Source organism: Zosterops lateralis, assembly GCF_965231275.1.
Source record: "Zosterops lateralis genome assembly, chromosome: 1".
NCBI lineage: Eukaryota > Metazoa > Chordata > Aves > Passeriformes > Zosteropidae > Zosterops > Zosterops lateralis.
The window spans coordinates 80,594,578-80,651,999 of NC_139762.1; the positions used below are offsets into that span (position 1 = coordinate 80,594,578).

Consider the following 57,422-nt stretch of genomic DNA (forward strand, 5'->3'; position numbering starts at 1 on the left):
ATAGTTGTTACACAGAGTGATAGGAAATGAATGAAATATGATTAAATTAATTTCCTTTTAACAAACGTGAGATGAAATATTTCTATACCACTTTGGATTCAGGAAGGGTCAACTCTCAAACATCAATACACTCATCTTTTGGGGTACTTTGTTTCCTTATTTCAAACTATAAAAGAAAACCAAAATGGCCTACATGGTTTACACTTTGCTACCAATATAATTCATTCACATATCGTGTTCTGCGCCTTTCCACATGCCATGGAAAAGCTAACTCAAGTGTTTGAATTTTTTCTTAGAACGCTGTGAAAGAGCTGTGTAATTTTAAAGGGAAGGACACGAGGTCTGAGGCAAAGGCAGGGTGGGCGCTTATCGTCCCGAGCTATGAACGGGATCTCCAGCACAATCCCATAGCACGGCCCATACCAGCCATGGCAAGAAAATTAACTCTCCCCGGCCAAAACCCGCACAGCTCTCTGTGCCGCTTCCCACATGGGCGGTTTGGCAGAGCACAGGGAAGCGCCAGGCGCGGACGGCCAATTAGCCACTAATCACAGCTATTATTGAAGCGCACGGGCAGACGCCTCAGGCTCGCTGTCACAGCCCGCAGTGTCCCGGGGGCAAACAGCGCCAACAGGGCGGCCCCGGTGCCCTCAGGGCCCGCAGACACCGCCCGGGGCGGCGCCACTCCCCGCCCTCCCGCCCGGCCGGCACCGCCCCCGCGGCCACGTTGACAGGGCGGGGTGGGCCGCGCTCGCCGGGCCGTGTTGGGGTGCGGGTACGGGAGCGGGGCCGCCGCCACTGTAAAAATGTCTTCGCCTCCCAAAGAGAAAGCAGAGACGCGGGCCGGACACCCTCCTGCTGGTACGGCCGCCGGTTCCCGTCTCTCCGCTCTTTCTCTTTGCCACGCCGGGGGACGGGCCGGGCCGGGCCGGGGCGGCGGGGCGGGCGCCGCTTCCCCGACAAGTCCCCTCCGCGCGCGCCGGGGCTGAGGAGGCCAGGGCGGCCTCGGGCGGGTCCCGCCTCTGCCGGGGATGCCAGCCCGGTGGGTCCGAGCCCCCGGGGGTGCCAGCCCGGTGGGTCCGAGCCCCCGGGGGTGCCAGCCCGGTGGGTCCGAGCCCCCGGGGGTGCCAGCCCGGTGGGTCCGAGCCCCCGGGGGTGCCAGCCCGGTGGGTTTCCTCGCTCTCCGCCGCTCGGGCGCGGCGCTCTGGCCGCGGAAGGTGCGCTGGATCCCGCCCGAGCCCGCGGCGCTCCCTGCCCCCGGCAGCCTCTCCCGGGGACGGGAGGACGCTCCCTGCCCTGCCCTGCCCTGCCTCTCCCCGGGGACAGCTCTGGTTGCGGCCGAGCCCCCATCGGGCGTGTGCGGCTTGGCATCTCCCGGCTCGGACAGCGCTGTCTGTCTCCCCGGCATCCCGCCCTCGGGGGCCCCCGGAGCCCCGCCTGGGGCTGCTCCCGGTGGTGGGGTGGGAAGGGGAGCGGAGCGGTCTCGGCCCCACGCAGCCCCCGGGGCTGTTCCAGCAGAGTGTTTGATGAGTGTGAACACACACTGCACGCCAGGAGGGCTCTGTGCATCCACTTTGCCTGTGGGAGTCACGGTGCGAGTGTCAGAGCAGCCTGCGCGCTCCTGGCTGCCATTCCGGAGCCTGGCAGGGCAGGGAGCAGGGAAAGGTGCTTGGGAAGTGCCCAGGAGAGGAGCTCCATCGCCTTCCGTCCCGCTGCTGTGTGCGGGTGGGTGGGAGCTGTGTGTCACCTCCAGTGCCACACTCACCTGCCGGACTCCATAGGCAGGAGCTCCTCTCTGTACACAGGTGGGGTCAGTTCCTCCCAGTAGCAAAGTTGTCTTCTTCACATACTGTTAGTTTTGCTTCTTAAAATTTTCTTTAAAAAAAAGGGAACTTTGGTCCCTGCATCAGCAGCTTTACATATGTCGTCTGATGTTTCCCTGTAGAGTAGTTGGTGAGCTTTTTTTTTTTTTTTTTTTTTTTTTTTTAACATGTTCCAGTAAAAAATCCCAAGGTGGCCAGTTTTATATTCAAATCAATTGATGAGATTTAAAGCTAAATTTGCAAACAGCTTTGAACCTTAATTTAATTCCGTGCTCTTTATGACGAGGACCTGAAATTCCTCTAAATAGAAGTAGTGGCTTTGCTTGGCACTGCAGATACAGTTCAGCAGTGCAGGTAAGTCAGTTTCTTGGCTGAGCAGTCATTCCAGTCCTGCAGCCTCCCTTGGCATGGCATTAGCTCTTACCTGGCTTCTTGCTGAGCTGCTTCAGGGAACAAACCAAAGCATCATTTTCCAGTGCTGACAGCTTTTGTTGCCCTAGCTCCTCGAGCTGGCTTGTCTTGAGGTGTACATGTCAGCTTCAGAGAGGAGGAATCATTAAGATCTTACATTGGTTTAGATCTGTCTCCAGCTACACCACTGATGGTACAAATGTGCTTTGTAACTGTATTTTCTGATGTTCCATGTTTGAGAGTTTTGCTTCAAAACCTGTGTTTTGAAACTGGTGAAAATTTTTAGGAGACCTGAAGTGAGCCTCTCTAGGCCACATGAGGAACTAGCAATGTACAGTGTGAAAGCTCAGCTGGAGTACAGTACAGGTTTCCTTTGCCATCAGGGTATTTCCATTTGAGTTTTTTTCTTTGTAAAACATGGACCCACGTATGAACTGAAGAACACCTTCAGCTATGTGTTGTTTAAGGTAATTGACATCCTGGTTTTGGTTTTTTTTCTATTTTTTGTGAACATGCACACAAAATTTATCTTTGGAAGGAGGGTGATCACTGAGCCTGTCTTTGAGGCCAGAAAAAACCCTAATGCTTTACCACATATTCAGGTCACTTTGGGAAGAGGATTTTTCTAAGCTGTTTGGCCCTTTGGTCTTTTAACTCCTGGAAAATCCACAAGAAGCGTTATGACAAGCAAGAGTATGTATTTACTCTAGTGGCTGAAGATAGGTTTTAATCCTCTATCTCAAGCTTCTTTAGATCCCTGAATATAAGAAAATGCAACAGATGAGTCTGCAAACAAGTTTTAATAAAATGAAAGTAAGAAATTATTTTTAAAAAATTAATACAGGTGGAATTTTATTCATTAATAACAAGGCAAATTTCTATCAAAGAAAAGGTGTGAATAGAGAATCTCTTTTGATAAATGGCTTAAAAGCCCAGGTTTTGCTGCATACAGTTTTATAAAGAGCATTACCTGTAATTACAGATGTGTCCTAGTCTACTGAGTAGGTTGGACACGTAAGTTAGGAAGGATTTGGGTCATCAAATTAAAAGCAAAATTGACAAATCTGTTGTTTTTCAAGTGCCCTGTTGGCCCTTGCTTACTGACTGCACTGCATTCTTCTCTACATTGATCTTTCACATAGGGGGAAAAGAAAAGGCACTTGAAAAGACAAAGGGTAATGAAATGGAAAGAAACCTCAAGACCTCAGCGCAGGAAGCAACTTTGACCTCCGCTCTGAACTATCAGAGGGCTCTAACTTAATCTTTATTAAATATCTGCCTGTCAGTGAGATCAAGTGTGCCCATAATACATTGCTGAGTAGGTTTCTACAGTTCTTCTGAAGAGATTTGTGTAATTATGCTTTAGCTGTTCATCTAGTACATACTGTGGAGAGATAAGAGAAGGTGATTGTGTTAATAGTGTATTTAGGAAGTTCTATGATAGATTTGTGAAAATAGTTATGTACTTTTTCATATATTAAAAAAAATAGCTCTGAGCTGAGATTTCTGTGAAATTAAGGTATATACTAACTCCTCTTCTTACTTTGTTGAACACTAACGTATGCTCCCTTAATCTTGTACAATGGCATATTTTGTGTTTCCCTTTTCATACATCTTACCGTTGTAATGGAATCTGTTATTACACAGTACATAAGAAATACATTTTTGTGTTAATGTTGAATATGTACTCAAGAACAAGAAAAGCTGCTAAGACTGTTTGTACTCGGGATTTGTAAAAGTTCCTGTCCTGTTGCTGTGAGCAGCAGGTGATTTGGGTTGAGCTGGAAGGTTTCCCTGGGAGGGACTGCCTCAGGTCTGCACCCTGAGCGAGCTGGGGCCAGGGAGTCCCTGACCTGTGGTGCTTCTCTAGGCACTTGGTACTCGCCCCAGCTCACTGGGGTTTATTTCAGAATTCCATCTTAGAAACAGAGTCCAGCAGTGGGGGCAGGGAGGAAAAAGCAGAATGCTTCCTGACTCCAGATCAGCTTGAGTGGTAATTGATTAACACAGTTGTTTAATACATTTCCAGAAGGAGTAGTCATACCCTCATGAGGAACACAGGCTGGCATTCACAGGACTGACAGGGTAATCCTGTCTGCCTCTCGAGTGGGGAAAACGTGACACATGATAATTGAAATCCAAAACTTGTATTCAGTAGTGAAGCAGATAGACTTGTTGCTCTTCTGAGTGTGCTGGCAAATGATCTCTTCTTTATTTCACGCTTTAGTAAAGGTTTAGGGCTGTCACCACTCCAGGGCGCTATTCCCTGTCCTCTCCTGTCTTGGCACCTGAGCTCTGCACTTGCTCCTCAGCACAGGAGCTGCTTCCTTCCTAATCCCAACACAGGGTCGTTGACACCATCCACTTCTGGACACTGCTTTCTGACAATGTTCTGGAAAGTGGTTTATCAGTTATTTAAATCCTTTGTTTGCAGGATAAGGGAATCTGAGCTTTTTTAAGGATGACTTTGAAGTGACAAAATCACCATGGTGAGCATCTGTCGAATTAGGTAGTGAATGTTAGGCAAGTAGGAAATAAATGATTCCTTATAACTCCCTAGAAAATCTCACAAATGTTGAGTGGGTTTTTCATTAGCTTCATGGATGTAATCGTTTTTTCTCTTGTCACACCCTGGGGTAATGTAGCTTAGCTGATACCTTTTGAAAAGGAAGGTGAGTTATGCTGCAAGGGTATTTATCATCTTAAGCTAAATCTCCTGAAACTGGATTGGGTATGAGAATGTGTCATGGGTGGCAGATATGTACAGAACGCTATCTAATTATTTCACTTCTAGTCTCACAAATACACATGATTATTGCAGCTGTTTGCTGGTTCCTTCTGCACAGTAACCTTGGATTGCTAAATATAATTCAATTATGCTGTCTGTACTGTGCCTGCTGATATTAGTTGAAAAAATCAGATTTAAAATTCCAAGTTGCTGCATTAGTCACTATTATGCCTTTTTAGTTGTCTGGTTATTTGCTTTTTAATCCCTGCTTTTTAATTCTGCATACAGGCAACTCTGATTGTGTTAGCTGGGTATTTTTTCCAGTGACAGATAAAGAGATGGCCTGATGATATGCAATGTGAGAGGAGAAACATTTTAGATCTAAATTAGCACTAAATTTGCAGGTATTGTTTTCTCTGGTTTACTGTTAGATGCTGAAGGACATGGAAGCGTGTGTATTGTTCCGAACTGCTGCTTGTAACTCTGGCAGATGTTGCTGTGGAGACAGCATCTTCCACAAGAAGTCATTTGAAATAAATAAGTAAAAGGTCCTGATTGTGCAATGATGTTAAATTTAGAAATTAATTAATATAAATTCATACTTTATAAATAAATGTAAATAAAGCATAGCAATACTTTGACTAACTGAGGTGTTAATTCAAGACTGCACTTGACAGAACTCAGTGTTTGTTTTTGCAAACTTCAATTTCTAAGGAGCTTGAATCAAGAAAAATTTATTGGAATTTTAATTTTTACTTTACTTTAGGCAACAAAAAACATGTAGTTTTTTAAACTGTCTTTCTTGTCCCATGTGAAACATTTCTCACCAATTAAAGTTTTACGCTGGAGAGAGAACACAAAATGGTTAGTGATTTGGGTTTGAGGTTTTCTAGTGCGTGATAAGAGGATGCAGTTTTGATAGGTTTCAAAAGATATTTCCTTGAGTTTGTCTGTTCATTGCCTGTCTTTAGTTAATGACCTTTATTGAATTAGAAGTTTATCATTCAAATATCACTCAGAACTTAAAATCTATTTTTAAAAGACAGGGCCATAGAGCTTTCACTTTCTCCTGGAGCAGGTCACTTTCTCTGTCCTGCTTTCCTTCACCCAGGCTGTAAAATTTATGCACAGCAGTGGCCCTTCCATTGCTGTCCTGGTTAAAAATTGGGAATTAGACCTGTGTCTAGGTTTTTGGGGTTAGCACTGAACAACTGTGAGGTTCCCTGCTCCCTCAGTGGCAGGACACAGGAGGGCTGTCAGAAGTACAGCCTCCCTGTCCCTGCCGGCTTCAGCGTCTCCCAAATACTCCTCTGGCATCCTGCTTGCTCCAGCTGACACCTCTGCCGAGGCTTGCCACAGACACTGTGTCAAGGCACTGTGAAACACAAACCAATGTGTCTGTAAGTGGTTTTATTGACTTCTGACCACTATAGTGGTTTTCTGATGTGGTTGCTGATGGCAGTGTAACCCATCCAATTAAGGTAATGAGATGCATCATCTTATCCTGTACTGTCTGTAAGGATGTCTAGCAATTGTTGAAGAAAAAGAAAAGTACACTATTGAACCAGAAAGCAGATCAAGAGCAACCTGTCTGTTGCTCTGCTCAGTAGCTGCAGTGTTCAGCCTGGCTTGGTTCCCGTTTTAGATTGCACTGTGGAGTGGATAAGTGATGCACATAAGTGGATTTGCTTTCACTTCTTGTTTTGTTTTTCAAAGGGCTGCTTTCATGTTTGCATCATTTCTAAAACTTAAATGATGCAAGGATTTAAAATGTTGTAAATGTTGATATGTTTTGCAAAACAAAAAGCTCTGTTCTAAATGCAAGTTAACAATGCTCCTAAATTTTGCTTTTTATTACACTATTTGTGAAGTAGTTCTTTGTATAAATACTGTTGTTATAGATGTAGTTTTTTACATGAAATGACAAATTTGTTTGTGGCCTTTTTTGTAGTGTTATGCAAGTCATTGCCGTAGTTTCTTCTGACTGCTGCAAGCTAATATGGGGTGGAGGGGGAATTAAAACAGAATTGAGTTTTCTAAAATGTCATTGGAAGCAGGTGGTAAAATGAGCTGCAGCTTCTCAGGATAAGCAAAGATGGCATCATGTGAAAGAGAAAGGCAGATGTGGTCCTGAAGTAGCTGCTCTTTAGGCTTTCTGCTTTTTTAACATTTTGGGCCTCTTTTTCAAACCATGGTTACTATTAAATTACCATGTAAAGTATTGGGAGGGAAGCAAGGTGGGTCATCTTTAAAACATTCTTCACTTCGTGCTGATTTGACTGAGGTTTGTTGTTATCTATTTAATTTTCATTCCAGTGAAAGCTGGTGGGATGCGGATTGTGCAGAAACACCCACACAATTCAGATGCCAAAGAAGAAAAAGATAAGGATGACCAAGACTGGGAAACCAGCAGGTGAGCACTTTGGTTTGGTGTATGTGTTGCAGTGAATTTCCATAACCTTGAACCTTATCACCAGTTTGTTTTCCTTGTGATTAGCCAACCAAAGGTGCAGTTGATTTTGTATCATAAACCAGTAGCAAGTTAGAGGCTCCTTCAAGAGAATTGGGGAATTTGAGAATTTTCGCAGCTGAGCCTTCTTTAAATGGTCCTGCCATGTAAGAGAAGGCTGGAGAAAAAAGTACAATAAAAGTAAAACCTCAGCTTTCCTAAAATGTCTCAATTCAGACTGTGCAGAAGCATAGAGGCTAGGTATATTTAGACAGAAGGATTAGGCTGGTAGTCCATATATGAGGTGGTCTTTCTGTGTGCTGGTTGTTTCCTTTTACCCTTTGACCCTTAATCCTGTGTCTGTGACGTATTTGACAATATGGTCCTTTTGAAAAGACAAGTAAAAATATATGATACGGATATTATCTGCTTTTATTTTTAGATGGGAATCTATCAGTTTTGGTGGTGGAGTATACTAAGACTGCAGTTACTTAGCAGCTTTAACTAGATTTATCTGATTACTGCTGTTTAGAAATGAAAGCAGGGAGGTTTGATGGACTGTCGCTGTTTTTCTGTTCTTACAAAAGCCACCTGGTTTTGTGCTGCTTTCCTCAGCTAGCTGTTTTTCTTTCCAGCCAAGACTATATTTACCTGAAATGTTTATCTACTAACTGAGGGCATGGGTTTCTCCTTGCTATTTGTTCAAGTTTAAAAAAACAAACTAGTGAACCATTCCTGTGTTTTGGTTAGTAGACTGACTTAGATTATATTTATTTTGCACGTAAAGTAATGGTAATGAATAAGCATTTTGAAAATGTCTAGAAATAAACCCAAATGTGTTTATTTACTTGAACAGGAAACACTTTCCTGAGAAGGGAAAAGTAATTTTAACTAATAAATTCAAATACCAGGCTGGAGAATTAAAATTTATGTCCTTTCTTCATCAACCAAGTTGCTTATCTTGTAATTCTGTACCATGGTGCATAAGTTGAAAGAGTCTGTATTGCAGCCAAGCTTTGTCTAAAGAAATTTTATCTTGGGGTCAATTTAAACCTTGTTTAGAGATACATCCTTTTATTTGGGGTTGTTGACCTTGGCTGGGCAGCCACTGTCTACCAAGCTGCTCTATAACTCCCCTACTCAGAAGGGTGAGGAGGGAGAAAGTATGATGAAAAAAACCCACATATGTCAAGATAAGGAAAATTTAATAAAGCAAAAGCAAAGGCTATGCATCGAAGCAAAGGAAAATAAAATATGTATCCACTGTGTCCCATCAGCAGATGATGTCCATCGCTTCCTGGGAAGTAAGGCTTCAGTGTGTGTTAGTGATTGCTCTGGAAGACAAACATCATAGTAATGAATTCTCCCTGCTTCCTTCTCCTTTCTCCTAACTTTTATTGCTGAGCCGATAGTATGGAATATTCCCTTGGTCACTTGGGATCAGCTGTCCTGGCTGTATCCCCTCCCAAGATCTTGTCTACTCACTGCCTGCAGGTGAGAGGATAATGTTGGAGAAGCAGCTTAGGTTCTGTGGAAGTGCTGCTCAGCAGTAGCCAAAACTGATGTGTTCTAAGTTACATGGTTTCTAGCTACCAGTGCAAAGCACAGCACTGTGAGGGCTGCTGTGAGGAGAATTTACTGCCTCAGCCAGACCCAGCACAGTGTTATATACCTGCTTATCAATTTCCTTGGCATGCCAGCCTCATGGCAAGGAGCCTCATTAGGATCCAAATGACAAGACTTCTTGTGCCTGTTCACAGATCTAAGCCTCTGTTACAACACAGCATCTGCTTTATTCCCTTCTTCAAACAAGATTGTTTTCCCTGTTTCACTCAAATAGTGTGGGGAAAAGTTAAAATTTAACCTTGATTTTCATGGCTGTGTCTGCTGTAGCAGGTGCTCTGACACCGTAGAAGCACATCTGTAGGGGTAAACAGTGAGTGTTGAGGACTTGTTCACACTGTGTGTGTTTTGGAGATTAATTAGTTTGGTCATCTGGACTGAAGGACCAATCCTAGCTGGCATGTGTTAGGTGTCTCCATGAACTCTGTGTTTCAGTTTAGCATCACTTACAGGGAGTCTGGGTGAGGTGCCCTGAGACCAAGCCCCACTGTGAAACAAAGCCTAGGCAGCTAGGCTGGAAAATTGGGAAATAGGTGCACTTTTTATCTATAGATGCTAACAAAAACAAACTGTATTTTAATACTGTGAGCAAAGTTAATGCTTTTAAGACAGAGGAAAAAGTTTAAAGACTTCTAGAGCTATCTTATTAACTAGCTGTCTTATTAACTATTAACAATTCATTAACAATGGATTGTTGCACCTCAAAACCTATTCCTTCATCCACCTGATCAGATGGTTGTCAATATATGCACTTTAAGTGTGCTCTTTGCTTTGGTTTTCATGTAGAAGGTACATTGTTGGTTTGTATTAGGCACTTGTACATACAGTTATTCTGAGTCTGTGTGTTAATACTGAAAGCATTGAGCTGAACTATTTAATTTCTTTGCTCCTTATGTCCTCCTGATGTTTGCTTTCTCAAGAGGATTAGATCATAGTTAGGTGGGAATTAATATGAATTATAATGTAAGTTCGTTTACAAGTCAAGAGAATTTCTTTTCCTGGTAGAACTGAGAGCCTTTTGTGTATGTAAGGGAAAGGATTTAATGTATCTGTTGTAGGCTCCTTTGGGAATACTTACACAGCTCTGGTGGCAGTGCAAGCTATAGATGTGACCAAGAAGGTATTTAGCCATAGACAGAATAAACTAGTCAAAATTAACTTGGGTTTGTGGCTCATCGGCTGCTTTTGTGCTGCAAGGTGCAGACCCCCAGGGTTCGTGTTTGCTCCTATTGATTCATGGTGCTGTTTGAAAACCTTTGGATTTCTGATGTGTGTGAGAGATGGTTTATCAGGAGATATATTTGTCAGGAGGGGTGAATTGAGCATTGCTGCTTTCTCCAGCACCAATATATATGTACTTGCGAGGCTTAGTTAGCTTATTTTATGTGCCTTTGTTAAGCAGTTGTGGAAACATCTGTGGTTTTAACTTTCTACTTGTCATGGTTTTAGTCTTTGCCATTTTAAGGTGGTATTGTTGATATGATGCAATCTCTACTCCCCATTGCATTTGAAGTCAAAAGAAGCGAACAGCCCTTCAGTAAATCTCTGTCAGCTGATATGGGCAGCTGACAATGGTGTGAGAAAATAATAAAGAGAGAAGAGTAATTTGTGTATGAAGAGGGAGGCTAGGATGAGTCATTATTTTAATCTCATTGTAAACTCAGTTGAAGACAGATTAGTGGAACTGGCAGTACATGGTAGCAGAAGAATTCAATCTTTCCCAGAGTTCTCTGGGAACTCAGAGTACATGGCCTCCCCATGGTGGCACAAATCTGAGCAGTTGCTCAGCAAGAAAGCTTTCAGCTTCAGTTCATGGAACTGTTTCTGGCTTTGGAGACAGCTGGTGTTGTTTCTGCAGCTTGCAGGAAAAGACTTGGATCAGTGTTTCTAGCCTTAATGTAAGTGAAGCTGACACAGGTAAACACCCCTGACGTAGCGAACTGCTCTGATAAAGGTGACTTTAACATTCACCAGGTAGGTCTTCTTTGATGTTTCTTTTTCTCAGGTGTTTAGCAACTTTCAATCCAGTTACTGTATCTTACTCTGCGAAGTATTTTACTCAGTTCTGTTTCCTAACATAAAATTGTTGTGACAACCTCACACTTTATGAAATTGTAGGGAGACTTGTCAGGGTGGTGATTTGCCATTCCTTAAAACAATAAATGATAAGACCATTTTACATAAATTTAAACTTTTCCTGTAGGGCAGGTCTCAGCCTTGCATGGTAGCAGAAATAATTTTATGTGTCTGGTATAAATATAGTTCTACTTAAAAAAGGATATGATTATATGGTGGAGAAGGCCGAATGAAAGAAGGGAGGAGTTGCACAGTTTGGTTTAGGCGAAGTAAAGATATGTGTGGCATCCAGAGCCAGTGGCACTCCCCTGGTCAGGGTGTCAGTGTTAAACTGTACTGTGAGGTTGGATCCTCAGCCCACATTCTCTTCAAGATGAGTGGTTTTGATCAGCCTGATTAGAGCTAGGATGCCTGCTGGCTGAACTTCTGTACTGATGAGTTACTGATTTTTCTTAGGTTTTTGTAATTTCTTAACACTTGTGTTAGTTTGGTTTTTTGGATACGGTTGCAGTTTTTATTGATTGACAGTCATACTGATTGCTGCCGGAAGGCTTTTTTTGTGATGCTAGAAGAGGGTGAAACATATAAATAGAACTATGGTTATGAATCAAAACTACCATTTTTTCAGGACTATATGTTATCATAGAAATTATTTGGAATAAATAGGCTACTCACAGTCCTGGGCTTTATTAAAAGCCCATTAATGCCTGTTTAACTGAGATTTGCAGTATCATCTGCATTCCTGTGCCAGCAGCTGACTCTAGGCATAATAAATACTCCTGAAAGACAGATAATTTGAATTTGAGAGCTGCTTGTTCAGTTTTGCACAAGAGATTCATTAATTGTCACGCTGGGATCTCAAGAAAAAGAAACTATAATTATCTACCAGGATCTGGATTAAAAAAAATATTTAAAAGAAATGTCTGACTTGTTTTTAACAAACGGGGTAAAAGGCAAAGGCTTTTATGTCTAAAGACTCTTGCCTTCTCTTTTGTTATATTTTTGAAACAAAGTGGGTAATTACCATGATTTAATTACTCAAGATAAATGCACTAGTGTAATTTATATATATATATATATATGTAAATTGTATGTGTTTTGTATCGTAAGCTTACCTGGAGGTTGTGAACCCAACATTATGCCTGATTTTTACGATGTGGATATTTGCCTTAGTATCCGTTGGGTGAAAGGAAAAAAACCAAGAGACTAATTTAGAATGTTGACTCAAAAGCAAAATTATGCTAATGAAGCATATGGGTGTTTGTATGTCAAAGAGCACTCTCAATACTTAGTTACATGGTGAGAGAGGAGTTGTCAAAGGCCTCTGTTATCCTTCAGTGTTACTTGTTAAGTCTCAATATGCAAGTTGAGCTAAACTTATTTTTTTTCTTTTGGAAGTACAGCGAAAATCTCAAAAACTTGGCTGTGGCTATATACTTCCATTCAAGAGTAAATTTATTTTTCCTTTCCCTCACTTTGCTCTGCTGCAACTGACAAGAAATAACTCACAGACATTATTTCCTTTTTCTGTTTGCCACTGAAGATTCTCCTGTCATTAAAATAGTCTTACTTTTTGCCTTGTCATGACCCATGTTGACCAAACTTATGACAGAATTAGAAAAATATAAATTGGTTATATAATTAAGCTATTAGAGTAGGTTTGTATATCTGTTTACATCCTGAATATGGACGTGTTTGAAACAATTTCTGTTCTTTGTATTTTATTGTTCTGGTTGTTTTAGCTGGGGTGGAAAGTGCAGAGTCAAAGTTCTGACCCTTTAGCTTGGGAATAACAGCTCTTCAGGACAGCCAAGACCTGAGAAATGATGTACAATGTTCAACTCACTTGCATGCATGTCCTTTAGGAGGTAGTTTCCATCATATATGAAGATGTTCCAGTCCAGGTGGTTCTGGTGTTGTTTGATTTAGAGTCAACAGGTGTTTGACAGAGGGAAATCTTGAGAGTTCTGTGTGTAAACAAGCAAACAAAAAATCCCCCAAAACTTTGCAGCTTGTTAAACATGGAAACCCATATAAATGTGAATAGGTAGCATGGAACTTCCATAAATACTCGGAGTGAATAGCCCATTAGTGTTCCTCCCATGTAGTTCACCGACATAAAGCTGAAAAAGACCTCATTACCTATGTTCATGTATTTGTAAAACCAAAGTACTGGAAACGTAAGCAGGCATTGACTCCGTGTGGAGAATATTTAAGTTTAAAAGGTAAAAACAGGTCTGGACAGATAGACTGCTACACCTTCTGCTTAAATTTCTGGAGAGGAAATGTACAACCTTGGTGGGTAGAGGACTGATTGTGTCCTGTTTAGCTTCAAAGATCCCTTGGGCTGTTGTGTCAGTGGAGGCAGCCCTGAAGGAGTGAAGTGGTACTCTGTAAAAGCATCTGTCATCCTCTTCTTGGACAGAATTCGAATTTCTTCCACCTTATTTCTAAACACATCTTTTTTTCCCCTCTTCTGATGGCCTGATTCTGTTACCTGTGTGAGCTGATACGATTGCACAGAAGAGGTTATGTTCATAGATTGTATTGTCATTTACACTTGACCACATAAAAAATGAACTTTGATTAAATGAGTGGATATAATGGATATGACTCAGAGGTTTTTATTCCTGCCTTTGGCCTTTGAACTCTTGTTACTCAAGTATGGAGCTTTGGAGACAACTGGCCTTAAAAATGAAATGTCTGGGGGAAATGCAATGGAAAAGCAACCTGGCTGTGAATACTGTGCTTGTGGTTTCTGGGAAAGATGCAAATTGCAGCAAACGTTGGGTGTTACCTCATGGTCATTGTAGAGTTTTGTGTGACTAACTTTTTCTTTACTTGGCTAAATATTCCAAAGGTTAAAAGAAAGTCCTGCTGGAAAAAGGCTGTCAAAGAATTGCAACCACAATTTTGTAATATTATTAAGCATAATGCTGAACATAACGCAGTTAGGGAAATAGCTTCCTATCTTCTCCAAAAGATCTTTATTTCCAAAAAAAAAGATTCTGTGCTTAGTGCTTGGGATTTTTTTAATCCCTTCCCCCTTCTTATCTTTATTATTTTAGACTTAAATTTACTTCACAGTTAAGGGAATAGCTTCTTAATAGTGTTACACTCTTCTCCTTTACATAACCAGTATTGCCTTCAATGCATTTTTCTACTTTGCTATTCATCTTTGTATCTCAATCTTTTGCCTAGGGTTTTTACGATTAGCAGATGCTCAAGACTGCTAAAGTTTATGCATACATAATTTGATTAGTTATAAAACCTGAAAGCAATATTAGCTGTGTTCATGGGATTTTTAGGACAATACCTTCTGCAGATGACCAGTTACTTTGAGAAGTAGCAAAGTAATTGCTGTGACCTCTGTTGAACTCTATCAAACCTATGCAGTAACAGACTTAAGTGTATGTGCAGAGAATAGAATGTGTAATACTGATTTTTAAATGCAGAGCTACTGTAAAGCAAGAAAATAGGCTGTGAATATCTCCATTTAAGAACTGAAAATATCTGTGAATGTAGGGAATGGAGAAAAAGCTAGGCAAGATTATGAATGAAGCATTCTCATACAGGAAGATGAGAGCCTTCTGAAAGACTGTTTTATGCTTCCAGTATTTCTTGATGATTGAAGCAGTAAGTTGATAAATCCATCAGTGTAAGTGCCAGTTATGACATTATATGGATAGCTCTTTTCATATTCCTGAAGTACTGTGTGCATGTGTGAAAGAACTAAAAAAGATCTGATATTTCTCCCCCTCAAAGTGAATAGAAGATAACGCCATCCAGCTCAGCAAGAGCCAGGTTCAGTCCCGAAAAAACATATGCTGTCTTATGAAATTAGCTGGAAAGCTGAGTTGAATTGTCAGCCAAGCTGGTGTAAGAAAAAAGATTTTAAAAGAATGAAAGTCTTTAATTTGTATTCTGTGTGATGAGGAAGGTGAGAACAGCTTAGTCATATATGAGAGGAAAATGGATGGGAAGTAGTGTCTTTACAGTGGCACAACTTAGTTAGCACAGCATTCCATGTCAGTACAGAAAAGTAAATGATCTTGAACTAATAGCTTGTGTGGTATTTTTCCTAGTTCTTTTCTCTTGATATCTTTCTGCAGTGTTGGAATGCATACGATGAAGGTGACTACGCCAGTCTGAAGGCACGGGCATTATGAAGCACAAAAATTTTCAAACCCAGAAGTACAGTCAAATCCATTTCACTGTGCTAACTAAGCCCAAATCTCTATTATTTAAGTGTTCAACAACACAGAGTATTTCTAAAGCTAAAGGTATGAATTTCTCCTAGGAAAAGCTTTCAGAGGACCAGATGCTACTCATTTATTTAGCATCAAAACCCTGTGTTTGAAGTGAAGTCACCAAGAGCTGAAAATGGGTAGGAGGTGCATGCGATTGGGAGCATGTGCCAAGGAGGGGGATCTTTTTCCAGTAGCACCTTCCTCTCTAAGTTTCTTCTGCCTCAGCTACATCAGGCGGCAAACTTTGAAGTAGCTTAATATTAAAATAAACTTGGAATTATCATTTCTTAACTGTCACTGTGCCAAACAGGAGGGAATTTATTTCACTCCCAGCTGCTCCCAAGACGCTGGTACTAGAAGCAAGAGATACATGGGAGATAGATAAGAACAACACTGAAAGCATTTGTTACATTGTCATCATTAGAGCTTTATTTAGTCTGCGGTGGCAGCTCATAGACCTGTTCACTGCAGTACATTGCTTGTTGGGGGAGTGTTCACTGCTGTAGGCTTACTGCCTTCTGATATTAGTGTAACATTTTAATCAGAGCCACATCTTGATCAGACACATCGTGTTAAATAGGTGGCAACTAGTAAAAAGTACTTTAGCAACGTTGACACAAATCTTCGTTCTGGTGAATATCAGTTTTTCTGGGACTTATTCCTTAGAATATATGTAATGCCTGGGGCTGGTACCATGCTGGTACCTGGGGCTGGCTTTGTTGCTGCTGGGTAAAACCAAAGTGGTTAGTTCTTTTTCCCAATAATCTTGAAATAAATTTTTTTCATTAATCTTTTTTTTTTTTTTTTCCCAACTTGTTAGGAAGCAATTAAATACTAGACTGGCTCTCAGTTATGGCTGGCTTGATCTAGCTCACACTGTGGTGCTGAATCAAACAGTCATTGAGATGCAGGTACTTTGAGTGCTGAGTGTTTGCCCATTGTTTTCCAAACCCTATTTGAAAGCCTTCTTTTTTACTTTAAATAAATAAATTAATCCGGAGTTCGGGGTGTTACAGTGGAATGGAAGAGTTTAGGCTGGATTTTTTGCTAGAACAGTTTAAGTTGAATGTCTCTTTTGAGAGTATTTGGAACTACCAAAAATGTGCAAAATAATTCAATAAGCAGAATCTCATTACTCACTATTGTGCATAGTTGTACACCTTGAATGTTGCTAATAAGCTTGACTGCATTCCAGCACTGATGGTCACTCCTGAGACTGCAACCTCATGGGTGTTTACAACATGCAGTGGTAAACTGTGTTTACTGTTTAATGGTTGCTAAGATGATCAAGAATACTTTGCATTATGCTACTTATGAAAGCTGCTATTGCTAAATTTTAATTTTTGTTGAAATCTTTTATTTTTCCATGTAGCTTATTAATATATATGTTCATGTGCAACATGTTTTTGTTGCTAATAAGCAATTTCTTTTGCATGCAATGTATTAATGTTTTGACTTTGTGGAGCACTAAGGAATTAATCAACCAGTTAATGGATAACCCTATTTGGCTTGTTTGTTAAAATGTTGCTTTTGTATGGGAGGTGATGGAATGAAATTTTAGTAAATCGAACTGAGTATTTTTCACTTCTGTGATTCTTCATTTGTTTCTGGTATCATGCTACCCAGTGATTCTAGAGGAAAAGTGTATTGAGCCATGTGTGTGCTGTTTTATATCAACAGTGACACTAATAGAATTACCACAAATTCTTCCACATAAGGCTATTTAGAAGGCTTTTGAGTAAATGAAATTCAGCATTCTTATTTATTGCTTTGAAAACTGCTGTAGAATTAATTTCCTGTTTTCAGAGATTACATGATTCTGTTTCTGCTGGTGTGTTTAAAAGATTTTATTCCTGTTCAAGTTTACAATAGGAAAAAAAAGGCCAGAACAAAAATCAGCTTCTGAGGAGTGGAGTTTTGTGTTCTGCTGTTTTCTCCAAGCATAAACTTTCTGGCTGATAACACTGGTTGTCTTGGTTCCTTCTCTGGTTTGGTCCACCTGTATATGGCTTTGAAGCATAATATTGCATTTTTCCTTCATATCTTATAAAAAATCACAGTTAGAGAAAATTTGAATTCCTGCTGATAATGTATTATTTATTCCTTCTGCTGTTCTTTGGAAGATCTCTATGACATTTTGTTTCCTAGTTCAAGATAATATTTTGTGTTGTGTCCTACCCTTGAAATTATTTCTGTGTTAGTTAGTGATCACTGGTTATTCTCAACCTGTTGTATTTTCCTAAAATCACTTTTTTTCTCTCTCTGTCTCTCTTTCTATCCTGAGAAGAGTTTTAATGTTGAGAGACCTGTCTACCTCTCATCCTCCTGTGCAGAGCTAACAGATTAGCTGGTCTGATGATGAGGACTTGGCTGTTTTATAAAAATTTCCTGTGTCTCACTGAGAAATAAATCTTCTGTTTAGGAGCTGTGTAGTTCTAAGAGGGATAGGTAGTAGTCACGTTTTAAAACCATTTACGTGTCATTTCTATATTTAACTATTCCAATTTTTCTCTGCTTTATCCCAAGCTAACTCAATCTAATAATTTTAAAAAGTTTCATGAGAGGTTCTACAGGCATTTTTGGAAATCTCTGCACACCGAGTAGGCTAGAAGTTTTGGGGTTTTTTTTTTTTTTTTACTTTGATAATTCTGTCAGGTTTTAAGAGCTTTTATTGAGAAGAGAAAATTACCAAGTTAAGGCACATTGTTGTCCTGTGCCATAGGAGGAGGAAAGGGAAGATAACTGCTCACAGTTAATGCACCAGATTTTGTCTTCCTTTCCACCTTTTCAAAAATTTCTGTAGGTTTTTTATATAACGGCTTTTTAATACACAGGATGTTTCATACTTCTCCCTGCCTGTTCCCACATCCTCTAAAACAATAAATAAGTAATAATACAATGAAGGAAAGAGGGAGTTATATCCTTATTATAATCTCTTTCTTTCTCTTCTGTTTTGAAGAGTATAGATGTCTCTGCAGGGCCAGCACAAAACTCTGCCTGTGCAGCATTCCTCAGCAGATGGTCCTTCGGGGCAGTGTACAAGAAGAATTTGTGTACAATGAGCCTGAAGAACTCCCCCAGCATCCAGCAGTCAAAATTACTGCTTAGAAACTTGCTAATCAAATTACTGCCATTTAACCTAGTTCATATTTCTATATCCTTCTTTCAACCCTATGTACATTTCTCACCTGGGTGATCACCTTCCTGAAAAGGAAGCATAATAGTCCAAGTAATGTGTGCTGCAAAATGTTTTTCTTTCTGCATGCCTGGTAACTTTTTCCTGTGTCCCTCAAGTCATATGTACTAAGAAATAGTGAATAATTGTATTTGTTTTACATTCTCCTCTTCATTGTGTATTTTTCTTGAGTTCTCTTTTATCTTTTTGTTTGGGTTTTTGGAGACATAACTAGAATTGCAGTGTGGAGGGTAAAAGCCTGCCCCAGACTTATGCACTGATATAGTTCTATTTTTCTGCTTCTTTTCCTTCTCTTAATTGTTCTTGTGTTCCAGTTGTCTTTTTAAGTGCCTTCTAGGTATTAAGCTGCTGATTGCAAAAATCTTTTTCCTAGTGTTGCCACCATTTGTTATTGAGTGTAATAACTATGGTAGAGGCTATCATCATGTTGGTACAGTTAGGATTATCTTTCCCAGTCCGTGTTTATGGCATTTATCATGGCACCATCCTTTTTCTTTCCCTTTATTGTTTTGTCAGTCCTCTGAGGTCTCTTGTGACTGTTTACATTCAGGCTTTTTTTATCCTGAATAATTCACTGGCATTAGCATATATTGTCATCTATTTAGACCTCTTTTCAAGTTTCTTGCAGGATCCTGCTGTTAACCTCCATCATTATGATATTTGATTTATTCCTCTGCTCTATTTTCAGTTTGTGATTCTCGAGAGTGTCTTCTGCCATATCCCATGGTAACTCAGTTTATTTACTGAGGAGCCTTGTTTGCATTTTTTGGAGTTCTGTGCATACCAAATAGACTGAAGGTTTTTTCTTCACTTGATCATTCATTCAGATTTTAATACCAGTCCTATTAAATATTTAGCCAAAAAATATAACCTCTATTTTGAGGTAATTTACTGTAACTTTACTTTCAAAAAACACTCATTTTCTCTAGAAAATCCTCAGCCAAGGTTTCCTAGTACTATTACATTCTCTAGGTAGCATGCAAAAATATGCAAACAAAGGAATTAAGTAATGGGTTCATCTGCTGAATCTATATTAGTATTCATACTGATGAAAAAAATGAAGTCTTTATTTGTTTGTTTTTCTAAGCTATTTTTATGTACATACTTGAGAGAAACATTGGCAGATAAATAGCTTCTGTGAGATAAGTGGCATTCATTTGTTTTTATTTGGACTTAATTATGTTACTACAAAATGTGGTGAAAAATACTATCATCAAATGGGACAAAGTGTCTGTGTGAAGAACCAAGCAGCAAAATTTCCATCAGACATCTCCTTGGGTTTTCATAGTCTTTTTAGTGATGTTTGCTGACACTGGAGTTACTGAATCCTTGCAGTTGATGTTTGGTCTGCTGTAATTTCAGGGAGTATTTACAGCCGTGAGATGCCATAGCATGTCTCACCTTTCAGTAGAGAAGGCAGTGCTGAGCCAAGCTTCTGGGCAAACAGTCCTGCATTAGGATTTAAATGAATAAACAAAAGCTGTGTTTATGGGAATGGTGGACATGTAACTTGATCTATGCAACAGTAAAAGAGTTGATTGTTGTCAGTGACCTTGGAAGTAAACTTCAAATCTCTTGATGGTAAGTAGCTGTTTTGCTGAGTTAAATGCCACACCAATGGTGAGGAACTCCAGAAGCGCATCAGTAAAGTCTGTGAAAAGAAGTTTTGGATTACAAAATTCACGGAATTATTTGGTACTATAGGACAATACAAGGACACAGCCTCTGGCTTGGGAAGTTCCTGAGCAGCAGATTTCTGGAGAGTGTTGTCAGGAGCACATTTCTGCCTACTCCATCTTCGTCTCCTGCCCTGAGTGTTCACTGCTGCCCCCTGAGAGGCAGCGAGAGGAGTATGTGTCCAACACTGTCCAACTGCTTGTAGGCTGAGTTAATGTTAAAATCAGTTACTATTTCAATAGAGAGATGTGTTGGGAAGAAATGGTGATCTCATGAAAGTTTTATGTAGTGAAACTGAGTAAGAATAGTGTTTCGGAGTTTCTTTTCAGTAGCTGTGATGGTATTAGTTGTTTACAGAGGCAACTCAGTACTGCTGCATTAGGCTGCAAAACATTTGCATTGGGTTTTTAGGGACTTGAAAAATTGGAAGCACCTTCTAGGAAGACATTTTAAAACTAAATTATTCTAATAACCTGCTTCCTACTTTCCTTAGGAAGTAGGATCAGTAGGCTAGAGTCTCAAGTGGTGACAGGCCTGCTTCCATAGCCTTACATGAGGATTGGGTCTCTGTATCCTATGTTGTGTGCACTGTGTCTCTGGGTTCTATAGCAAATTCATGGAACAAGTCAAAATCAGTGTTGCTCTCTGGATTCACCACTACTGCACGCGTTATTATTAATACCTTTAATCTCACAAGATTCCCTAGGCGAAAAGGGTAGAAAAAAATGTAAAGCTAATTGCTCAGACATAACACTGATACTGTTTACAGTATCTCAGAAAATGTCTCCTGGCTAGATTCTGAGAATTAGTTTGGGGGAGGATGAATTCAAGGCACATATGTTTATTTGTTTTGGTTTGGTTTTTAAGATTTCTTTGCCAAGAAGTGCTTCCAGGAGTTCAGTTTTGGCATAAGAGTGCCAAATTAGCACCTTGATTCTCCTAGGCTTTCCTTAGATTTGTATCTGTTGTCTTTAATATGTGGCATAAATTCAATATGAATAATTCTTCTCTGATTTCTTCAGACTATAGTCATTTATGTAAATATGCACTGAGCTTTTCTAGCAGATACAAGAAAAGAATGAAGAGCAAAGAGGGAAGAAGAACCTCAATTTATATATGTTTCAGTTTGATTTTTTTCTTTCGTAAGATGAAGGAAGGTAAGAGTTGCAGTGTTAGTTGGTGATTCATGATCTGCCAAAATAAGCTTGACTAAAAGAGGAGGGGAAAAATCCATCTAAAAGTCATGTTTCAGCTTTCGAAATATGGAAAAGGAAGGAAATGTAAGTGTTCTCAGAAAAAAAAAAGAGTTTTACCACAAACTTGGCAGAGATTTTTGTGGAGAAATGTCTGTGTTTTTCCAGATGAAAATTGAGAAAACAACCTGGTAAATATAGATGAAAAATTTCAGTTTAAGTCCACATGCTAGTCTAACTAGCACAGTCTCTGCAAATAAATTCTAGAGAGATCAATTAATCTTTGGATGAATATCAAGATATGGATGATTTTGATGTAAGAGGTTAATTTGATTCTGTACATACATCTCTTACTTTCACTTCCTTAAAGTAAACCATTGGAAGATAGGAGATATTGCTTTATGGGAAGAAGCCTGGAAAATCTTTATGCAGAGTTGAGTTGCTTTAATTCAGTGTGTAGTACTTGATTTCCATGAATTTTCATATTCAGTAATGAACTTCTCTTCACCCACCTGCCCCTGCAGCCCTGGTGTGATACTTTTCATTTAGGATGCAAGTCTGTGGTCCATCTGCTGCTAAGCATCTTGAAATGTTTCATTTCTAGAGCATGTTCTTTTAGATACAATGTCCTGGAAGAGTTCACATTTGGTGGGAGTGGTGTTGGCAGCATAAATATTGACTAGTAATTACAGGCAAGCCAGAGATGATCAGAACTGACGTCTGTCACGTGCCCACGCAGTAGCTGGGACCAGAGACACTTTAGCAGTGTTCAAAAGTAAATCTCTTCAAACTAGAGCAACAGCAGCTTTTCCTGAGGCAAGAGGAACCTTCTGAAAGCATGAAGCCTCTTGTATCCCTATTTATAGCAGCTCTCACCAAAAAATTTTCTATTAATTTTTCAGTGGCCTTTGTAATCCAAACCTTCTTTTTTGCAGAGTTTGATGCCATTCTGGAATTCCTCACCACTGGTAGGGCATTTAACCGAGGGGCTGTCAGCTAGGCTGGTATGTGGCATTGGTGCCTGGGCTGTGGGTGGTACTGCATTTTGGGAACAAGATCCCTGTGTAAACCCAACTTGAAGCTGGAAGGTTGGTCTGACCTCAAGAAGGACCTGTCCTTCCTGTTTACTTCCATCCTTGGATGACCCTGGTTTGGAGCTCTTTCCTATGAGGTTCACCATAAGCAAACACCTGCATTATTTTGGTTTTGCTAATGTCCCCTTGTCTTAATCCAGAAGTTATGGATAGGGAAGTGTTTTTATGATCCAATACCACATAACATGAAGAACAGATGAAAATCCCTTCAGTTGGACTGTCATCCCTGCTTTGCTTTGCAGATTGAAACGCTTCCAGGCAGCTGGCAGTCTTGTTACTGTCTGAAATATTCATGTGGCACCTTTGCATCTTGACTAGATTCCTGTCTCTGGCATAGTGGTAGGGAGAGACAGAAGGGTGGAGGTGGGGACAGCGTACTGTCAGTGAGGTGAAACACTAGAACAGTTAAACGTCTTCTCTGTGCTGGGAGCTCTGCGGCTGTTGCAGGCCCTGGCCATGGGCTAACAGTTTTGTGCTGGGTAACAGATAAAATGACTCAAGTCTAGGCTCCAGCCAGAGTGAGAAATAACCTATTTCCCCTACTTCCACCAGCTAGGAGGAATAATCTGTTGCCTGAGGTTATCTACAGAGCATTTGAGCTCTGTGCTTACTTTTCAGCTTAGCTGGGAACAAGTTTGTAGTGGTTTTGGGTTTGCAGACTATACTGCAAACTCTCTGTCTCCAATTTGAAATACCTTCTTGAAGAGAAAAGAAAATTGTGAGGCGACAAAGTTGACTACTTCTCTCACGTTTCTGTGGAGCTGAATGATTTGCTTTATATGAGCCCAATTGTGAGTTAGAAACTACAAAACTGTAAATTTATGATCTTGTCATAGTAAAAAATGAAGCAGCATAAGTGTTCATTTCTGTAAGCAATCTCTGCAAAAAAAAATTGGTTGTGAAAACTGTTGGATTGTGTTCCCACCTGTCGGTGATCATCCAAGAGAAATTGCAGGCAAATGGGTATTTGCCCTAGAGGCTACTTGAGCTGTTATCTATGGGTATCTGTTTCCTGCTCTGGGTAATATATGGAAAAATTCTTCAGGGACTAAGGCTCATTTTAAAGACTGCAGGCTGTGTTGTACTCAGGCCAGCTGAGACGAGACAAGATATTATTGAGGAACCCTGCAAGGTAGTCAGGTTGCTGTTACACTCCTAGGGTAAGCAGAGCTGTGGAGGCACCAGCTTTAAAAACTTTCTTCTTTTTTTAACCTGCCTTTAAACATAGGATTTTTGACCCCTAGTGCAGGTGGTGCTGTATGCTCTGTCAGGGCCCACTGAGAAGCAGTATCCAGTGTACAGGTCCTTAAAATATTTATGAAGTAATCTTCTGCATCTGTGCCACTGCTCTCCTGAGATCTCTGCTGGGTCTTATTGAAGTTCATTAATGAGTTGTGGAGTTTCGGGTTTTAAATGCAAGTCCTGTATAGTTTTGTTCTTTGTTACAATACAATAAACACAGCTGCTGAACTTGAGTTTCCTCAATGAAACATGCTGCAGGAGTGTTGTGATGAGGTTATGAAAATCTGTCTGACAATACTGCAAGTCTCTTAAAAAAAAAATCAGCTTTGCCAGATAATTTGGCACTTCCTGCCTGAGTGAGCAGAAGGACTGAGTTAAGGTTGATTGGCAGACTTGACAGGCTGGAGAGGGGAGCCAGTGTGGACATTGTGAAGTGCAACATGGCCATGTGCGAAGTCCTGCCCCTAGGTTGGGACAATTGCCATCACACAGGCTGTGTGATCAATGGATTGAGAGCAGCCTGGCAGAGAAGGACTTGTGGGGATTCTGATGGATGAGAGGCTGAATGTGTGTATGTGCAGCCCAGAAGAGAAGTTGTACCTTGGTCTGCACCCACCCGGATTATTGTGTCCAGCTCCGGCGATTCCCAAGATAAAAAAGGATGTGGACCCATTGGAGTCAGTCTAGAGGAAGGCCCCAAAAATGGTGGGAGGGTTGGAGCACCTCTCCTGTGAGGAAAGTCTGAGAGAGTTGTGGTTATTAAGTCTGGAGAAGAGCAAGTTCCCAAGATACCTCTTTGTGGTCTTTCATCTTCTAAAGGGATCTTACAAGAGAGATGGGGACAGACTTTTAATAGGACCAATTATAACAAGGGGCAGTGGTTTAAGCTGAAAGAGGATAGGTTTGAATCAGATATTAAGAAGAAATTCTTTACTGCGAGGGTCGTGAGGCACTGGGACAGGTTGCCCAGGGAAGAAATGGATGCTCCATTGTTGGAAGTACTCAAAATTGGGTTGGATGGGACCTTGAGCAGACTGCTCAAGGCAACCTTAAAGATGTCTGTGCCCGTGGTAGAGAAAGTCTGACTAGATCACGATTAAACAACCCTTACAACCCAAACCATTTGGTGGTTCTGTGTCTACGGGTAGTGCCTATGTTGTTTTATAGTTTGGGAGGAGGGAATTTCAGACCATTGAATAGCTTATTACTGTATTTTTAAAAGACCAAGCAAAAAAAGAATGGAGCACGTTTGATGTAGCGATTTGATGTTATTGCAAACAAGAGCTGTAGAAGGTTAAAAAAAAAAAAGACTTGGAGTAGCAATGTTTATAGTCTCGTTTATGTATAAATCATTTTTGTTAAAAAATACTAGCCTCCATATGATACAGTAGAAAGAAATTTCCTTATAAGCAGATTCTGGTGCAGTTTGCTTGCTGTTGTATGTCTGACACCTCTTCCTGAGGCAAGATGAGGCTGTGAAGGAAAGGGAACACTGATACTGAATTAAAAATACCAAGTCTTCAAGGCTGATTTTCCTGGCATTTCTTTGAGTATTTCTTTTCCTTTGATGTGGGAAGACAGCTGTCCTTCAGTGTCCTTCGGTTTCTGGTAGCTAAAAATCAAGTGTTCCCATTGCGTGACTTTGGCTATTGTTCCTCAGTCCTGGAGGCACTTTGTAGACCTCAGTTGCAGAAGGGTAAGGGCATGCACGGATAGATGAAGAATCTGTCTGAGGAAAAGCAATGAAGTGTGGAGGGTATTTTGCTTATTGAATGTCAGTTCCTCAGAGGGGTTGCCATCCTTATTTAACAGGGAAATACAGGAGTTGTCTTGTTTCCTGTACATTATTAGCAGGGTCATTAGTGAATGGTGGCAACACCTAAGTCTGGATTTCATGTGTGCTACTTTAGGGAGCAGAAAAAAAAAAATCTTTGTTTTGTTTACCACCTGAAGATAACTAAGAGGTTTGCAGTATTCACTGTAATAATTTGTGGAATGAGAGGAAGAGTATCAAGAAAGCTGTATGCTCGATGGAAGCAGTATTTTGAAAGAGAAGAGGTATGTGTTTTAGTTAAATTAGTGTGTATTCTGTCACCAAGGGATTGCTTGTCAGGTTTAATTTGAAATGAAACTAATTGTTTGTCTGACAGCTTGATGTGCTGGGAAACGCGATAAACACATTGGTACCAGAAATCGTTTTCAGCTCTATTATCTAACTGTTGTTTGACTTAATGAGAAAGGAAGAGCTGAAACATGCATGTTTTTAAGAACAGCTGCCTATAAGTTTTGCTCCTGTAGAAATAATGCAATATTTTGTGGTCTTTTCATCAAATGCTTTTAAAACTGTTGTACTCGTTTCGTAATCTTTGCTAATTAACATAGGCATAAAAATATTGCTAGCTCTGGCAACATTAGTATGTTTATCCTGTTTTTCTTCCCAGTTCAAGCATATCTGGGATGGAGAGCAATCCAAATTCCCTAAACTACCGAGATGTAGAACTAAAGAATTAATTTGCATTTTTGGTCATAAGAGATTTCATTAGAATCACTTGAACTTTGGAGAACTAATTGCAAGCTTATTTTACAGTTGGTATAAAATGGGCAGCAAGGTCACTTTCTCTGATCAAAGTGAGGACTGAAAATAACTGCCTGGCAAATCGCATGGATAAACTGGGAACCAATTGTATGAATCATCAAAGTTTTATTGTTATGGCTTCTTCAGACTAGTGTAATTAGGCATTACCTTTTGGGCAGACACAGAATGTAGTCTCTCAAAAATCAAAAGCATCTTGGTGTATACTGCTGTGAGACTGGCTTTGAAATAGAAAAGGCAGTGGTTTGTTAGGATGGTAGGACTTCAGGCATGAATCTGGGCTAAGTACTGTCTTTGTAGGCAGCTGTCTTTACTGCTGCCATCAGTTTCTTCTCTTTGCTTTGTTCCAGCAGTTGTTTTGATTTTCTGAAGAAGTCACTTGACATTTATTGGCTCTTGCCTTGTGCAGCGGCCAAAACTGTGTAACAGTACCAGAAAGATTTTAGCAAAGCTTTTAAGTTGAGGTGACTCCTTAATATGTGTAAGCATTTGTTTCTTTCTTAAAGAATTGGTTTTTTCCTCTCTTTTTTACAATCTGCTATCATCTCTGTAGGGGTACTGGTTAGTGGCAGCAGGGAAATGTTCTGTTTTCCGAAGTTCCTTTTTGATCCTGCAACAAGATGTAAATCACCAGAGGATCCTTGCTGTAGAAATATGCAGTGACTAATGTCTCCAAGCAGTAATTTATCAGAGCTAGATAATAAGGGAAAGGAATTAAATATCTTGAGGGGATGAATATCTTTCTAGGACAAAGAAGGGAGGGTCAAGGAATAGGAGACTCTTGGAAGAAAAGATTGCAATTGTCTGAAAAGTTAATGGGAAGGTGATTGTCTTGAGTGTGAGAGAGACACCTGAACTGTAGATTAGGGCAGAAAACTTGAGTGATAGGCCTACTGAAATTAATAAAGAACTGGATAGAAAGAAGGAGAGGAAAGAAGAGATCAAAATCAAGATTTACTAAAATGGCAGAAGGGATTAAACTTGAGAAACAGAAGGGAGTGCAGAAAAATGTATTTGCTTCTAATACTTCTGCTCCTTCTCCGTTGTGGCCAGGAACTGGACACAAGATACTAGCAGTGTCCTTACCTCATGCAGTGCCAGGCAGCGCAGAGGGCTCATTACTATTATCACTTACCCTTCTGTCTTATGTAGCTAACCCTCATCAGTGTGATGATTAGTATGATGAAATCTGTTTTCCAATTTCACTCGTTGAAGGCAAACTTGGAGATTTAGTCCCATGCAGGCTTACCATCTAATGAGCTGTGTGCAGCCCTGCACCCTGTGTGAAAGCGATCTTCAGAAGAACAAAAACAGCCTTCTCTCTTTTCCTTACCCTGCTGCAAGAAAGATTTCAGCCTAAATAATATTACTAAGGTATGCTAAGATAAGCTTAAAAAAAAGAAATCAACTTAACCTTCACTGGCCTTTGTTTTGGTGTTTTCTTTTAAAAGCAATGGGGGCTGCAGAAAACCTGTCAGTTCTTTCAGACTTGAGAATTCAGTAACAACTCTTTCATATTTAACTTCTGTTAATTATTAGACTATCACACCAAAATGATACCAATCAAAAGCTCCATATGTGCAAAAGTTGTCTTAAAATAACAGTATCAATTCATAGAAGCAAACAAATCTCCTCAAACCTAAGGATTGGGATCAAATCTGTTCCATCTATATGTTCGCTGACAGACTTGAGTTGCATGATCAACTCTCCAGGTTTTCTTCAAAACTTGCTTTATTCCACAGAATTTATGCCATTAAGAAGTGCTTGCCCAACTTTTTATAATACCCATTGAATTTCCTGTAGCTATAGTTCCTATTTATTACACTTTAAAAATCTTTTTTCACAATAGTCTCTGAATAATTTCCTTATGGGCTTTTTGATGGTGCTTGTAAGTGATACTTTCAGAATTGGTTCATTTTTAAAAAGTTCTTTAAGTATGAAGAAGCCAAGTTCGAAGTTAAAGTGCAGTGAGTATAGTTAATGGGCTGGCCAGCTTGACCCTAAAGTGTAGTCATGTTAGAATGCTTAGTTTGCATGTAGCACTTGGTATTTTCCAGCTATAGCTCCTATTGCCTTTATTTGCATTGGCCTTTCCTCCATGAATTGGACGTCTCAAGTTGCACACTATGAAAAGAAACGAAGGAAGTTTGATCTGTGAAAAGTTTGATTATATGATTTGCTAGGTATAGCTTTGGGATATTTTCTGGGGAATGACTAGACTCTTTTAGTTCTAAGTGTCTTCTTTCTTGAGTATTCTCTAGCTTTTTTGTTAAACCCCTTCCAGCAGCTACATCAAGCAGTTTGTGTAATCCTCTCTGATCACCAGAGGTCTGTTTTGTTTGCTGGAGAAAGACAGGGTTTATATGAGAGTAACATATGAGAAATGAGTTGAGCATTCAGTGCAATTTGTGAATTCTGTTTGTTAGTGGACAAACAGAGTAGAATCATCTAAATTCCAATAAGTAACATCTGGTTCAGACACACCTTCATGCTACTTTTCTTTCAATTTCTCAGCTTCTTTCATTTTTAATGATTTATATACTGTTAGCAGAATTTTGTTTTCTACTGCTTACATGCTAGATGGGCGTACATGTTAGTTGAAGATGATTTCAGATGTGTGCTGACACCAAAGGCCATGGTGAGACTTTGGAAATCTCTCATCCAGTTGCCAAAATGGATGGGGGCAGATGAAGACAGAGTTGTTGATGAGATGAAGAGCAGGGAAGGGATCATTTTGAACTTAATTTAGTCATTAGCACTTTTGCTAAACTTTTGCAGTAGATCACTGTTACAAACCAATTGATAGATGCAAATTGCCTGGTTTAAATTTCTAAGCTTCTTACAAACCATGGCACCTAAGGACACAGTCCAGGCTCTGGATCATGAGGTAATCAAGTTGGAGAGGGCCTTGGGAGATCTCCAGTGTAGGCTCAAAGCAGGGATAAAACCAGAGCTCAGACCAGAATGAATACTCATTCAGCTGGGTCTTGTAAATCTCGAGATGGAGGCTGTGCAATCCCTACAGCAACCTGTTCTTCTGCTCCACTGTCCTCATGGCAAGTTTTTCCACATAGAACCTCCCTTTTTCAGCTTACCCCTGCTGTCTCATCCTGCAGCCATGCACCACTGTTTAAAGCCTGGCTCTGTCTTCTTGGTAACATCATTGCAGGCATTGGTAAGCTGTTGTTAGGTTTTCCCAAAGTCTTTGTTCCTGCAGGTTGAACAATCTGAGTTCCCTGAGCCTTTCCTCAGAGGACAAGTGTTCCAACACCCTGAGCATCCTGATGGCCCTCCCTGAGCTCACACTGTTTTACTGATGTTTTGGGGGCCCAGAACTGAACACATTATTCCAAGTGTAGTCTAGAGAGTACTCAGCAGAGCAGGTTAATCTCAGCACAAAATGAAGCCAGATTTATAGGCTACTAGAAAATGCTGCTGGTGTATGTTCAGCTTGCTGTTCACCAGGAATACAGGCAAGAAATTAGTTATAGTAGTTGTAAAATTAAGTCTGATCTCTTAATAAGCCTCATCATCTATAGTCTACATTTCATAACTTATCACTCTACATCAGGTTTCTCTTTTTAGCTTTAGGTGTCTTTACCTCTTTTTTCACAAATCCCATTCTTGTGTCTTTTTTGTCTGTGTCTGTTCATACCTGGTCTGTGAAGCTCCGATTTTCTGCCCTTGGCACTCCTGGGATTTTCCTTTGTAACAATGTATAGTAGGGACAACAAATAGAAGCAGTGGTGATAAAGAATAGCTGGTGTTTTATGTGTTGTTTTTGGGGATATTGCTGTCTGCCAAAATTGCAGGACAGTGTCATTTGGCTCATGAAACTTTGAGAAATCTTGTGTGGGTTAAGCTGTATTTACTTTGCTTTAGCCATGCAGAGCAGATACACCATCTGTGCTTGCAGATAAGGCATTTCTGCTTGCAGGTATCTCGTTAGACCTCCTAACGGAACTGAAAATTTAGATGACCTCTTGGTCTTGTGAACCTTTATATATTTGAAATACTCAGGCTTCTGTTTCATTCCTGAAGATTCTTGTACATCTTGCTGTACTTGTTCCCCATCATTGGAACAATGTGTTCTCGTTATTGGGGCTGTCACCTCAACACCTCATATTTTGCCACATGGACGAATGCCACAGAGAATGTTCGTGACAAACAAGTGGCAATTGAGAGTCCCTGATAGGCTGTGGCATTGCCACATTCTTCTTAAAGTTGCTTACACTCTCAGTATGGCAGAGCAGCACATCTTCTCTTTAAGATAGTTATTCAAAGACTTAAGCTACATCCCTGTTTTCCAGAGGATCCGTACTTTATGGAGTAGATATTTCTACCTGCAGAGGGTAGACAGCCTTGTTGCTATAGAGGAAGTCAAGTCCTGGTTTGGAACTGCTTCAGTTCAGCTATTAATTCCAAAGGAATGTTTCAAGAAGCATCAGGATGAATTTTTAATAAGCTAAGAGATAATATGTTCTGACTTCCGTATAGGTGTTCAAGTAAGTAATGTCATGTGAGTCCCACTGCATGATTTCTGCTGTACATCTCTTCAAGATCTTTATATTTATATATCTTTATATCATTTATATTTCCTTAGCTGAATTGCAAGAACCAGTTGATCCCAGAAAACAACCCTCACCTAATCAGTTTGCTGATCTTAAGGTGTCCTGGGAGAAACAGATGTAATTTTGCTGAGTTTGTGGTTTTTTTTTTTTTTTTTTTTTGTTTTTTTTTGTTTTTTTTGTTTTTGTTTTTGTTTTTGTTTTTGTTTTTGTTTTTTTTTAATTGAAAAGAGGATAATATAGAACATGTGAGATTATTATCAGTCTTCTGCAACCAAACAGCTCAGCATCTTGGAGAGCACTTCTTGCCAGGATAAGGAGTTCATTCTTACTGAGACAGACATTATCTTGGATGAAGCTTTCATAGTTAAAATTGTCTACAATGAATGAAGTAATTCTTCATTGTGTCAAATTACAACACAGGAATAGCCATCTAGATATGCATTGGATTTTTTTTTTTAATTAGATGGATAGACCTGGGCACATAGACAAGTAGAAAGCCTAAGGTTTATGTATCTATATCACTGTAAAAATGGAAAAAAAATTGTTACAAGCTTTATGTTTTCAGTAGGAAAAAAGATTGGCCCTGTGTCTTAGAGTAAGATAAACTTTTTACTTGAATTTTTGATATCAGCCTTATTTATGAAATGTGCATTTCTTCTTGGCTATGAAATTCATCTCAGCCAAAGCCAACTCTGGTGTGAAAGGTATTAAGTATTCCTTTTAAATGAGATGTTGCAGGTTCCTGTGTCCAAGCTTGGACGGGATGAAGCATCTCAGGCCCACTAAAATAAAAAGCAGTTCCTAGGATCTAATTAAATTTGTTTGCCTTTGTTTATGTATTGCAGTTGCAGAACTATTTTTGGGGTATCACTTTTATCAATTATTCCCTATTCTCTGCTCTCAGAACTGGATTTCTAAAGTCATTTTACTTATATTTTACAGTGGTAACTCTGACAGAGGCTTTGCTCCTTTACCATGATTCTAGGTCTCCCACAAAATGGGATTAAACAGCAGCCAGGCAGCCTTTGGACAGCTTTATTTTAGGGTAAAAAGGCTAATAAGGGAGAAAAAAAAAAAAAAAAAAAAAAAAAAAAAAAAAAAAGGCAGTTTACAAGTTAATTTTTGTGGGATTTGACTAAGCTGCTGCCGAGTCACAAGTTCACCAGTCTTCTGTTAAGTTTTTAATGTCTCTTAATCCACACATTTTCTGTGAAGATGCAAAGTGTTGACTGCAGAAGCCCATTGTTTTCCAGTTTATATTCTAGAAATTTTATATGAATCTTCCATATTTAGGAACTCAAGATCTGTCTAGACTTTGTATCAGTGGTACAGCATGTTTTTAGTGTTACATGTGCTGCTTAATTCAAATATATCTCCATATAATAATTCCCAAAGTTTCCATACCCCAGAAGTCTCTCAGCTGTTAGATGATTCTATTAGAATGGTTGAATTGTTTTATGCAGAAGTTGACTTCATAAATGCAGGAGAGGAGGAAATAAAATTCTACTACGCAATAGCATTATGTAAAAACTACTTTGGTGGATGATAACTTTCAAGACTGTATCTATGGCAAAATGTAATACTGCTGAAATTCATTAATCTGCTGTATTTCCTAGAGGAATGTACATGTACATGGTTAATTCGAAACCATAAAATGTAAACGTGAGTATCTTTATCACTTCATGAGTTCATAAATCCTGTACTTATTTTTGGTATTTATTTCAGAATAATCACTGCATAATCTGATGTCTCTGTCTCAACTTAAAAAGTTTTGAATGCTTTATATGGAACTATATTTGACAGTTAAAAGATTCAGCTAAGTTAAAATCTTTTGAAGAATAAAATATTCATAATTTCAACTTTTCAGTCTCACCTTTACAGTAGCTTTTTTGTTTTCTTGAAGCACCTAACAGAAACTCTTGGAATAATAATAAGAAAATTCCCGGTGTTTATAAGCACTTCAGAAAAGGCAGTCATGAAGAACCAGGGAACCACAGGCTGGTCAGCCTTACCTCACTTTCTGATAGAGCAGATAATCGTGGAAACTACATTCAGGTACTAGAAGGACATGAAAGTGATGGAAAAGGCAACATGGAAAAGTCAACATGGAAAAGTCAACAAGTGTGACTTCCCCTTCATCAAAGGGAAGTCACACTTGATAAACTTCATAAACTTCTACGATGATGAAAATACCAGCTTGATAGACAAGGAAAGAGCCCTGGATGTTTTCTACCTAGGCTTCAGAAAGGCTTTCAAAGCTGTCTGCTGGAAGATCTCCATAGAGCAGAAATGATGAAGGATGAGCTGGATGAGCAGGGTGAGGTTGAACACTGCTTGAATAGCTGGGCACAGAGAACATTGCTCAGTTGAAGGAAATATAGTTAGAGACCAGTAATTAACACCTGTACCCCTGAGATCAATACTGAATCTGGCCCAATCCTCTTCAACATCTTCATTAATGATCAGTGATGGGGCAAACCGTGCCCACAGCAAGTTTGCATATGACACAAAACTGGAAGGAAGGGCTAATAAGCCAGAGATTGTGTCCAGTTTTGGGCTCCTTGGTATAAGAGGAAGTTGGAACTACTGAAGAGGGTCAGCTCAGTTAAGGACCACAAAAATGACGAAGAAATTAGAGCACCTTTTCTGTGAAGAGAGGTTGAAAGAGCCAGGGAGAGCTTTTCAATATGTATAAATACCTGCAAGGAGGGCACAAAGAAGAGGGAGACAGTGGTTTTCAGTGGTGTCTTGTTACAGAGACAATGGGCACAAACTGAAATACAGGAGGTTCTCTGCGGACATCAGTCAAAAAAAAAAAAGGTGTTTCCTGTGAGAGTGACTGAGCACTGGCACAGATTTCCCAAAGAGATTTTTGAGTCTTGATCCTTGGAGATAATAGAAAGCTGCCTTGACATTGTTGTGGGTGGCCTGTTCTCGAGTGCCGAGCTTGGGCAGGGGCTTGGACCAGATGATCTCCAGTGGTCACTGCCAACTTCAACCCTTCTGTGGTTCTGTTGTGGAGGGCTCTGTAATTACAGTTCTGTAATTTGTTTTAATAGCCTTTTCAGTGTTATTTGTCTTTTAGGCTGCCTAGACTAGACTCTCTTAATTCTCAAATCATTGAATGCAGGTTTGATATAAGATTGATTTTCAATTTCTATCTGAAGTGTAGTCACAGACGTCTAGTAAGAGGGATCTTAGAGGAAGCACTTGTCTTTTGTGCTGTATCCTGTGTCCAGGAGGAGCCACCCAAGCAGTCTGTCCTGGACACTGGATGACCCAGGAGAGCCATCTAGCCTTTTCCAAGTGTGGCTTTGTACAGTCATCCCTACATCTTATAAATTATCTATGGGACAATGTGGAACCAGCTCTCAGTTGTCTCTACAGCTGTGTTGGTCCAAACTGACCAGAGTTCTTACTAGTAGGCTGCCAGTGTCAGACGAGCACATTCATAATGAAATACTGCATGAAGGAAGAAAAAGCTGGTGATCTTCAGAGTGAAGCAGCTGCCGTGGGCATTTAAACCTCCAGAGGGACAGCCTGCCCTGAGCACTGACCCAGCACATGGCTGCAGTGATGGGACTATTATCTGTGGCTTGGCATCTGTTCATGGGCACTGCTAAGTGAGCCTAAGCTGCAGCCAGATGAACCGCTAGGGAAGATACTGAAGTGCAGGTCCAGGGAAAAGGTCACATTAGCAACAATGTTGGAGTTGGCCTCTGCTTGTATTGCCTGGTCTGAGCTTAAAAGGATTATGATCTTCTGGGCTGTCGAGTCCACATTTTGCACAATACTCTATCTCCCTGTCATTAAAATCAAATTGTTAATAGTAAAAAAAGCATATCTGAGATGGTGAACAACCAGCTCTTTTGCACTATCCTGTTTATGTGTTAATTTGTGCTGAAATTCTTTTCATATTTTCTCTTAGAATTATATCAGATATTTCCTTTCTGTCATGCTTCTGTGGTTCAGCAGGCTCAGTCACACATTCTACTGAAAATTCAGAAGTAGTTTCTCAAGTGCAAGTACCCTAAATACTCTTAACTCAATTTTCAGAGGTGCAGGTGTTCCTGTTTAAATCAGTCACATTTGTGAAGGCCTAAGCCCTTTGAAAAATGCAGCATGGTATATCAATGAAAATAAGCCAGAGTTCAGGTTTACAAACTGCATTTGAAACTGTTGCATTATGTGCACAATAGCTGAGGTGCTGAGTATGCTTCCTTAGATTTTCCGAGGACATAAACATCACCAAATTACACCTTCCCATTGCTATGTTAATATTTTGCTTTGATCTAAAACCTGACCTACCTGAAATAATTACAAGCCTTCCTGAAGTTCTAAATATGCATTTCCATTAAAAAACTGGTACCGAAGTCACACCTGTCAGTCTGATTTAAGTTTTTAATTAATCTGTTCCTCAGGATTACCATACCTAAAAGAAATTATAACAGCTGATAAAATTGCTTCATGTGCTGAGAGTGACAGTGAGATAACATTTGGTGAAATAAAAAATGAAACTTTCTGAGCATTGAGTGATTTATGAGAAAGTTCTGAGGGGCTGCTTGCCAGTCTGTGAGACCTAGAGAAAGACAAGAATTACTCCAGGCTGGACTTTTGTAATAGTGAATTGGCTTAGCTCATGTTTTCTGGAGTGTTTCCATTCTGTGTTCACACCCTACTGTTACTTAAAACTCTGCAATACGAATGCAGGTTAAAGTCAACATGACTTCTGCGGCTTCCAAGGGTGATCATAGCTCTCCTTTTGACATAATGCTAGGTAGCTGCTTTCTGTCACACAGTGTGGTTTGTGTCATGCCAGCACAGGGCAGAGACAGAGAGTGGGAAATTCTCCATGCATTTTTCTTCTGCTGTGGAGAGTTGTGGCCTTCCTCTTTCAAATGCTGAAGTCGTAACATTTTGATTTGTAAACTATTGAAGATCTCCAGTGGTCTGTATGGAAACTGGGCTTTAGGGAACAGCAGAGGTAGCAAAATTAACCCATAAATGTCTGGTGGTTCGTTACTGCTGATAGCTTAGTGCTGCTTTTCCTATGAGTTGCAAATCTGTCTTTTGATGGTCTTTCATAAGAATGACAGTGCTCCTCATCTCTGCATAGGCTACAAAACACTTGGATCATTTCTCCATGTCACAACTATAAAGTGGGGGGGGTATAGCCTACACATGATTATACTTGGCCCGCCCATGCAAAGTGGGGAGAAGAAAGAATATTTGTGCACCAGTGTTGTGTCCTTTCATATGCTTCACAAGGTCATGGCCAAGCCCTTTGCATGAGGTGGGAAGGGCATGGCAACCTGTCACTGATACCCTGGGGTACCGACATCAAAGCAGACATAGGCAGACATAGGCAGATCAGCAGCATCCTTGCATTGTCTTTTCATGGGCTTTCTGTAGCCTTTCTGTTGTCTACAAAACAAGATAGCTTGTGCTTGACATGGAGTGTATCCTTGGATATCTCTCCTGCCCGTTTATCTGGGCCTGTCATGGGGGTTATGCTTCCACTGTGTTTTAGGAAATTTTTCCTGATGCATATTCAGCAGTACTGCCAAAGGAGAGTATGTTCTTTTTTCCTTCCTTTTTTTCCTTCCCATCCCCCTTTCCCTTTCCTTTCCCTCTCCTTGCATTTTCTTTCCTACTGCCCAGTACTCCCAAAACTCTTGAACCTGGGAGGAATGGGCTCTTCTCTTCTTACTTCTATTCACAGATCAAGTAGCATGATTGCACCATGTTTTTCTGAACTCTGGATTGTGCTACTATCCTCTCTGTGCTGCATCAGGAAATGTTGCTGTTCTCCCTTAAAACTCCTGCACATTTTACTTTCTACTTCTTTTGATGCGCTACAGCTGTGAATGAGGATTGGTGCTGTAAAATTCGTGGGCATTTCTTTACAACTGGAAGTAGCAAGAAGAGATCCCTCTGATAGGCAAAAATGAAATTAAACTTCAGTTTGCAGCTAGCCATTATGTAGCAGCAATAGCATTGCTGTCATCTGGGCGCCTAGGGTATGTCTCTGTGGGCTTCTTCTGCATGAAGATTTTAAATAAATACGACAGGAGCCCAATACCCTTCTGTCAATTTTAATGTCATAGCAGCACGTACTCAGAGCAAGAATACACAAGAGAATCTGTCTCCTCTCTTGATAGTGCTGCTTAATAATAGGGATGTCATGTTGGTTAATACAAAATTTTTCCAAAAATATGGAGGATGAAAATTAGAAAATTATTTGGCCTTTTGATAAATTAGGGCCATTCACTTTACACCTGCTCTTTTTGCGCTTTTTTTGTGGTCATCGTATGAATGGGTAGGCATTTGATGTGAAAGGAGTGCACAAACCTGTTTGTTGGCCAAAAATTGACATGTATCGGTTTATAGAATGTGATCTCAGAATATAATGTAAGAGGAAGATTATAAGTGAATACAAGTAGAAGCAGTAAATATCTCAGATATTTCTTAGGTTTCTTGTGTTCTTATTTCGAGCTTTTTGAGGTTACAGTTATCAGGGTCTTACCAAAAATCTGTAGTAATCCATGTGTTTGGGGATTTTTCAGCCCCTATCAGAGAATAGATTTTTTGTTGAACCACAGCTTTTTGTGTCTGAGCAGCCTGAAATTAAGTTTGGCTTCATGACTTACTTGCACCAGCCATGGGTGAGTGCTTTGAGAGTCACTGGGAGCCTGAGAAGTGACAACAGATAGACACCCAAAATACATGATTGCTACTTCTAGCGTTGTTCCGCTGACCTTTGCTATTCTATGTTTTGCAGCTCTCTTCTGAATGAAATATTCAAATCATGCCTTTACTTTTCAGTTAAATGAAAATTTTGGATTTTTTGAGGGACTCAGTTTTTAAGACTATCTGTATTGTCAGATATCAAACCAGAATGTAGTCTTAATGGAATCCAAGACCTTTCTCAGATACATGCATTTCTGTCAGTATAATTTCTCCTCTCTGTCTCGCACTCTTTCATGATATGTTTTTCTGATGAAAGTGGGATAACCATCTGTATCCCTTCCTGTGTTGACTTAGCAATCCCAGGGCAGTATATCTTCTCCCTGAGTCTTTGATTTAAAAAAAGGAAGAACAGTAAGATTCAAAACAGTGCTCTTGTTTTGAATTTTTAAGACTTCTCGTTGCAAAGGTTTTGAGCTGTGTCTAAGATCATGTGAATTCAGAAGAGTTCAGCTGAATCAGACAGTGCAGCATCTTACACTCCAGCCTGCAGCAAAATTTAGTTGCTACAAGTTCCGAATTCCTGATATATTTACATGTGAAGTGATTATGCTGCAAGTTACAGAGATGCTTTCTCAGGAAAGCATTGACTTTGGAAATGTGTTATCCAAAGTCATCATATCATAGAAAATAAACAGTTGGGTGATTAACTTGCCACTGTTGTACAGTTAATGTGTTGTTATTAAAAACAACCACAAAAACTACTGGTTTGGGATCAAGTCCTTGGGGGCTAAAAGGCTGTTAGAGAAGGACAGGATCATTACCTCCTCTGTACCCTCTGCCAAAAAAGTACCATTGAAAAATTTCTTCTGGTTCCTGCTCCTGCAGATCTTGAGCTCCCTCTAACCACTTACTTTTGTAATGAAAACTCAACAGGGATGTGTTTTATACTGAACTCTTAAAATGATCAGCATTCCACATGTTTAGTTCCGTGTTCCAGCATATTGAGGAGTCTTAGTGGTGGGAGGGGAAATAAGAAAATGTAATGAAACCAAGAGATAAATAATAGAAAATACATTTTTGTAGTAGAAATATCTCCTGTTTACAAAATGTTTCTTCCAAATGGGAAAATTTGAAAATAATAAGCTGTGAGTCACACCACATTATGAAAAGTTATGAAAACTAGTGTTTACAAATTGGTTGTGTGTATGGTAGATATTGTAGTAATTGTCACAATTGCTATTTTCACTTTCTGATTGTTTGAAAATCTAATTGTGGTGATGTATGTTCTCATTAATCTTCACACTGATGTACTGGGACTCCACTGAACTATATAAAAATAAAAATTACCTGAATCATGAGAGATCTCTGCATTTGCATGTTAATAGGCTCTTACACAGCATGTCCTACTTCATTAGTAAATAAAAAGACATTAATTAAAATGTTTCTGTGTCCAAATATACACAGGATAACAGAAACAGGTTTTTGAAGCATGAAGAGGAATGGCATTGTTATTTTTGCTAATCCAACCTAAGCTGATACTTATAAAGGTACATTTTTCAAAGGTGAGTAGGGTAACGATTTCTTAAGGCAGCTCCCATTATTATATTGTCACTTGTTATATCATCCAGACAGTGGCCAGAGGTACTGCCACCAGGCAGCTTTTTAGAAAAACTGTGTTCTTGCTGAGGACACCCTTCAGCTAGAAGTACAGAAATGTAGCTTTAGACAGTACTCTAGCCAGAACTTTCCCACCAGGTAGTGGATAAAGCAAAATGAGTAATTTTTAGTGCCTCTTCATTTTTTCCTGTTGTGCTGTGCATGGAAATGACCAGTATAAAATACTAGTACAAACTCGCAGCATAAAGTACCCCTTGTACTGCTGCTGTTTAATGGATGTAAACTCAGCTGAGAATGTGCATGTGTGTTTTATTTTCATTCCTCAGAGAGGCTGATCTATTTGTCCCATAGAAGCAAAGTGAAGAACCAAAGCTATGTGTGCATCACAAACAGAAAAAATACAGTCTAATCCTGCTCTGTGTGGTAGAAGATAATGCTGCCAGGTGGTCAGCTGCCATCCTGCAGGTGCTGTGGTGCTTTTTATGAAATGAATTGCTTTTGCTGTTATTAAAGCAATTAAAGGCAATTCAAACAAATAAAACACCAGGAAGTGCCAGTTCAAACTAAGAGATTGAAATAGAAGAGTAGCGGTCATTCTTGTTTGATTAACAGAAAAATCACTGGCGGTATTGACATTCAGGAGTTTGTAGTTGCTTTAAGATTTCTACATCCCATTGAAATGAATGGGTACTACTTTGGTACTATATTCAGATTTAACAGCACATTGATCTGTTACCCATTTGAATTGTCATGGCTTCTATTATCGCTTTACAAAGCTAGACATTTATTTCACACAGAGTGAAAGGTTAGTGTCTAAGAACTCTTGACATCCTTCAGATTACAATGCTTTGAATGCCATTGCTATTGATTTCCTCAAGGTTATTTTCTGTGCATTTTCATGGCACCAAGTCCCAGTCCCACTGACAGTGGAAGTTTCACAGATGATTGTAGTAATATCTGATATTGACCTTCCAGATTAAGCCCTTAAGATTAATATGGAAGGAAGAAACAGCCTGTTCTTATAGTGTTCAGGTGACTGGATGTTTCTAGATGGAAAATGATGCTTCCTTTCCAACTGCCACCTCTCAGCACAGGCATAGTAATGGTAGTAGAGGAATTGAGTGGCTGCTTCCTCTCAGGTCAATGGAGGTCAGCTTCTCTGGGAGAAACTGCCCTTCACCAAGTTCATTTAAACAAAGATGCACCCGTGCCTGAATCCCTTTGAGAGAACTTTGTTCCTTGTCTTGTGTCACAGTAAAAACCTATCTGGGCTAAGTGTATTAGGGACTAAGGGGTTTCTTGCTATTAAAAGTAAGCTGTTCAGTTAAAAACATTTCTTAATTCCATCTTCTGTTGCTCTTGTGTGAGCTCTGAATATAAAATTGCATACTTAAAGAATGGTTTCTATGTCTGGATGACATGATTTATGGCTCCACTTGCCGCTGGAGAATAGGGAAAATTGTGTCAATAACTGGCAGAGTTTGAACTGAAGCAAGTTTTGGCCAAGAACAGTCAGCTTATAAAATCTTCAGCTGGGATCTGATATTACCAGAGTATCTTCATGACCTTCCAACAGCATCCTTTATCATGTTCAGAGCTTCCCCAGGAGTGGCCTGTATAAATGGTCAAGAACTTCCTCTTGTGCTATAGGCAGAGACATTTGCTTTGGAGAGCTTTACATAACAGTAGGATGTGACTGTAGAATGGAAACCGTTCAGAATGCACAGTGTAAATTGGGTTGAGAAGGTTCCTCACAACAGCTGCATGGCTGTGGAAGGTGATGATGTATTTATACATGTGCAGACGCCTGCATGTTTGACTTCATGTCTGCAGTGGTTTTGGGGATAATAACAAATGATACTGCAAGTGCTCAAAGCAGTAGGAGAGTGAAAGGTGCACATCTACTGAATGATTAATACCATGAAACATTGGAAAGCAAGATTCAGGTGATGAACTCTTTACAGGAAAGGTTGGGAAATCTTGGGCCACTGCTGTGTGACTCTGAGACAAACACAGCTTCACCTGGGCAGAAGTGATAAGACTTTCACCTTCTCAGCTTCTACCTTCTTGTGTTTTTCTCACTGCACTGACATCCTGTATTCCTAGTACAGCGTCAAGCTGTTCTTCCAGTTGCACTCCCATCTTTCACCTGCTGAGAGATAGAGTACTCCGTGCCACAGTGTACAACAGTGCCACAACTGGCTCCTGTGTCCCTGTAGCCAAGACACTGCATTGCAGGCCCATGGTCATGGTAGTCTCAGCATATAAGTGCATTGCTGTCATGGGAGCGTGCATGGGGATGCACTTCAGCACCTGACAAACACATGGAAGATTTGGTCTTCTCTCCCTTTTCAGCCACAGTCTTTGGTAATTTTGCAAATGCTTGAAGTCTGTCCTGTTTCATTCCTTATTTTAGGGTTTCCTTTGAGTTGCATCACCATTTAAGCACTACTTTGTGTCAGTTTTCATACCTCTCTTTTTTCCACAATTAAGTAGTTACAGATTATTAAGTGGGCTAATGCTGCAGTCGCTGTATGTGAAAAGTTGGTCATTGGTGTTCACTAAGAGCTAATGGAGATACTGCAATAACAGGGTAGAACCTTTATAAATCAAGTAGCAGCTGGAAAATTGCAGACTCTTTCTAAATCCTCTGAGTCTGTGGAAAAGGTGAAATACTTAAATCTTCATTTTGTGATCGGAAGGCAGCATGAAAGAGAAATTTATTCTCTGATAGCAATATCATGTACAACAATATAGATAAGAGATGGTGGATCTCTTTCTTAAATTATTTCCTTTTATGGGTTATACATGAACTAAAACCAAAGATGAATGAGGGGCTGGTGAGATTAATCAGGCCATATGCTGCAATGCCTTAATAGTGAATGTAAGAATAATGAATGCCAATCAGTTTCTATTAAATGTAATGGCCAGTCATTTACCACCTCATTAAAAGATCAGGACACCCAATTTGCTTGTATGTGAATAGCAAAACAAATAGTAATTAAAATTTTCTGATAGGGCATTGCATTCTCTTGGGGGTGTATCGGGGCACACGGACAGGAAAATTGTATCCCAAAGTAGTGTCTGTACATATGGGTAAGAATTTTGTGTGTATTCGTGTGTATGCACTGTGTTTTGTCAAGATTTGTCATCAAGGGGAAGTACTGCTTTTTACTTGTTTTAGTATTTGCTGCAGCACCTGGATGTTTTTGAGGTTGTTGCCTACTTCATCTACAGGAGACTTTGAGGTTCAACAGTGCCATCCAGTGGATGATCTTAAAGATATGCAAGCTCTGTCAGATAAATGATCTCAACACAATAAATTTTTATAGACTATCAGATACTGTATGTCCCCATTCAATCAGTTAAAACATTTCCCTCTGGTAGTCAGTCAGACTAATTATTACTTTTCTGTCCAGAAAATTAATAACCTAAGCATATTATAACCAACGGGAAATTATTTCAAGTAAGCTGATGAGCAGGGTGCTTGTTAGTTTTATTCTGTTGCTGAGAAGTGTGATTTTAATCATCTCAGTGTGGTTTTAATCATCTTGGAATTTATTTTTGCAGACAATGCCAAAAGTAAAGGCAACTCTGTAAATTCAAATAAGCCCCCCTGTAATGACGTATCTGGGCATCTTTAGAGAAGCATTAGGTGGAAGCTAAGACTAGTTAACGTTCATGTTTCATAACCAGAAAATACGAATTCCCAAACAACCTTGAAGATTAAGCTGGATGATTTGAACAACTGGGAACAATACTTTCAATTGCAGAGATAGAGGGGCAGGATTAAGGTATGAAGTTTTGTTGACTGAAAAGGAAATTTTGCTCAGAATATTTGGGGAACTCTCTGTTCACAGAGTGAATGTCATGCCAGGAAAAAGTAAAAACCTACAAAACTTGGTCTCATTAGGGAGCAGTTGGGGGGATCAATGAGTAACTGCAGATCATAGTATTTCATATATGGTTTTCATTTCACCTGCCTAAGCTAATTGTGAGGAAAGTGAATAGTGTTTATTTGGAAATGAGCAGGGAAATAAAGGGTAAGCTGATTAGTAGAAGGTTCTGCTCACTTTTCAAGTCCCTGCTCTTTTGGGCATCTGGAGGGGCAAGGGTATGCTGTCTGTGTGCTGCCTTTGCCTGAAGGGTCAGGAAGCTGGGTGCAGCTCCAGGTTCTGTGTTGTAATCTCTTTGGTTTGCAGGAATTTCTTCATTCTCCATGCCTGTCACAGAAATTGCTCCTTTGCTTTCCAGAGCTGTAAGCCAACTGTGAGTTGCAGTATGTGCCACTGGATGTTTTGATTAAAACAAGGAAACACCAAGTTACAAACTCCAGCATTATTCTTGGATAGTTAAAAATGGTGAAGTACTTTGTGGTTCCAAACTCTTCAAAAACCATATATTTATGGATTCCATATATCTGTTTGCCAGGCTTACTTAAAAGAGCAAAAGGTGATCACCAATGATAAGACATACCATTAATTCCCACAAATATTAAAAGATAAATATGAATCATTCCCATTCTTTAATCATAAATATGAATAATTCCAAGTAGAAGATTAGTTTAACACAGTTTTAATGATTTAACTTTCATCTAACATATTTTGACAAAAAAAAAAAAAACAAACCATCCAGTCTAACACAAACTTTGCATCCATGTAGCTTTGTCCTCTTTAAAGTAGGCTGACCTGTTTTGAATGTTGGCATAGTGGAAATTTTGAGATTGATGCCTTATTTTCAGGAGGTTCTACATTTAATTCTATTTTAAAGTTATCTGCTAATAATAATTTTAAATGTAATCTTCTGCAAACGTCGCTTTCTACTTATACCGTAAGGAAAGGAAATGAGAGCAGTATTACTTACTCCTCTGTATACTGTATGCTGATAGTTCTTAGCTCTCTCCTTATGTGGGTTTTTTGTGCTCTCTCAGCTATTTTTTCCATCTATACTTCTTGCTCTGATTCTTGGTGTTCCTGGCCTGAGTACCATATTTTGATTGAGGTATACCATGAGGTACTATTTTTACTATTGCTTTTTCTGGTTCTTTCTTTGTATTGGTATGTTATTTTGGTTTTTCTGATCACCAGTGTACATGAGGCACTCACCTTCTGCACTGTCTGGCTGCAGTGAGACCCATTTCCCATTTTAGGAGCTTTTATGTTCGTGTGGACAGGAATGATGCTTATGCATAGGGGTGTTTCCTGGTTTTGTCAACTCTGAATGGAGCCCTTTGGTTTGGATTGCACTGTGAGCAGTGCTCATAGTCCTTCCTCCAGATTTGATCTGCTGTTCAAACTGCTGCTGGAAGCAAGCAATCCATTCCATCAGGTGAGGGATGCAGTGGGCAATTTGGGTGCTCCGAACACCAGAGTGGCTGCAAGTGTTTATCCCTACCACAGTCATGTGCTCTGCTTTGTTTCACATTTGGAACCACTCTGATAGAGCTGTGAATTTGTGTGATCTCTGTGTGTACATGTGAGAGCTGTGAATTTGTGTGATCTGTGTGTGTGTACCTGTGAGAGCTGTGAATTTGTGTGATCTGTGTGTGTGTGTGTACATGTGAGAGCTGTGAATGTGTGATCTGTGTGTGTACATGTGAGAGCTGTGAATTTGTGTGATCTGTGTGTGTGTACCTGTGAGAGCTGTGAATATGTGTGATCTGTGTGTGTGTGTGTACCTGTGAGAGCTGTGAATTTGCGTGATCTGTGTGTGTGTGTACATGTGAGAGCTGTGAATTTGTGTGATCACTGTGTGTGTACATGTGAGAGCTGTGAATTTGTGTGATCTGTGTGTGTGTACATGTGAGAGCTGTGAATTTGTGTGATCCGTGTGTGTGTACCTGTGAGAGCTGTGAATTTGCGTGATCTGTGTGTGTGTGTACATGTGAGAGCTGTGAATTTGTGTGATCACTGTGTGTGTACATGTGAGAGCTGTGAATTTGTGTGATCTGTGTGTGTGTACATGTGAGAGCTGTGAATTTGTGTGATCCGTGTGTGTGTACCTGTGAGAGCTGTGAATTTGCGTGATCTGTGTGTGTGTGTACATGTGAGAGCTGTGAATTTGTGTGATCTGTGTGTGTGTACATGTGAGAGCTGTGAATTTGTGTGATCTGTGTGTGTGTACCTGTGAGAGCTGTGAATATGTGTGATCTGTGTGTGTGTGTGTACCTGTGAGAGCTGTGAATTTGCGTGATCTGTGTGTGTGTGTACATGTGAGAGCTGTGAATTTGTGTGATCACTGTGTGTGTACATGTGAGAGCTGTGAATTTGTGTGATCTGTGTGTGTGTACATGTGAGAGCTGTGAATTTGTGTGATCCGTGTGTGTGTACCTGTGAGAGCTGTGAATTTGCGTGATCTGTGTGTGTGTGTACATGTGAGAGCTGTGAATTTGTGTGATCACTGTGTGTGTACATGTGAGAGCTGTGAATTTGTGTGATCTGTGTGTGTGTACATGTGAGAGCTGTGAATTTGTGTGATCCGTGTGTGTGTACCTGTGAGAGCTGTGAATTTGCGTGATCTGTGTGTGTGTGTACATGTGAGAGCTGTGAATTTGTGTGATCTGTGTGTGTGTACATGTGAGAGCTGTGAATTTGTGTGATCTGTGTGTGTGTACATGCGCAGCCTGTGCATGTATGTGTGCAAGTTCGCTGCCTTTACAGATGGAGATACAGTTCACTGTAAATGTCCCTGTTAAATTAGAAAACTGATTTAGCCAGTTTCTCTGTTCTAATGGAGTTGGATAAATACTCATCTACCTTACATGTGTTTGGTGGCCTCTAGGAGATTTCACAGTAACTCCAGTGTCACCATGTTTTCTTTACAGGATGTCTGTCATACTTCACTTCAACCAATCCCTCTAAGGTGAAGGCATAAGATTTTAGTTTTATTAATGCCTCATTTCATCTACTTAATGATCTCTTCAAGTTATTTAATCTTCTTTGTGATTTACCTTCCATGTCAGATAAAGATCTTATTCAAGCTATGTATTATGAAATAATAGAAATCTTTATTCTATTTGAACAGTCAGGATAAATGAATCCAGTAGAGAATCTGATGTTAAACAGGTGCAGCATTGCACATGTAAAATCAGGGTAAGTTCTCTGAACGGTTAGGTCTTAACAGATGTGTTCTTTTTCTCCATATGTTATAACAAAATAAGGATTTGCTCTGCAAGTATTGACACAAACACTAACCAGTCTTGGCAAACACAAAACTGTGCTCCTTACACAGTATCAGCTGTGGCTATTAATTAACTTGAAAAAAAAAGTGTGCACTAAATAGCTGTAAAGTACATATATATGTATATATGTGTATATATGTATATATATGCTAAATAGTTTTTGGCAGAAAATAATTTTTTTTGCTTTCTTGCTTACGGATGCCTAGACAAAGGAATGCTCCATCTTCAAAACAACATCTGTCAAACCGATTTTCATCAGATTAAGTATATCCTCAGAACAACCATCACAGCTTACAAAATACTGGTAATGTAGGTTGTGCTTTGCATAAAACACCAACAGAATTTAAAGCACTTAAAAGTGTTTTACAGATGTAGCAATGGTAGCCTGTGCCTGCTCTCCATTTTGTTCCTATTTTCAGGAGGTTCTTGGGAAAGATAATGAGTGATGTTGCAACACTGCAATCCCAGTAGATGTCTCAGAGTGCAATTAGAGAGTTACGGTCCTGGCAGCTAATCTGGGTCCACAAAAGCCCGTGGTTTGGGAGTCTGGCAATAGAGATTGAATTTATTATGACAAAGTTCATCTGTGGAAAGATTTCTCTCATTAGCAAGGAAATTAAAGCATGAATCAGTGACTGATTATCCAGGCCTTTCTCTGATCTGTTGAATTCTTCATTAGTACAGATGTGTGATTATATATGCTCTGGCCTGGTTCTGGTTCTATAGATCATCAAAGATAATGAATAATAATTTTTTTAAGATTTTTTCTGGAACAGTGTAATCTAGTAAAAATGTAAGGAAAGCCAGTGGCTTGACATAGGACATAAATACTGATACACTCAATCATTCTCATTTTTGGCCAGCTCTCTGTCTTTTTTCCTGCTACAGGATAATTAATATATGGAAATGAGCTTCCTATTAGGCTGTGTCTTCTGTAGGAGCAAGGCATTTTGCCTATTTAACAAGTTAAATAGAGAGGTGAAGCCTCATTACTGTTTGCACCTGCAGCTGATCATGGAAACTTGGGGCAGCCAGAAACAAATGCCAGGGTTTCTGCAAGGTATTTGTGGATGGAGGGTAGAGGCACTTGAGCTGGAAGCCGGGCCAGCATTCCCATTAGTTCTTCCATTTAAAAAGATGGATGCTAGTATGAAGGGGAAGAGTCCAGTCAAAAATCCATGGAGATGGCAAACACGGGGGACAGTCAAGGAGAAAATTGTTCCAGCTGCATCTGGGAGTAGATACCTTTTATTTAAATACTATAATTTCCTTTTAGGTTGTTCCTGTGTGTCAGCCCTGTCCTAGAATGTGCCACATGAACCCTAAGTGAGGTGTTTTGGTGCGTACCACACACCTCTGGGAGAGCCCTAATCTGTCCTGTTTCCAAGGCAGTGTAACTAAAGACAGTCACAGAACCCATTGCATACAAACAAGGCTGAATATTCCAGATAAATGCTTTGTGTCTGAAGAATATAGTTTTTACTAGGAAAATGGTACTGCTGACTTTTGTCTTCTTTATAAAGATGTGCTAGCTGCTTCTGAAGTACTACCTCAGCATAAACCTCAGACTGGATTTTAGCTTACCTGAAAGTTACAATGATCTTTACAGGATCTTCAGCCTAATTCCTGAGACAAAAGAACATACAATGAAATTAAAGTAAGTACAGAAATCTGCCAAAGATTCTAACTCTATCCAATTCTATCATGTACTTGGGAGACTTAACACTTGCAAGTTTGGGTCCTTCAAATATTAATAGCATGACATTTCAGCAGGAGACGAGGATTCCTGAGAAGATTTTGCAATTTGCAGTGCTAAAAGATGTGTTCAAAATGACCATTACATAAGAGATTCCTTCTGGTTGACATTTTTGGCCAAAGCCATGGAGCATTGCACTTGTTTTTAAAGCAAGAATTATAAACCACACAGCAGGTAATACAGTGTGGTAGCTGGTGAGCAGCTTGTGGCACATTCAGCAAATACAGGCTCTGTTGGGGAAACTTTGATTTGAATTTCATGCATCATCCAAGCATAATGAACATTGAAAGGTCATGTTAAGAATATTTTTAAAAATCCGTCTGATTTGACTTTTTCACTATCCAGTATTGTTAATAATACAATGTCAAGCAAAAAACCAGTTTCTCTGAGTGTGAATAAAGCCAGATTCCATGTATAGTTGAAGAATAAATTACAATACTTTTTTTTTCTTCCCATTTACTGTTCATTTCCTTTATAATGTCATGGTGTGTGTGAATCGTACCTTGAGCCACTGCAGTACATCTGTATTTTCTCAGTCAGAGTTATTTCTTTGAGTTTGTTCCTCAGCATCCAGTAAGTCTCATGCAGACTGTTACATACTAATTGGCTCAGTACAATTAGAATGAAATGGAAGTGTTTTGCTATTGATCTTTGCTTGTTATTAGTTTTTACTGACAGAAAATTGGATTGAAAATGTCTAATACAGCTATCTAAATGTTATTTCTCATTGCAGAAAATATCACTGTTACTCTTCCATGGAAGTATTTTAAAGCATAACTCTCTTCCTTTCTCCTTTTTTTTTCTAACTTTGTCATTCTCTTTCTGACTTTTTAAAAATTTCTAGGAGGGATGCTGAGCCTTGTTAAATAGCCAGGCTGTTCAGAGACTGAGTAGCAATACCAGGGCTTAAACAGGGCTCAGGAAATATTTATGAGTTCATTATATCAAGTCTAATACTGTGCTGCTTGTTATCTTAACTTCACACATCATCATGTTAATAAATTTTTACGAGCTGTGTAGTTGTAAAGTGCATCATAGTAATCACTATCATTCCTCTAATAAGTAATTTGATTTGTGTGTGCTTTGTGTTGTTCCAATCTCGTGAGGTGTAACATCTCAGGGTAGAACCCTCCTTGTGGCCCAGGTTAATGAAGCACCTGCTCTGAGTCCTCAGTTACAGATGTTCTCAGGGGAAGGGACAGCTTCACCTCCCCACTCTGCTTGCCTTTGCAGTGCTTCAGGTTACATGGTTTTCTTACAGGGGAATGACCTCTATTGTGGAGATTTGCTGGAGCTCCAGGTCTCCACCCTTCTGCAGACTCCATGCAGATGTGTGGTTTTATTTGTCACAGAGGCACTGAGATTGCTGAGTGTCTGTAATCCAGACACTGGCAGTGCCAGCAGGTGAGCACTTGGACGTGGCTGTGCTGTGGCCTCCAGGTAGAGGTGGTCACCTCGGGAGATCAGCAACCCACGAGGGCTTGTGCTGACCAAGCTTCAGAGAACTGTGCCTGTGGAGAGTCTGTTCCTGTTGGTGTGGATGGAGGGTCTGCAAATGAGAAACCAGGAAAACCTTTGCTTTGTGTTTTTTAATATTTGTTTGATTACAGACATGTTTCTTTTCCTTGTAATAGAGTAGACTACCTGCTTGAAAATCTATGATTTAAAGTGCAGAGTGTTGCTCTTTCTGAGACTCAGAATCCTCATTCATTTGATTGACAGGTGTAAACTTGAAATTTATTTTATTCTCTAACACAGCAGTGACTTTAGTCCAGCTACAGTTTTCATTGTGCAATACAAATACACTAAGCCTAAAGTACTGCTGGCAGTTTATGTACAAAATTTGAGGATTAAGAAACCAATGCAAACAAAGACTCAGTTTTAAGAAGCAATACTGTTGGACTAGCCTCTTACTGATGTCACAATCAATGTGAAGTAATAGCAGCCAAAACCTACAGGTCTGGTTTTGGCTGCAGTACGTACTACTAAGGCAATAATCATTTGAAGAGGAAATTTGTCTTGTCTATTTGAAACATTGATCAGTTTCCAAAAATGACGCCTCTTTTTTTGCATTGTATGTGTGATTTCCCTTTCATTTTTACCTTCTAAATAACTGGTACAAATAATCCCTCTTATTTTTTTCAGCCCACCTAAGCCAGCGGTGTTCATCTCCGGTGTCATTGCTAGGGTAAGATTATCAGTAAATTTCTGTCAATCATAGCAAAAGTACTGTAAGCTTTTCAGAATTACTGCCAATTAGAGCAAAATTAATCTTTTTCGTACCTCTTTCCCTTTTGTGAGAAGAGGCTTTGTGTTTTCTATATTTGTGTAAGGCCCTTTGAGCATTCTTTCTGGGTTTGTGTGAAATTGAAATTATTAATTGAAATTATTTCCACCATTTTTCCTTGAATTTTAGCACTTTAAGTTTATTGGATCATCTTTTTATATCTAAGCTAGATATTACTGTATTCATTTCTTTTGGAAGTGGCTGCATATTAAGCTGCTGCTGTAGCTTGGTCTGTGATGAGGAGCCACCCTCTTGCCTGTAAGGATACACGCTTGAAGGTAGTGTGTTTGAGCTGCCTTGAGGTACTTGGCATTCAGGGTGTTACTCCCTGGACTTTAAGAGCAGGCAGGATCTGTAAACCCTTAGTATTAAATAGTCATTAATCATGAGATCAGTAATTCGTGCATTGTGGCAGGGTTTTTATCATGGCTTTATGTGGTGGTTACCTTACATCACTGGGGTTTATAGTATGGTTTACAGATCCCATAGACCAGATCCCATAGGTGGAAAGAGTGAGCTGATGCCATTTTCCTTAGCCCATAAGGAATGGGCAGTTGGCAGCATCAGGGGAGAGAAGGTAGAAAATGTTAAGTCTGAGGAGAACAGATCTTTGAAAATTGGAAGCAAGTTGGAGTAGAGAAAAAAATAAAATTTAACTAGTTAACATAGTGATTAAAACAAAACCAAAATGGTATAAAGTTGTTGCCCTGTGAACCAGTGGAATGCCCAGAGTTTCTGGCCTGTGATATGTTTGTCCCACTTTCTGAAGAGGGAAATTGTGGTGCTGTTGTCCCCCCGGTCACTGAGCACTGATAGTATTTGTTTCCTGTTGCTTTTTGAAAGTGTCTTGGGACTGACCCCAGAAATGGCAATGGTACATGGGTGACATATGGGTTACACCTGGAATGAGACTGCCCAACAGCAGCACCTGAGAGCTGACACTAGCAGACCCGGTTAAAAGAGCAGGTTAAACTTACAAGCCAGCCATCCCTAAGATTTGAGTCATTTTAGATCCTGCTTTCTTCCTAAAGAACTGGCATTGTTAAGCCTGGAAAAGAGAAGGCTTTGGAGTGACATAACTTCAGCCCTCCGTTGCCTGAAGGGAGCCTACAGGAAAGACAGAAAGTTTCATTAGAAAAGCATGGAATGCCAGGACTAGAGGGTGTGGATTCAGACTGAAAGAGTAGGTTTAGATCAGATAATAAAAAACATTCTTTACTGTGGAGGTGGTGAGGCAATGGAACAGGTGGATGCCCCATCCCTGGAATTGTTCAAAGCCTGGCTGGATGGAGTCCTGAGTGACCTGGTCTAGTGGAAGACATTCCTGCCCATGGCATTGATGTTGGAACTGGATGATCTTTAAGGTTCCTTCCAACCCAGGCCATTCTACAATTCTGACTCCTACAGCAGGGTTTTTGTGCAGGTGTTTTTCATGCTCCTTTAACTTACTTTTAAAATAGTTTGTTCTTTCCAGCGGCTTTTTGAAAACCAAACACATTTGAAGATAGGAATATTTTGGTTTCCCCCCCGCTCCTAGTGTCACATTAAGATACTTTATTATTGGATAGTGTATGTAAGTGGAAGAAGTGAAGCTTGCATAAGAAAAATTTTGAAGTTGGTTAAAACAATAAAAATACAGAATGCGTACAGGGGGAGGCCAAAGTAACATGCCACACTATTTTCCATCTGATTTTCACATTTTTTAGAACTTTCATCAATTTGAACTGGAAAGTACACTTTTAAGATTCCTTGAACTTTTCCTGCTGTGTTCTTCCAACAGGGTGATAAGGACTTCCCTCCAGCTGCAGCTCAGGTGGCTCATCAGAAACCACATCCTTCTGTGGAAAAGCTTCCTCACCCACAGCACGTCAAACAGCACATCCACCAGCCTCGCAAATGAGCTCCCCATCAGGATCTCTGCCAAACTGCTCTCAGTGAATAAGTTTCCAAGAGAAGACAAAAACCCTTTAGAATTCACACTGTCAAATCTGTAAAATTGACATCTAAAATAATATGCTGTTTCTTTTACTTTAATTCTCAAGGGTTAATAAGAATGAAGACATTGTTCAGTTTTTATCCTAGATGGAAAATTCTCTATCGAGTATTTGCTGATCAGGGGGTGCTTTTTAATAAGATTTTCTTATTGTCAAGATAAAAACTTTAGTATAAATAATATTATTAATGAGCTTAAAATTGAACTTTTAGTTGTGTACTCACAATAGCAGATAGTTAATATAGTTTTTATGCTAAGCCAGTAAGGAAGAACAGCTCTTTGTACTGGTACCTTTACTGTCTGGAGGGAGTTTGTTGGGTGTGTTGGGATAGAAGTCAGGAGTTGTTTTTATTATGTAGAGCCCTTGCAGCCTTCAATATCCTGCAGTGTTACACCCAGTGTCCTCTGGATTCAAACGAGATGATGAAAGGGCCCCCATACATTCTCAAGTGGGCAGAGATCCAGGTGAATCTTCTTTACACCCCTTTGCACTCTCTCAGTCTTGCTGAGATTTTTCCCTCTGGTGGTCTGTGGGTATGAGAGGAGAGAGAAATCAGAATTACAACAACACTGCTGCTGTAGACAACTCATTTGTAATTTCATGGGCCTCACTGGGGGCTGTATTTTTGAGGTGATGATTTCACATTCCAATAACAGCCTGAAGTAGTTCATGACCCTCCGTATTGAACTTAAAATAAGTTGGTGAAAAATCTGGTTACTTTTTTAAATTTAGAATTCAAGATCATTATTTGAATTTAAGAGATATGATTAGTAAATATGTTTATGATCCAACCTCTTTTGCACATTTTATTTTTTCCTAGTCTTATTCTGAAGGACAGTAATGATATGAGGGAGTAAAAAGAAAGTTATTTCCAAATAGAGCAATTGTTTTATTTTTACCATGCAATTAAATCATTCGATTTCTCAGTTCAAAGTCACTTAGCTCTATCATTTTCCTTCCATCTCTCACCTTTGTAAAAACCAGGAAAAAAATTTTATACACTCTACCTATTTTAAAGTGTCCTTCTGTTTTTAACTGACTACAAATACAATGCAGCCTTTGGTACACTCCAGGTTTATAAAGTTTCTAATGATGTCAAAAAAAGTGGGAGCTAATGCTGCAGCCATTCACTTGGCAAATCAGTGAAATTTTAGGGTCGCTTGGGGCTTTACCAATTCATTTATGGTTAAAAAACAGTAAGAAAAGTTCAAAAATTATCATTGTTTAAAATTCTGCATATTTAATAATTATTTCCTGAGTAGCTGATTTAAAACAACAGCAACAAAATAATGGGAAATATGGCCCATTTCACAAGTGGAATAACTCACTTTGTGTGGGTGCAAGGGACCTGATATTTCCATCTCTTCATCAGCTTGAAACGGAAATGATGTTTTGCAAAATATATGCATGGACATATTTATCCTAAACCCAAGGAAGGATGTACAATCTATATATGCAGTCCTTATTTTCAATTTGATTAGAAGCCATACCTGCCTTAAGGAATGAGTGTTGTTTGTAAGAAATATTCTGTATTAGAATATGTGTAGCTTTTCAAATCTGCTTTCTATTTCTGATGTCACTGCAGCAGAGGCCTTGTTTGTAGCTGCTTATGAGTGTGCAAGTGATTCACACCTGAGCAGCTCATTCATAAGGGTACTCATTGTTGGAGCCTGTTGGAATCTGTGCAGGAGGTGATTTGCTGGCAGGAATGTTTGCAGACTCAGGACAGGAGACGGGTGGTGGTGCAGCCGTAGCTGTCCATGTGCTGTGTCAGCAATGGAGCAAATCATCACAGTCACTTCTGGTACCTGCTGGCCTGAGGGGGAGCTGGGTGGGATCCAGCTCTGCCTCCTGCTGTGCCTGCATCTGAAGCAGTGTCTAGAGCCCGCTGTAGTCGGTGGTGCAGTCAGGACGTCAGCAGAGTTTAGGTATGCCATCATTGACCAAAGGGAAGGGTCTTTCAAGATGAGCTGGATCACTCTTGGCTCCACTGACTGCAGTGGAAAATTAAACCTCTTTGTGGAGGCACACAGAGGCTGGGTGCCTCTGCTCCATGTCTTGTAATAGGTAGGAATGGTTTTGAAAGCCACACCACATCTCCATTCTGACAGTAAAAGTTAGGAGCATGGATGCTTTCAAATTACAAACTGCTGCTCCTGGTTGTTAATGCAATATATACAGCATATATAGACAATACCTGATTTTTGTCTTTGATTACTTAGATAGATATATAAGTTTGTACAATGAAGTATGGCTCTTAAGATAGCTTTAGTGGCTTTTAGAGTGCAGAAATTCGTACATGATTAGAAAATGTCTCTGTATGAAAGCGTATTATATATGGGTGGGAGGTATCCATGTTTATAACATAAATGTCCTTACCCCAAGGCATTACCTTGTCCAAAATAATCATAACTGGCGAACTGGATTTCTTACTGATGGTTATTGATACTTTTAAAATATGTTGCAATAGCATATAGGCACAGAAGATGTTCAGATACTACCTTGATATAACTGCAAAAAGAATTTTCTGTAATTGTCAATGTGACAATAATGCAACAATAAAGCATGAAGTTGTATATTGGGCTCTTTTTTCTCTATAAGTGAAATGTAAATCAGCAGGGTGCAGCTTTGTGGGATTTATGGGATTTTATTACAGACTGCTGCATGACTAATCAACATTTTATAGATAGTGAAATTTATTATGAAGTTTTATGACACAGTGGATGAGCTGTTTTGAATAGTCCAGTCTCATGTAAAACAAAAAGTAGATGCTACCAGCTAGATTGGGAGTTGCTGTTTTCCACTATGAAATGGGAGATGCTCACTCAGCCCTGTGAAGCTAGACAGTCTAACCCTGATAAAACAGGATAAAATAAAATGAAATAAACCAGGATGGTAAAGGAAGTTAAATGTAACATTTTCCATTGCTTTGCAAGTTCTAGTCTTTCAGAAAGAGCAAGTATTGTAATCAGAAGAGGTGGCAAGCTTTTCATAAAGCTGCAGTTAACCTTACATAAGGCATGATGTAACGTAAGTGATTTGCTAAAGAATATGGAGGAATTGCTGCAGTGTTTCTGGGACCTTTCTGATGCTTTGGGCCGTGTTTAGTATATGTGTAGTGTGTATATAATACGGCAAATGTTTGTGAAGCAGTGCAGAGTGATAGCTACTGCCCTGGCACTAGTGCAGTGTTACATCCTTAGACTCTGCACTCACGTAATCATAGAATTGTTTAAGTTGGAAAAGACCCTTAAAGTCATCGAGTCCAAGCATTAACCCAGCACTGCCAAGGCCACCATTAAATCATGGCTGTAAGTGCCACATCCATCCATCTTTAAAATACCTCCAGGTTTGATGACTTAACCACTTTGCTGGGCAACCTCTTCTAAAACTTGACAACCTTTTTGTCAAGAAGAAAGTTTTCCTCCTACCCAATCTAAACCTCCCCTGGCACAACTTGAGGCCATTTCCTCTTATATTGTCTCTTGTTACCTTGGAGAAGAGACCAAGCTCACCATGCTGCAACCTCCTTGCAGATAGTAATGAGTAATAGGGTCTCCTCTCAGCCTCTTTTTCATGCTACATTATTCAAAAGGTATCTTCTTTCATTAAAATTTTGGGAAAATGCACATGCAAGATGTTGGGTATGGTGTTGATTGCATTGTCCATTGTTACTCCAAATTCCATGGCCTTGTTATCAGCAGTATTACAAATGTTGTTAGTAATTAGAAATTATTTACTTCTATGTCAACAGTATGATCTACCCTTTTGTCACCAAATGTCTTGAAACAAGTCTTGTACTTCTTTCCACAGTAGTGCGATCATTCTGTGCTCCCAGCTGTTTAGGAAAATACTCAGAGCAGTTTTCCATACAAAGGTGAAAGGAATGAATAGACAGAAGTTTCTATCCCTTTGGAATAAATTTATTCTGAATGCTCACCATCTTCATGGGGAAGGGAGGTGTGGGCTTTGTATGCCACTTCTTATGGTCCCTTCAGATTTAGGCATACTAAGTTTAAATTAGATTTAAGTCTAGGCTAATGCCTTAAGATGATGAATTAATACACCAATGAATACTTGCATTTTAGAAAATGTGGGGATGTCAGTGTGGATACATTTACAACAGGGTTGTTGCTGGTCACAGGCTGCAATGATGTAAAGAATTAAGACAAATCTCTGTTTTAATCTAAATTCTTTGCATACAAACCTCTCACAAGATAAAGACATTTAAATATAACTGGTTAGAGCTAATGTTATCTGCTATATAAGGATGCAGATCATAGTGACTGGCTGGCTCAAGAAGAAACTGAGGCAAGTCTGCAGCAGTAATTCATTTGATTCCTTCAGCGGATGGGTAAAGTAAATGAACATTGTAGCTGTAACCTTTGATAAGTGTGGTGCATGATTGTATTATATAAAATTAGTAAAGGTAATTTCTTAGGAAGATGGAGGTTTGTATTTTGCTTGTCCCTGTTTTTGGGTTTCCTTCAAGAGTGTGCATTTATTGATTTTCTTCATCCCCCATCAGAGAAAAGACTGCAGCTAGTGTATACTATTTCTTGAATCATAAAATGGAAGCACTAGCATTCAGATAGGAGGCCTGAGAGGAGAGGTGGAGTGCATTGTATTTGACAAAGCACTCCGTGAACAAAGAAGTAATTTCTATTGCAATGACTGTTTTCCTTCCCTTCAGAATGCTGATCAGAGGTGAGAAAAAGAATATGATACCTCTTTCTGGGAATGTAATTTATTACTATTTGGAGCTGACAGGCAAGCATGGTTGCTGGTGATTTTTTACAAAACACAGAATGCTGTCAGTGACAAAACTGAAATGCAGGATACTAAAGCCAGGGCAAGCATAGATCTTGCAAGTGACCTTGAAAAACGCCCTGTAACATAATCTCTGCTGTGCAGCTTACATTGGAGGTATTTTTAGAAAACGTGAGTGTCTGGCATTCTATAGGTCACTCGT

The 57,422-nt window shown here is 39.7% G+C and overlaps 1 protein-coding gene across 2 annotated transcripts; it reads left to right on the forward strand.

Moving 5' to 3' along the window:
- Positions 1–725: 725 nt before the first annotated feature.
- Positions 726–55,026, forward strand: DAP (death associated protein). 2 transcript variants are annotated; one of them, XM_083857583.1, is made up of 4 exons: positions 726–861; positions 7,279–7,375; positions 50,315–50,357; positions 52,237–55,026. In XM_083857583.1, exons 1-4 carry the CDS (start codon positions 807–809, stop codon positions 52,354–52,356), a joined length of 315 nt encoding a protein of 104 aa, XP_083713709.1. In that variant the 5' UTR covers positions 726–806; the 3' UTR covers positions 52,357–55,026. The 2 variants fall into 2 exon arrangements, with proteins under 2 accessions (XP_083713709.1, XP_083713708.1); XM_083857582.1 differs by lacking the exon at positions 50,315–50,357.
- Positions 55,027–57,422: the final 2,396 nt, after the last annotated feature.

Bases quoted from the DNA above. Each gene is read 5' to 3' on its own strand.
- DAP (XM_083857582.1), top strand. From the start codon at position 807: ATGTCTTCGCCTCCCAAAGAGAAAGCAGAGACGCGGGCCGGACACCCT. The intron at 862-7,278 runs GTACGGCCGCCG...TTTTCATTCCAG, and splicing joins GGCCGGACACCCTCCTGCTG to TGAAAGCTGGTGGGATGCGG. The intron at 7,376-52,236 runs GTGAGCACTTTG...TTCTTCCAACAG, and splicing joins CAAGACTGGGAAACCAGCAG to GGTGATAAGGACTTCCCTCC.